The 72,089-nt window shown below is 45.3% G+C and overlaps 2 protein-coding genes across 3 annotated transcripts in view; both read left to right on the top strand.

Annotated features, from left to right (window-relative positions):
• The first annotated feature begins 7,651 nt into the window (after positions 1-7,651).
• LOC140207514 (cell adhesion molecule CEACAM5-like) lies at positions 7,652-32,445 on the top strand. Of its 2 annotated transcripts, XM_072276041.1 has the most exons (12): positions 7,652-7,728; positions 7,931-8,248; positions 13,256-13,531; positions 14,740-15,000; positions 19,161-19,436; positions 20,645-20,905; positions 25,757-25,877; positions 27,222-27,277; positions 27,677-27,741; positions 28,933-28,974; positions 30,379-30,422; positions 30,796-32,445. In XM_072276041.1, the coding sequence occupies exons 1-12, from the start codon at positions 7,677-7,679 to the stop codon at positions 30,797-30,799; spliced, it is 1,776 nt and encodes a 591-aa protein (XP_072132142.1). In that variant the 5' UTR covers positions 7,652-7,676; the 3' UTR covers positions 30,800-32,445. The 2 variants fall into 2 exon arrangements, with proteins under 2 accessions (XP_072132142.1, XP_072132143.1); XM_072276042.1 differs by lacking the exon at positions 30,379-30,422.
• Positions 32,446-59,185: 26,740 nt separating this feature from the next.
• Positions 59,186-72,089, top strand: part of LOC140206699 (uncharacterized) — a 21,154-nt gene continuing 8,250 nt past the window's right edge. The window contains exons 1-2 of the mRNA XM_072274860.1: positions 59,186-59,687; positions 59,866-60,183. Of these exons, the coding sequence (XP_072130961.1) occupies positions 59,636-59,687; positions 59,866-60,183 (370 nt within the window). The 5' untranslated portion in view covers positions 59,186-59,635. The remainder of the gene's footprint in view (positions 59,688-59,865; positions 60,184-72,089) is intronic.

A 72,089-nucleotide genomic window follows, 5' to 3' on the forward strand; every position in this document is an offset into this window, starting at 1 on the left:
AAGGATGGTAGTTATGAGACAAGAACATTTCCCGGATGGTAGTAATGAGTCAAGAGCATATCCCGGAAGGCAGTAGTGAGACTAGAACATATCAGGGATGTTACTGATGAGAGAAGAGCTTGTGCTGGATGGTAGTAATCAGAAGGAATCATACCAAGGATGGTAGTAATGAGAGTAGAGCATATTTCGGATGGTAGTAATGAGAGGAGAGCATATCCCGGATGGTAGTGATGAGACAAGAACATTTCCCGGATGGTAGTAATGAGTCCAGAGCATATCCCGGATGGTAGTAATGACACAAGTGCATCTACCGGATGCTACTAATGAGACTGGAAATCTTTCGGATGGTAGAAATGAGAGAAGAGCATATCCGGGATGGTAGTGATGAGACCAAAGCATATCCCAGATGGTAGTATTGAGACAAGTGCATCTACCGGATGGTAGTAATGAGACAAGGGCATATCCCGGATGGTAGTAAGGATACGGGAGCCTTACTACCATCCCGGATGGCACTAATGAGACTGGAGCATAGACCGGTTCTAACTAATGGGAAGAGAGCATATTCTGGATGGTACCAATGGGACGGGTGCATATTCCGAAAGGTTGCAAGAAGACAACGGCATAGGCCGAGGGCGATGATCCTCAATAATGGACCTGGACTCCTGGAGGCACCACGTTTTCAAGATGTCCTGGATTATGGTGAGGCATGTACCGTGGTGGATGTGATTGTGTATACAACTGTCTGCAATCTTTGTCGACCCTGTGAATTGCAGCCTCCACACTGGACAGTGATGCAAACAGTCAGAATTCTCTCCATCTTGCATGTCCGTACACTTCCCAGTCTTTGTTGACATACCAACACCAAGTCTCTTCAATCACCTAATGGAATGCAGCCGCTGACGTGCGGCGACAGCACTCAACCATTCCATTTATTTCAGAGGAGTGCAGTTTTGAGGAAAATGCCACGTGAGCTGGTAAAACATGACAGTAGAGTATCGAGGGGCGAATAGCCTTCTGTTCCTACAGCCTGTTAAGTTCGTTTATTCTCCTGCTTGTCGCTCTCCAATCAAACAGTTCCGGGTTTTCACGTAACACGCTCTCAACATCTGGCACGGAGACCTGGAAATGTGGTTCAGTCTCCGAAGGGAACAGAGACCGACGCTGCTCTCTGGGGATGGCGTGGATGACGCTCACTTTACTGTCTCTTTTTTTCCCCGTGTCGGTGGGTGAGAAACACGCTCTATGAGATCATTATCGGATTCAACACAGCAGCAGATAGTTGGGGAACAGCACACAAGGTTTGATTCAGATCTGAGCCGAGTACAGATTCTCTGATCCAATCAGCGCTGCCGCTTGTGACGTCAGAATCCAATTATCTGCCCCGCAAACCCGGAAGTGCGGCATGGTGGATTTGTCCTGCAATCAATTGAAACAATTTGACTGCACAGAAGTCTCCAAAAACAGACTTCCGTTTAACTAATTCTGTGACTGCTGATACTGTCAAATTTCTGTGTCATGATTTGCCGTGTCATATTAAGGGTGGGAGAAGTAAATACTTATATAATATGTTATTTTGCCTTCAGCATTGCAATTAATTTACATCACTTTTTAGATATCTATTTTCACTTTTTACATGCAGGGATATTTTTGATTTTTCTTGTTGCTGATCAGTGTGATCACTGCCAAAAAATGCCGAATTAAACCGACTGTAATTAAATGCTTACCGCAATAAAACATGTAAACTTTCAAGGCTGATGAATGCTTTATCCAGACACTGTAGGTAGTCAGTTTTACATTTTCCTCATGCGATTGAATGAAACCTGTAGCAATCCAGAGTAGTTTATGCTCTTATTTTCAGTCACAAAATTCAATCGTAAATCAGATTGACACCATTGTTTCTATGTGTTTTCCAGCCCATCTAATCCAGGCTCCCAGTTGTCTTTAGACTCAAAGCATCCAGATCATTTTGTCCACCCAAATTTATTTCGGCATCGGGAACGCAGGAACCACCTTTTTTTTTTAATCTTTCTTTTTCTTGAGAAATTCCCCCGATTCTCAGTCTGGGAGAATGGGGAAAAATGCTTCCTTGGCCGCCATCTGTTTGGAACAGCTGCGACAATCCCAAACCGTCCAAATCACGATTACCACGTACATCGAATATTCTGGAGGGTAATGCTAATGGGGAGATTTCAAACTGCATTTTCGGAGGGGACCAAGAGAAGAGGCAGAGGATCGGGCGGTTGGCGCACAAGTAGCGGCAGCTAGCAGGGAGATGGTGAGGAAGGATAGGCAGATGATAGAACACGGAAACACTGAGCCTGATGGTTTGAGATGTGTCTACTTTAATGCCAGGACTATCGTAAACAAGGCGAATGTACTTACAGCGCGGATCAATACGTGAAACTATGCCTTTCTGGACATTACAGAGAGTTGTATATCTCAGGGGCAGGAAGAGTGAGTGTGCCAGGTTTATATATTTCACAACGGACAGGAAGGGAGGTAAAAGAGGGGGAGCGTGGCATTGCTAATCAGGGATATTGCTAGGATTCCAGAAAACGAGGAATCATGGAATTATTATATTCTGAGGCAGTGTAGGCAGAAAGCTGAAACAGGAAAGAGGCAAAATCTCTCTTATAGACCCATTAAACGTAACGGGGATATCGAGAAGCAAATAGAGAGGCAGATTCTGGAAGGGTTAAATGATGATAGGGTTTTTCCTGACGGGAGATTTGAAATTTCATAATATTGACTGCCATCTACTTAGATCGGGGGTATCGTTCGTTTGGTGTGCTCGGGAAGTTTTCCTGACTCAATATATCTACTGCATTGTTGGCTTTTCCCGCGCCCGTGGTGATGCAAAAATATCACCAACTTCGCCTCAAAATTTGATCTGTCCTCAACTTGGCTGTTGAATTCCTCACACTTCTCTGATCCCCTCTTCGTTATCATTCCCCATTCCGTTTTCCCTTTCTCGCTTTATCTACTTACCTGCCCATAAACTCCCTCTGTTTCTCCTCTCCCTTCCCATTCTCCCATCGTCTTATTTTTTCTCCAATTAGACAGCCCCACCTCCCCTGCCCTTTATCTCTTCCACAAATCAACTTAACAGATCTTTACTTCACCCTCCCCCTTGCTCTTTTTTGCCAATCACATGCCACCGTGTTCCTCTTCCTCCACTTCCCGTACTTTCTCAGTCTGACTCCTTCGAACCTCCAGTCCTGATGAAGGGTCTCACACCGAATGTTTGCTACCTCGCCTGCTGAATTCGTCCGTCATTTTCTGTGTTAATCTATATCTCCCGCATTTGCGGATTTTCTCGGGTCCCCCATCTCTGCTGCGCATTTGCCGTTGCTAAGGATTTATTTATTTCATGTGAGATCCTGCGTCGGTCTGACTTGGAAGGTGAGGGTATCCAGAACAAGTCAAAGTGTTTAGCTTCAGTGTTCATGACGTTTAATGCAGTCGTGGGGGTGTTTGTGCTCACGGAGTACTGTGTACCCTTGTAATTCTCTATCACTGACAGCTCTAAAGGTGTTTGTGTTTGTGGGAGTGTAGTGGGGGCTGGCAAGTTGCGGCCCTCCTTGAGTATGCCGTGTTTCGAGAGAAAGCTCATCAGTCATCGGCCTTTTTGGAGTTGATGATATACAGACCGGAAAATGAATGTGACACCAAGATCAGATTGCAAGCGAGCTTCACACTTCGTGGAGCGGAATGAAGGGGCCAGTCGGTCTGTTCCAAGTCTCGTGTTTATCGATCATATTAGTGACCGTTTCACGTGTCCGGTTCGCGAACTTGAAAGAGAGGTAGAATTATAGAGGTTTGAATTTTCAGCACCTACCTTGTCAATCTCTCTCACCGTTCTTTCATAACGATTGTTTCAGGAATCGCCAATTCGACACATCTTCATACATAATCTGGTGGCGCGAGATCTGAAGGCACTTTGACCTAACATGAGTGTAATGTGCTCTGGATTTTATGTGTAATTTCCTTCAAACATTGGAAGCTTGAAACAATATTTGGTATCTTCATTATCCAAAGACTTTGTTATAAACCATATAACAATTACAGCACGGAAACAGGCCATCTCGGCCCTTCTAGTCCATACCGAACGCTTACTCTCATCCAGTCCTACTGTTCTATACTCAGACCATAACCCTCCATTCATTTCCTGTCCATATATCTATCCATTTTTTCTTTGAACGACAACATCGAACCTGCCACTACCACTTCTACTGGAAGCTCGTTCCACACAGCTACCACTCTCGGAGTACAGACGTTCCCCCTCGCGTTGTCCCTAAATTTTACCCCCTAACTCTGAACTCATGTTATCCTGTTTGAATCTCCCCCATTCTCAATGGAAAAATCCCTATAAACGTCAACTCTATCTATCCCGCTCATAACTTTAAACACCTCTATCAAGTCCCCCCTCAACCTTCTACGCTCCAAAGAATAAAGACCCAACGTGTTCAACCTTTCCCTGTAACTCAGGTGCTGAAACCCAGGTAACATTCCAGTAAATTTTCTCTGAACTCTCTCTATTTTATTGACATCTTTCTTATAATTCAGTGGCCAGAACTGCACACAATACTCCAAATTTGTCTTTAGCAATGCCTTCTACAATTTCAACATTACATCCCAACTCCTATAATCAATGCTCTGATTTATAAAGGCCAGCATACTAAAAGCTTTCTTCACCGCCCTATCCATATGAGATTCCACCTTCATGGAACTATGCACCATTATTCCCAGATCACTCTGTTCTACAGCATTCTTCAATGCCCTACCATTTACCATGTATGTCCTACTTTGATTAGTCCTACCAAAATGTACATTTTACTCTCCGCCCATCCGGTAGGCGCTACAGGAGCCGCCGCTCCCGCACCAGCAGGAACAGGAAGAGCTTCTTCCCTGAGGCTGTGACACTGCTGAACCTCTGATCACACGGCAAAGCAACATTGCATCCATATTGTACTGTCTCAGTACTTTTATATTTGTGTGCTGTAGCACGATTTTCGCATTTATTTCATAATAACACTATTCTTTGCATTTCTGGTCAGATTCTAATTGCATTTTATTAGCTTTGTATCTGTACTCGGCGCAACGGCAATAAAGTTGAATGTAATCCAATCCAATCTAAAAAAAAATGTAGCACCTCACTCTTATCAGCATTAAATTCCATCTACTCTCTTTCAGCCAACTCTTCTAACTGACCCAAATCTCTCTGAGAGCTTTGAAAACCTACTTCATTATCCACAACGCCACCTATCTTAGTTCCATCTGCATACTTACCAATCCAATTTACCACCCCATCATCCAGCTCATTAATATAAATGACAAACAACATTGGACCCAGTACAGATCCCTGAGGCACACCGCTAGCCACCGACCTCCAACCTGACCAACAGTTATCCACCACTACTCTCTGGCAGCTCCCATCCAACCACTCTAGAATCTACTTTGCTACTTCAATATTAATAGCCAACTAACCTTCCGTGTGGAAACTTGTCAAAGGCCTTAGTGAGGTCCATATAGACAAAATCCACCGTTTTACCTTCGTCAACTTTCCGAGTAACCTCTTCAAAAAATTCAGCAAGTTTTGTCAAACATGACCTTCCACCTACAAATCCACGTTGACTGTTCCTAATCAGACCCTTGCGGCACTACACTAGTCTCCGTTTCACCGAAACGGCTCACCTCCCACACTCTGAATGTCGCGTTCCAGCCCGAGGAGCTCTCAGTCCACCAGGCAGACCGCTTGGCTGCATCAGATAAGAACAGAGTAGCAGCGTCTCTTTCATGATAAACTCATCATGGTGCTCCGACGTTATGAGTTGGAGCAGAACCGGGTGTTTCTTCCACGTCCACAGAATGGGTGTCCTGATCCTCTGATTGAGGAATTCCTCAAACACTTCTCCTTCACCCTTCGCTTCTGGGCCACCTTCTTCCTGGTAATGCCCGCGTCCCAGCAACCCAGACACCCTATCTCGTGCGGTATACCTATTATTGCGGTGTACGGCCACAGGGTGGCGCTGCTCTGGCTGCCTGACCCCTTCCCCTCTCCTGCCAGTCACCCGGGAGACTACCTCCTTCATCTCGGGGTGACTACCGTCCTGTAGCTTCTACCTATCAGCTCCTCATGCTCCCGTGTGAATCGAAGCTCACGGAACAGCAGCTCCGGTTCCTTAAGTTGGTCCCTCAGGAGCTGCACTCGATGTACGTTGTGCTGATGTATTTATGCGGGATAGAGGTGGCATCTGAATTTCGCTAAATCTCACACAAGGAGCAGAACACTGACTCCGCATCTGTTCTCAGCGCACTAGCTAGTCAAAAGAAATCAACTTACCACAAACTTAATTCCTTACTTCGAGCATTCGCCTGCGTTCGTCCAAGTATGTTGCGGCCTCCTGTTGTTCAGCGCACTAGCTATGTACTATCAGAAAAATATAATACTTACTCGAAACGTTCTCGATAACTTACTCAGAGCATCCGCCCTGCGATTGTTGAAGCTTGTTCAGCCCAAGCCTGCTTAACCAAAGCCAGACCAGGGTAGTAATGTCTCACTCCGTCATGGCCGTTCCAGCATGGTGAATCGTTCTGCACCTATTTGGTCGAGACAGGGAGTGTGTATCATGATCGTTGCCATAGACACCGCAAGTAATGCATGTACTAAAGTTTGCCAAATATTTAAGTAAGTAAACGAACGAATGAATGAACAAATAAAGGAATAAACAAACAAGTAAACGAATAAACAAATTAAAGATTAATTTTGAGGACGTGTTCGTGGGTCGATGGACCGTGAGACATTTGATTGCAGAGGCTGGAGGTAAATCTCTGAGTGTCTGTCTTCCGGCTCCTGTATATTCTTGGGTTGGTAATAATGAGAAGAGAGCGTATCCTGGTGGTGATGGTCCTTAATGAGTCACGGCCTTTTATAGACGGATTGGATTATGGCGGGGCTTGTACTGTGATGGATGTGATTGTATATACAACCCTCTGCAATCTTTGTCGATCCTGTGCATCGGAGCCTGCACACCAGACGGCGATGACCACAGTCAGAATGCTCTCCACTTCCCAGTCTTGGTGACACACCAATACCAGATCTCTTCAGTCATCTAATAGGATTCAGCCGATGACGTGCTTTCCTGTGTGAATGTATAAACATGAGACGCCAAGCAGAGATTCTCTGAGAAGGAGTTTACAGCTGCTGGCCCGAATCGCCGCCGACCCTCCAGTGAGGATTAGTGTGTGTTCTCATCGTTTTAGGTTCCTTCAATCTCCATCTTCTGGCTCTGCGATCCAATCAGCTCCCGTTTTTCACACAGTGGATTCTCGGGATCTGGCACGGAGGCCAGGAAATGCGGCTGAGTCCACGAATGCAACAGAGATAGTCGCTGCTCTCTCGTGATCGCGTGGATAACGTTCAGTTTACTCTCTCTTTATCACTTCATGTCGCCGGGTGAGAGAAACTACCTTTGAGATCATTATCGGATTCAACACAGCAGCGGATAGTTGGGGAACAGCACACAAGGTTTGATTCAGATCTGAGCAGAGTACAGATTCTCTGATCCAATCAGCGCTGCCGCTTGTGACGTCAGAATCCAATTATCTGCCCCGCAAACCCGGAACTGCGGCTCAGTCTCCGAGTGTAACAGAGATCGGCGCTGCTCTCTGTCGGGATGTCGGGACTGCCCTTCGCAGCGCTCGTTCTTTGTCTCTGCATAACGGCGGGTGAGGGTCACTCTCTCGAACAGTCAGTGGTCGGATAATCATCAGAGTGGCGGGTGGTTGGAGTCATGAAAATCAGGGTTATAAGGGTCGACCTTACTGAGCTATGTCGAGACCCCTGGTATTTGTACAGATTGAGATACGTGCAGTTCTCGATTCTATCCGTGTCTGTCGCTTTTCCCTCATACGATTTTCTCTCTGTCAGGTGAGTCTCAGCAGTTTACCATTTTCGTTGAGCGCAGCCAATTAAGTGTCACAGTCGGGGGAAATGCGCTCTTTTCAGTGCGGCCGTCGGGCAATGTCATCAGTGGAAACTGGAGTTTTAACGGGGAAACAATCGCCCAGTGGATCAACCAGACCGTGACCGTTGACAAGGCCTACACATCGCGGGCTTATGTATTCATCTCCAATGGGTCGCTTCTGCTGAAGTCGTTGAACATGTCGGACAATGGGGAATACCGTGTGACTATCGTTCCAACTAATGGCTCCCGAACCTCAGCGACCATCTTTCTGCGTGTTATTGGTAAGTGAGACAAAGCTTTACAGAGTCATGCAATCTCGGACTATAACATTCATTTTTATTCCTGTGGCGACAGAATACAATATGACCTGTACTTGTAGTTGTTGGATGACCCATTGTTTCTGAATGAAAAAAAAAATTCTACCGAGGGAACAACACAGATCTGCATTAGATTTAGTTTGAAGATCCTCTCGGACAACGTTCGGCTATGATCGGTGGCTGTGGGTGGTGAACCTCGCCTCTAGCGCACCCTGCCGGTCCCAATTTGCGGACTGTTCAACTCTCACCCGGCCCAGTAAAGCTGTAGATTAGTAACTACAACAGGATCAATGAACAGTCCACGGGAGTGGACAAGACAACATACAGTGCAAATACAAATATAAATAAATAGTCATAAATACTCAGGACATGAAATCACGGGGTAAGGGTCCTTAAACTGAGATCATTGGTTGTGGGAACATGTCACTGGATGGCCAGTGGGTGTAGTTATCCGCTTTGTTCTAGAGCCTGATGGCTGAAGGGTTGTAACTGTTCCTGAACGTGGTGGTGCGAGTCCTCAGGTTCTTGTACCTTCTACCTGATGTCAGCATCGCGAAAATAGCATGTCCTGGGTGGTGAGGATATTTCAGGGCAAATTATGTTTTCATCCGACAGCCGTTCATGTAGATGCACTCAGTGCTTGGGAGGGCTTTACCGGTGATGAACTGGGCCGTGACCACTACTTTTTATAGGATTTTCCATTCAAAGGCATTGATTTTTCTCATACCAGGCCGCGAATTTTATGTTCCCTGGCGCCCACCGCTTTATTTTCACCATGGATGTCCACTCCCTATATACTTCCATCCCCCATCAGGAAGGTCGCAAAGCTCTACGCTTCTTGTTGGTTTCCAGACCTAATCAGTTCCCCTCTACCACCACCCTACTCTGTCTAGCGGAATTAGTCCTTACTCTTAATAATTTCTCCTTTGGCTCCTCCCACTTCCTCCAAACTAAAGGTGTAGCTATGGGCACCCGTATGCGTCCTAGCTATGCCTGCCTTTTTGTTGGCTTTGCGGAACAATCGATGTTCCGTGTCTATTCTGGTATCTGCCCCCCACTTTTCCTTCGCTACATCGACGACTGCATTGGCGCTGCTTCCTGCACGCATGCAGAGCACCTTGACTTTATTAACTTTGCCTCCAACTTTCACCCTGCCCTCAAGTTTACCTGGTCCATTTCGGACACCTCCCTCCCCTTTCTAGATCTTTCTGTCTCTGTCTCTGGAGACAGCTTATCCACTGGTGTCTACTATAAACCTACTGACTCTCACAGCTATATGGACTATTCCTCTCCTCATCCTGTCTCTTGCAAAAATGCCATCCCCTTCTCGCAATTCCTCCGTCTCCGCCGCATCTGCTCTCAGGATGAGGCTTTTCATTCTAGGACGAGGGAGAAGTCTTCCTTTTTTAAAGAAAGGGGCTTCCCTTCCTCCACTATCAACTCTGCTCTTAAACGCATCTCCCCCATTTCACGTATATCTGCTCTCACTCCATCCTCCCGCCACCCGACTAGGAATAGGGTTCCCCTGGTCCTCACCTACCACTCCACCAGCTTCCGGGTCCAACATATTATTCTCCATAACTTCCGCCACCTCCAACGGGATTCCACCACTAAGCACATCTTTCCCTCCCCCAATTTCTCTGCATTCCGCAAGGATCGCTCCCGGCACAACTCCCTTGTCCATTCGTCCCCCCCCCTCCCCCATCCCTCCCCACTGATCTCCCTCCTGGCACTTAGCCTTGTAAGCGGAACAAGTGTTACACATGCCCTTACACTTCCTCCCTTACCACCATTCAGGGCCACAAACAGTCCTTCCAAATGAGGCAACACTTCACCTGTGAGTCGACTGGGGTGATATACTGCGTCCGGTGCTCCCGATCTGGCCTCTTATATATTGGCGAGACCCGCCGCAGACTGGGAGATCGTTTTGCTGAACACCTACGCTCTGTCCGCTGGAGAAAGCAAGATCTCCCAATGGCCACACATTTTAATTCCACATCCCATTCACATTCTGACATTTCTATCCACGGCCTCCTCTACTGTAAAGATGAAGCCACACTCAGGTTGGAGGAACAATACCTTATATTCCGTCTGGGTAGCCTCCAACCTGATGGCATGAACATCGACTTCTCTAACTACCGCTAATGCCCCACCTCCCCCTCGTACCCCATCTGTTACTTATTTTTATACATACATTCTTTCTCTCACTCTCCTTTTTCTCCCTCTATCCCTCTGAATATACCCCTTGCCCATCCTCTGGGTCTTCCCCCCCCCCACCTCCTTGTCTTTCTTCCCGGACCTCCTGTCCCATGATCCTCTCGTATCCCTTTTGCTTATCACCTGTCCAGCTCTTGACTCCATCCCTCCCCCTCCTGTTTTCTCCTATCATTTTGGATCTCCCCCTGCCCCTCCCACTTTCAAATCCCTTACTCACTCTTCCTTCAGTTAGTCCTGACGAAGGGTCTCGGCCTGAAATGTCGACTGAACCTCTTCATAGAGATACTGCCTGGCCTGCTGCGTTCACCAGCAACTTTTATGTGTGTTGCTTGAATTTCCAGCATCTGCAGAATTCCTGTTGTTCCCAAATTATACCTGTTCCGTTTTGTGTGAAACAATTTCCATTGGCTCCAAAACATTAACACTAACACTGAACTTTGGATCATTTCAGTAGCGATAGTTTCTCTGGATGATTTGAGAAACTGTTGTCAGTATTTCTGTCCTGTGTTTGCCAGTGATTATGCATCATCTTTCTCATTGCCAAGTCACCCTTGCCTGAAGTGAATTGTTTCCTTCTTCCTCCTTCACGAGCTCCATTGATTTGACATTTTTGTCGGGTTTGTTTTGGAAAAATGAAATTTCAAAACGCCATGGCGTCGCAGATTAAAACAGGAAGGAAACAGTCCCTTCGGCCCAACATGTCAATGCCGACCCCTGCATCTCCTTGGTATTCGCAGTTGCTGCGTTCGGTCAATTACATTCCAAACCATTCCGTTCCAATTGTTTATCGAAGTTCGTCTTAAATGTTGCAGCTGTGTTCAGCTGGACAACTTCATCAGGGAGCTCATTCCAGGTGCTTATTACCGTCTGTGTTACCTTTCCTTAGACCTCTTTTAAACCTCTCCCTCTTATCGTGTATCGCTGTCCCCCTAACGCAGATGAATTTGTCATGTGGAACCTTGTTAAAGGCCTTACTGAAGACCATGTAGACAAAATCCACTGTTCTAGCTACACCGAATCCCAGCAAATCCAAACGTTTTGTCAGACCCGCAGAATTACCACACTGACCATTCGCGATCAAGCCTTGACTATCAGAATGATGGTCGAGGTTATCTCTTAGAAATCCCTTAAATACTGTTCCTGTAACTGAAAACACGCTCTCTGGCCGGGGGTTTCCCAGCTTGAGCTTCCCACTCATCGTGATAAATGGAACACAATTACCCAATATCCGACCTTCTGCACATTTTTCCGTAACGTACATATGCTACAAGATCTCAGAATGATCAGAATTCCTTCAGTTTTAAGATAGCAATCGATGAGGTACGGTGTCGACATTGCGGGAGAAATTAAATTAAATTTGATCAATTTCAATTATGACTCCATTAGGCGGGAACTCTGGAGAGTTATTTTAAACAGTTGATTTTAGGGACGTCCACACCTGCCACGTGGAACTCCTTAAGCACCAACTGCCCAGTGCACAATAGACAGGACGTTTGTTCCAGTAGAAGGAAGGACAAGCGTCTGACTATCAGAGCTCTTTAAATGACGAGACAGCAGTGAATTTACCCAGGAAGACAAAATGTAAAGATTTGGAAGCTAAAGCAAAAAAATGATTCTTGATTTTTTTAATAGTTTACGAAATAAACTGGCAGAGAACTCAAAATGGAGCTAGGAGTATTGGCTCTCCTGAAGATCAATAAAGTGAATAAATCCACACTCCTATTCAGAGAGTGAAGAGACCAATGGCAAATATCTTCCTATCCCCTCTCCAGAGAAATGAGGTCCCGGAGGGCTGGTGACCGGATAATGTTTCACTATTTAAAATGGGAAAGTTTCGTTCTATAAGAAGCTTGTGGAGGCATTAGAGACGGCGCAGAGGTGGCTGACAAGGATGCTGCCTGAGTCAGAGAGCACGGGCAATAAGATTGTGCGAGTCATAGACGGAGTCGACAGCCTGCATATTTTATTTTATCTTTTCATGATCATAAAGCCAAACATTCATCTTTAGACAGAATGAGAAGAACTCAATTAACCTGCAAACGGTGCAGAAAGTATTCATAAGGATGCAAACAGAATGGGCATGTTTTGGCGTTAGACGTCTTGTTCGATCGAGATCTTCATCTGGGAGGGTGGGAGGCCGTTGCATGACCATATAGAGGAGACTAAAAAGCACGAGGGGAACAGCTTATCTCGATGTTCACGTATGTCTCAGCATGATGGGTCTAAAGTGAAGAAAATAGATTGATACCGAGTGAGGTACAATTTAAAAGGGACCCAAATAGCGACATCTTCATGCAACCTGTGTTTCGTAAGTGTTAGGAACTGCCGGAGGGAATGCTGGGGGTGCGTGCAACTTTAATGTTCAGAAATCATTTAGATTGTAAAAGGATATAACAGCTTGTACACGGTCCAGTCGCAGGCAAATGGGAATAGTTCAGGGAGACATCCTGGTCATCATGAAGGAAATCGGCCGAAGGGCCTCTGAGATGATCTATCACGCCATGGATAAGCCTGAAGGGAGAGGATTTCAGAATACTGGCTCTGAGTGAGCGGAGAATGAGGAATGAAGAGACGTGTCTCAGCTCCAGTGTTTTCATCTCAAACCTTATGACCATCAAATGGAATTATTGTTTAATGTTAACTTATTATGGAATGATAAATATTTGATTTCGTTTTCAGATACGGAACGGGATCTATAAACTTCCAGATTATATTGCTGATCTGAGCACTAACCAATCGCCTATGTTTTAACAGAACCTGTTTCCAATGTCACCGTAACATCTAATGCCACCAGACTGATAGAGTACAGTGACAGCGTCGCGATAACCTGCTTCGCAAGAGGCACGGAAGTCTCTTACCTGTGGCTTAAGGAGAACAGCCCGATAATTCCCGGTGGCAGGTTTGAACTGAGTGCCGATAACAGCACACTCGCTGTTTCAGGAGTGCGACGGACAGACGAAAATTTCACCTGCAGAGCAAGTAACTTGATAAACAGCTCGACAAGCGCCCCGTTTCATCTCGATGTCTACTGTAAGTAACCCGAGTCTCCGGTAATTACATATCATTTTACAAGTCCTGCTGGATACGGGGTTCCGGGAGAGTGGGATTATATCAGTGAATGTTACCCTAGAAATAAACAACTACAGGCAAGCACCGAAGTAACTGAACAGTTGATTGGGAGACGGATTCGAGTCTGTCTCGGGCGCTGGTGAATTAAAATTGAAATTTTGAATTTCCAACCTCAAATCCGAGTCGCATTGCGTCGGGATGAAACTACCACATCGTCGGTTCACTTCTGCACTGCAGATGAAAGAAATGTGCAGGATAAACTGCTCTGTCCTACAAGTGTCTTCACGATGCGTTTTTAGATTTTCCAATCACCACAGTTCAAAGGCAATTGTGATCTACATGAAATTTGGGTGGGGTGCCTATCCACTCTATCCGTTCCTCTTAATAAGTTGTATACCTCTATCATGCCCCCTCTCATCCTCCTTCTCTCCAAAGAATAAAGCCCTAGCTCCCTTAATCTCTCATCATAATGCATACTCTCCAAACCAGGCAGCATCCTGGTAAATCTCCTCTGTACCCTTTCCAATACTTCCGCATCCTTCCTGTAGTGAGGCGACCAGAACTGGACGCAGTACTCCCAGTGTGGCCTAACCAGAGTTTTGCAGAGGTGCATCATTACATCGCGACTCTTAATCTCTATCCCTCGACTTATGATAGAGACTGAACATAGAATATTGAATCTGAAAATGGGCCCGTCCATACACGCTGTAAATTGGAGAGTTCCTATAATTACATGCAAGGTCAGTGACGTGACAGTATGGTGTACGCCCACGTGAGATTCTGCCCGAACCCTGATTACATTAGTGACTGTACCTACACTCCAAGCTGCCTTACTTTAGCACCGCAGAGAGACGTCGGCTATTTTGTTTGGAAAGGTTTTCCTGAATTATTTTCCACAAACCCCACACCTAGAGAAGTTATGCAAAAGAATACGCTTATGTCTGGCGTGCATTGTCTCCAGTTTGGAGAAGGAAGCGGGTCTGGGGATGATCTGACACTGTTCCCCGACTCTCCTATCCTACTTACAGCGCGTGTCTTCCAGAAAAATGCATTCGCTGGTGTACAGGAGCACTTTCAACGGTGATGGGCTGTTCCTCCTCTTACGCTGAGAAACTCTGATGTATTTCCTGTGTAATTTTCTATCAATCCGTTTTGTCCATTTGTTTTAGACGGACCGGACCGTCCATATATCATCACTCAACCGAACTCCTCTCTTCACGTTGCCGGAAGCACCATAAGGTTAACATGTTTGACACAGTCGCGGCCAGTTGCTGAATTGAAATGGCGACTGAACGGTGCCCACCCACAAAGTGGGCAGGTTCTCAACCTCGACAACATCTCTGTCAGCCAGACGGGAAGCTACACTTGTGAGGCCTATAACGATGTTACAAACAGGAACAATACCTCAACCACGCAAATCAAAGTGTTCGGTAGGCAGTCTGTTTCTCCCTTTCTTGAGGTCATTTAATTAATGATGTTGGTGCAGTCAGGCCGGCGTGTCTGAACTAAATGCCTGAACCCGATCAGAATATTGACTACGATATCAATCCACGATGTTGCATAGTGATGAATAACAGTATTGATTCAGATGAAAAGCGGAATTGTTTTGACTTGCGGATTGCATTACAAATACTACCTTGCTGCAGTTAAGATCATAAAGCCATAAGGTATTGGAAGGAGGATTGGACCATTTGGCCAATGGAGTCTGTTCCGCCATTTCATAATTCGTGATCCAACATTCCTCACAGTCACAATCGCATTCGTTTCCGCATCTTCCTTCATGCCCTGACCAATCAAGAATCATTCATCCTCTGTTCATATTTACGTAACGACATGGCTTCTGCCTTAAACTTGCATAACAACATGGTCTCTATAGCTGCCTATGGATTATAATTCCCAGATTCACCACCCTCAGGCGAAATGAATTCCTTTTCGTCTCCGTTCTAAAAGCACGCCACTCTATTCAGAGATTTTGCCTTCTGGTATTAAACTCTCCCACATGAGAAACATCCTCTCCACATCCACTCTACTAAGGCCTTTCACAATTCGGTAGGTCTCCATGACGTCACCCCATATTCTTCTAAATTGCAGTAGGTAGAGGCCCAGCACCTTCACTCTCTCGTCTCCTGAAAGGCCGTTCAAAGCTGGAATCATTTTGGGGAATCTCCTGCAGTTTCATCACATTCTTTCTAAAACGAGGATCCAAAAATAGATCACAATACTCCAGGTGAGGTCTCACCAGTGCTTTATAAAGCAGCATTTCATCCTTGCTTTTATATTCTAGAACCCTTGAAATGCATGCTAACATTGCATGACCCCTGATACTTGGAACTTTCAACATATCACCAGTATATTCTGCGGTGAAGGCTGATGCAAAATACTAATTCAGTTCTTTCACCAATTCGTTATCCCCCATTACTACCTCACCTGCCAGGTGAGGCGACACTTCACCTGTGAGTCGGTCGGGGTGATATACTGCATCCGGTGCTCCCGATCTGGCCTCTTATATATTGGCGAGACCCGCCGCAGACTGGGAGATCGTTTTGCTGAACACCTACGCTCTGTCCGCCAGAGAAAGCAGGAATGCCCAATGGCCACACATTTTAATTCCACATCCCATTCACATTCTGACATTTCTATCCACGGCCTCCTCTACTGTAAAGATGAAGCCACACTCAGGTTGGAGGAACAATACCTTATATTCCGTCTGGGTAGCCTCCAACCCGATGGCATGAACATCGACTTCTCTAACTACCGCTAATGCCCCACCTCCCCCTCGTACCCCATCTGTTACTTATTTTTATACACACATTCTTTCTCTCACTCTCCTTTTTCTCCCTCTGTCCCTCTGAATATACCCCTTGCCCATCCTCTGGGTCTTCCCCCCCCCCCCCACCTCCTTGTCTTCCTTCCCAGACCTCCTGTCCCATGATCCTCTCGTATCCCTTTTGCCTATCACCTGTCCAGCTCTTGGCTCCATCCCTCCCCCTCCTGTTTTCTCCTATCATTTTGGATCTCCCCCTGCCCCTCCCACTTTCAAATCCCTTACTCACTCTTCCTTCAGTTAGTCCTGACGAAGGGTCTCGGCCTGAAACGTCGACTGCACCTCTTCATAGAGATGCTGCCTGGCCTGCTGCGTTCACCAGCAACTTTTATGTGTGTTGCTTAAATTTCCAGCATCTGCAGAATTCCTGTTGTTCCCAATTTATACCTGTTCCGTTTTGTGTGAAACAATTTCCATTGGCTCCAAAACATTAACACTAACACTGAACTTTGGATCATTTCAGTAGCGATGGTTTATCTGGATGATTTGAGAAACTGTTGTCAGTATTTCTGTCCTGTGTTTGCCAGTGATTATGCATCATCTTTCTCATTGCCAAGTCACCCTTGCCTGAAGTGAATTGTTTCCTTCTTCCTCCTTCACGAGCTCCATTGGTTTGACATTTTTGTCGGGTTTGTTTTTGGAAAATGAAATTTCAAAACGCCATGGCGTCGCAGATTAAAACAGGAAGGAAACAGTCCCTTCGGCCCAACATGTCAATGCCGACCCCTGCATCTCCTTGGTATTCGCAGTTGCTGCGTTCGGTCAATTACATTCCAAACCATTCCGTTCCAATTGTTTATCGAAGTTCGTCTTAAAAGTTGCAGCTGTGTTCAGCTTGACAACTTCATCAGGGAGCTCATTCCAGGTGCTTATTACCGTCTGTGTTACCTTTCCTTAGACCTCTTTTAAACCTCTCCCTCTTATCGTGTATCGCTGTCCCCCTAACGCAGATGAATTTGTCATGTGGAACCTTGTTAAAGGCCTTACTGAAGACCATGTAGACAAAATCCACTGTTCTACCTACACCGGACCCCAGCAAATCCAAACGTTTTGTCAGACCCGCAGAATTACCACACTGACCATTCGCGATCAAGCCTTGACTATCAGAATGATGGTCGAGGTTATCTCTTAGAAATCCCTTAAATACTGTTCCTGTAACTGAAAACACGCTCTCTGGCCGGGGGTTTCCCAGCTGGAGCTTCCCACTCATCGTGATAAATGGAACACAATTACCCAATATCCGACCTTCTGCACATTTTTCCGTAACGTACATATGCTACAAGATCTCAGAATGATCAGAATTCCTTCAGTTTTAAGATAGCAATCGATGAGGTACGGTGTCGACATTGCGGGAGAAATTAAATTAAATTTGATCAATTTCAATTATGACTCCATTAGGCGGGAACTCTGGAGAGTTATTTTAAACAGCTGACTTTAGGGACGTCCACACCTGCCACGTGGAACTCCTTAAGCACCAACTGCCCAGTGCACAATAGACAGGACGTTTGTTCCAGTAGAAGGAAGGACAAGCGTCTGACTATCAGAGCTCTTTAAATGACGAGACAGCAGTGAATTTACCCAGGAAGACAAAATGTAAAGATTTGGAAGCTAAAGCAAAAAAATGATTCTTGATTTTTTTAATAGTTTACGAAATAAACTGGCAGAGAACTCAAAATGGAGCTAGGAGTATTGGCTCTCCTGAAGATCAATAAAGTGGATAAATCCACACTCCTATTCAGAGAGTGAGGAGACCAATGGCAAATATCTTCCTATCCCCTCTCCAGAGAAATGAGGTCCAGCAGGGCTGGTGACTGGATAATGTTTCACTATTTAAAATGGGAAAGTTTCGTTCTATAAGAAGCTTGTGGAGGCATTAGAGACGGCGCAGAGGTGGCTGACAAGGATGCTGCCTGAGTCAGAGAGCACGGGCAATAAGATTGTGCGAGTCATAGACGGAGTCGACAGCCTGCATATTTTATTTTATCTTTTCATGATCATAAAGCCAAACATTCATCTTTAGACAGAATGAGAAGAACTCAATTAACCTGCAAACGGTGCAGAAAGTATTCATAAGGATGCAAACAGAATGGGCATGTTTTGGCGTTAGACGTCTTGTTCGATCGAGATCTTCATCTGGGAGGGTGGGAGGCCGTTGCATGGCCATATAGAGGAGACTAAAAAGCACGAGGGGAACAGCTTATCTCGATGTTCACGTATGTCTCAGCATGATGAGTCTAAAGTGAAGAAAATAGATTGATACCGAGTGAGGTACAATTTAAAAGGGACCCAAATAGCGACATCTTCATGCAACCTGTGTTTCGTAAGTGTTAGGAACTGCCGGAGGGAATGCTGGGGGTGCGTGCAACTTTAATGTTCAGAAATCATTTAGATTGTAAAAGGATATAACAGTTTGTACACGGTCCAGTCGCTGGCAAATGGGAATAGTTCAGGGAGACATCCTGGTCATCATGAAGGAAATCGGCCGAAGGGCCTCTGAGATGACCTATCACGCCATGGATAAGCCTGAAGGGAGAGGATTTCAGAATACTGGCTCTGAGTGAGCGGAGAATGAGGAATGAAGAGACGTGTCTCAGCTCCAGTGTTTTCATCTCAAACCTTATGACCATCAAATGGAATTATTGTTTAATGTTAACTTATTATGGAATGATAAATATTTGATTTCGTTTTCAGATACGGAACGGGATCTATAAACTTCCAGATTATATTGCTGATCTGAGCACTAACCAATCGCCTATGTTTTAACAGAACCTGTTTCCAATGTCACCGTAACATCTAATGCCACCAGACTGATAGAGTACAGTGACAGCGTCGCGATAACCTGCTTCGCAAGAGGCACGGAAGTCTCTTACCTGTGGCTTAAGGAGAACAGCCCGATAATTCCCGGTGGCAGGTTTGAACTGAGTGCCGATAACAGCACACTCGCTGTTTCAGGAGTGCGACGGACAGACGAAAATTTCACCTGCAGAGCAAGTAACTTGATAAACAGCTCGACAAGCGCCCCGTTTCATCTCGATGTCTACTGTAAGTAACCCGAGTCTCCGGTAATTACATATCATTTTACAAGTCCTGCTGGATACGGGGTTCCGGGAGAGTGGGATTATATCAGTGAATGTTACCCTAGAAATAAACAACTACAGGCAAGCACCGAAGTAACTGAACAGTTGATTGGGAGACGGATTCGAGTCTGTCTCGGGCGCTGGTGAATTAAAATTGAAATTTTGAATTTCCAACCTCAAATCCGAGTCGCATTGCGTCGGGATGAAACTACCACATCGTCGGTTCACTTCTGCACTGCAGATGAAAGAAATGTGCAGGATAAACTGCTCTGTCCTACAAGTGTCTTCACGATGCGTTTTTAGATTTTCCAATCACCACAGTTCAAAGGCAATTGTGATCTACATGAAATTTGGGTGGGGTGCCTATCCACTCTATCCGTTCCTCTTAATAAGTTGTATACCTCTATCATGCCCCCTCTCATCCTCCTTCTCTCCAAAGAATAAAGCCCTAGCTCCCTTAATCTCTCATCATAATGCATACTCTCCAAACCAGGCAGCATCCTGGTAAATCTCCTCTGTACCCTTTCCAATACTTCCGCATCCTTCCTGTAGTGAGGCGACCAGAACTGGACGCAGTACTCCCAGTGTGGCCTAACCAGAGTTTTGCAGAGGTGCATCATTACATCGCGACTCTTAATCTCTATCCCTCGACTTATGATAGAGACTGAACATAGAATATTGAATCTGAAAATGGGCCCGTCCATACACGCTGTAAATTGGAGAGTTCCTATAATTACATGCAAGGTCAGTGACGTGACAGTATGGTGTACGCCCACGTGAGATTCTGCCCGAACCCTGATTACATTAGTGACTGTACCTACACTCCAAGCTGCCTTACTTTAGCACCGCAGAGAGACGTCGGCTATTTTGTTTGGAAAGGTTTTCCTGAATTATTTTCCACAAACCCCACACCTAGAGAAGTTATGCAAAAGAATACGCTTATGTCTGGCGTGCATTGTCTCCAGTTTGGAGAAGGAAGCGGGTCTGGGGATGATCTGACACTGTCTCCCGACTCTCCTATCCTACTTACAGCGCGTGTCTTCCAGAAAAATGCATTCGCTGGTGTACAGGAGCACTTTCAACGGTGATGGGCTGTTCCTCCTCTTACGCTGAGAAACTCTGATGTATTTCCTGTGTAATTTTCTGTCAATCCGTTTTGTCCATTTGTTTTAGACGGACCGGACCGTCCATATATCATCACTCAACCGAACTCCTCTCTTCACGTTGCCGGAAGCACCATAAGGTTAACATGTTTGACACAGTCGCGGCCAGTTGCTGAATTGAAATGGCGACTGAACGGTGCCCACCCACAAAGTGGGCAGGTTCTCATCCTCGACAACATCTCTGTCTGCCAGACGGGAAACTACACTTGTGAGGCCTATAACAATGTTACAAACAGGAACAATACCTCAACCACGCAAATCAATGTGCTCGGTAGGCAGTCTGTTTCTCCCTTTCTTGAGGTCATTTAATTAATGATGTTGGTGCAGTCAGGCCGGCGTATCTGAACTAAATGCCTGAACCCGATCAGAATATTGACTACGATATCAATGTAGTTGTATGTTGCATAGTGATGAATAACAGTATTGATTCAGATGAAAAGCGGAATTGTTTTGACTTGCGGATTGCATTACAAATACTACCTTGCTGCAGTTAAGATCATAAAGCCATAAGGCATTGGAAGGAGGATTGGACCATTTGGCCAATGGAGTCTGTTCCGCCATTTCATAATTCGTGATCCAACATTCCTCACAGTCACAATCGCATTCGTTTCCGCATCTTCCTTCATGCCCTGACCAATCAAGAATCATTCGTCCTCTGTTCATATTTACGTAACGACATGGCTTCTGCCTTAAACTTACATAACAACATGGTCTCTATAGCTGCCTATGGATTATAATTCCCAGATTCACCACCCTCAGGCGAAATGAATTCCTTTTCGTCTCCGTTCTAATAGCACGCCACTCTATTCAGAGATTTTGCCTTCTGGCATTAAACTCTCCCACATGAGAAACATCCTCTCCACATCCACTCTACTAAGACCTTTCACAATTCGGTAGGTCTCCATGACGTCACCCCACATTCTTCTAAATTGCAGTGGGTAGAGACCCAGCACCTTCACTCTCTCGTCTCCTGAAAGGCCGTTCAAAGCTGGAATCATTTTGGGGAATCTCCTGCAGTTTCATCACATTCTTTCTAAAACGAGGATCCAAAAATAGATCACAATACTCCAGGTGAGGTCTCACCAGTGCTTTATAAAGCAGCATTTCATCCTTGCTTTTATATTCTAGAACCCTTGAAATGCATGCTAACATTGCATGACCCCTGATACTTGGAACTTTCAACATATCACCAGTATATTCTGCAGTGAGGGCTGATGCAAAATACTAATTCAGTTCTTTCACCAATTCGTTATCCCCCATTACTACCTCACCTGCCAGGTGAGGCGACACTTCACCTGTGAGTTGGTCGGGGTGATATACTGCGTCCGGTGCTCCCGATCTGGCCTTCTATATGTTGGCGAGACCCGCCGCAGACTGGGAGATCGCTTTGCTGAACATCTGCACTCTGTCCGCCAGAGAAAGCAGGATCTCCCAGTGGCCACACATTTTAATTCCACATCCCATTCCCATTCTGACATGTCTATCCACGGCCTCCTCTACTGTAAAGATGAAACCACACTCAGGTTGGAGGAACAACACCTTATATTCCGTCTGGGTAGCCTCCAACCTGATGGCATGAACATCGACTTCTCTAACTTCCGCTAATGCCCCACCTCCCCCTCGTACCCCATCTGTTATTTATTTTTATACGCACATTCTTTCTCTCACTCTCCTTTTTCTCCCTCTGTCCCTCTGACTATACCCCTTCCCCATCCTCTGGGTTACCCCCCCCCCCGTCTTTCTCCCTGGACCTCCTGTCCCATAATCCTCTCGTATCCCCTTTTGCCAATCACCAGCCCAGCTCTTGGCTCCATCCCTCCCCCTCCTGTCTTCTCCTATCATTTTGGATCTTCCCCTCCCACTCCCACTTTCAAATCTCTTACTAGCTCTTCCTTCATTGAGTCCTGACGAAGGGTCTTGGCCTGAAACTTCGACTGTACCTCTTCCTAGAGATGCTGCCTGGCCTGTTGCGTTCACCAGCATTTTGTGTGTGTTAGTACCTCACCACCATCGTTCTTCAACGTCCCGATATCCACTCCCGCTTCTCTTTTCACTCTTGATGTACGTGAAGACACTTTGCCTGTCGTCATTAATATTATTGGCTAGAGTACTTTCGCATTCATCTTTACCTTCTTAATTACTTTTAAACTGACGTTTGTTTTTTTTTAAATTTTCCGCTAAATATGCAGGTTCCCATTTATGGATGTTTACCGTTTAGATTGCTTACCGACTATTTTACTTATTTACTGGTTAAAATTACAAAAAAAAGCAGCGCAAGGATTTATTTAAAGCTAATGTTATGCCTTTAATTGATCAGATTAAACATCTGCTTACTAAATGCTCACCAATGCCTTTGTCACTGTTAAATCGGATTAATGCTATCAAGGCGATTATTTTACCTCAATTCTTATATTTATTTCAAGCGGTGCCAAATTTTTTTCCGAAATCTTGTATTGATAATGTTGATTCTAAAATCTGTTCATATATATGGCAGAATAAAACTCCTGGGTTAGTTTAAAGATACTTACAGAAGTCTAAAAGGGAGGGTGGGCTGGCACTGCCGAACTTTAGATTTTACTATTAGGCAATTAATATTCGATATTTAAAAATTTGGACATGAGAATTGGACACAACTTCAAGTCCACATTGGATATATCTTGAATTCAAATCTATAAAAGGGTTTTCATTGGGTTCTGTCTTAGGGACTTCCCTTCCCTTTGCTCTTTCTACATTGCATAAACAAACGGATAATCCAATAGTTAAATATACTTCACGAATATGGTTTCAATTTCTAAACTTTTTCGGGTTGAATAAATTTATTCTAGAAAGCGCGGTTATATCTTTTTTAACCCTCTATTATGGATCAAGTCTATATGTTTTGGAAAACCAAAGGTAAATGAGATCTTGTAATCTATTTTTGGATAACTGTTTCATGTCCTTTGAACAATTATCTAATACATATAATTTGTCTACATCCCATTTCCTTAGATATTTACAGTTTAGAAACGTTTTAAATGCTGTTCTTCCTAAACTACCCAATCATCTAACTTCCCATTAATAATTGTTCCATTATAAATCCTGCTTTTGGACAATGTGTTGGCTTTCACTTCTCTTGTTAGCCACGGTTAGCCATGTTTCCTTTAGAATATATCTTCCTCCTCTGCCGTCATCCCTGCCAGTGTTCTTTTTCAATTAAAACTGGCCATCTCCTCTCCAGTGCTTCTCTAATTTCTTTTGACGCACTGACTTCAGCTTCTCCTTCTCAAATTTCAGGATGAATTCGATCATGTTGTGATCACTTACGCCAACGTTCTTTTTTTTCCCCTTAAATTCAATTCTGGCTCATTGCACAACACCCAATCCGGAGCAGCTGAGCTCGTACCGATATCTGTCTCCACAGCATCTCCACGTACCGTTGTAACAGTCTGATTTCCATCTCCCTGCAACTCCACTTTAAACCCTATCGAACAACAACAATAAAACATCCCGGAAGGACAATCCAGTTCAGGAGCAAACCGTCCCTTCGGTGTCGGTCGCAACATCCCTGGAAGAGAGCCCAATGATCATAATTCGCATTCCCTTCCTCCTTCGCCACTCCTTTGCCACGTGTTAGATATGAAATGGTTCTAGTTCTTGCTTCAAGAGCAAGTGACACTGGTGTCTTATTTTCACATGTCCCAGGGAACAATTGAACTGTAACCAAGTACAATTTTGTTTTACTGTGATCTGATAGATAATGCACACACTTGCTGCAGGGAAAAACCAAGTATGCGGAAACTCTGAAAGAAGAATACTTTATCACCTTAAGTGACAGCAGATGGCGTTTAATGTGAATAAGTGTGAGGTTATTCACTTTGGGAGCAAGAACAGGAAGGCAGATTATTATCTGAACGGTGTGGAGTTAGGTAAGGGAGAAATACAAAGAGATCTAGGAGTACTTGTTCATCAGTCTCTGAAGGTGAATGAGCAAGTGCAGCAGGCAGTGAAGAAGGCTAATGGAATGTTGGCCTTTATTACAAAGGGAATGGAGTACAAGAGCAAGGAAATCATTTTGCATTTGTACAGGGCCCTGGTGAGACCACACCTGGAGCATTGTGTGCAGTTTTGGTCTCCAGGGTTAAGGAAGGACCTTCTGGCTGTGGAGGAGGTGCAGCGTAGGTTCACTAGGTTAATTCCTGGGATGTCCGGACTGTCTTACGCAGAGAGGTTAGAGAGACTGGGCTTGTACACGCTGGAATTAAGGAGATTGAGGGGGATCTGATTGAGACATATAAGATTATTAAGGGATTGGACAAGATAGAGGTAGGAAATACTTTCCAGATGCTGGGAGAGTCCAGTACCAGAGGGCATGGTTTAAGAATAAGGGGTAGGTCATTTAGGACAGAGCTGAGGAGGAACTTCTTCTCCCAGAGAGTTGTGGAGGTGTGGAACGCGTTGTCTCAGAAGGCAGTGGAGGCCAATTGTCTGGATGCTTTCAAGAAGGAGCCAGATAGGTATCTTATGGATAGGGGAATCAAGGGTTATGGGGACAAGGCAGAAACCGGGTAATGATAGTAGTTGATCAGCCATGATCTCAGAATGGCGGTGTAGGCTCGAAGGGCCGTATGGTCTACTTTTGCACCCATTGTCATTTGTTTATTGAAAGGATGGCAATATTTTGTGACGGAAGTGGTGAAATTACGTCCGCAGCCGTTGTAAGTTTAAAACATGAACGAACAGCATGTCTGATAGCCGATAATATAGGGGGCAAATGCCGTCAGAAATGACAGAATAGCCGGGGCTGTGACGGTGTGCTTTAGCAAGGAATTATTAAAGAACCACTTCGAGTTGGAAGATTCTCAAATCTATTTAGATTGTAAACCGAACAAATACCCAATTGTTCTTTTGGTCACAGACAGGAGATAGCGAACTTATCTCGTTTTATTGATCACAATCTATTTTCAATGTCCAGACTGGCGACCAGAATATTTCAAAGCGTGGATCGACGTTCAAATCTGAACTGTCTGGGACAAAATAATCGATTCCAAACTTACATAGTCAAATAGTTATTAAAATCAATTTGCCACTGAAAAAGATGAGTTTTCGCAGATGTAATATATAAATTTGCTCTGTGTGTTAATAGCTAAAACAGATGGTATTTTTACCCTCGGCTCTGGCGCAATCGCAGGCATTATGCTTGGTTTACTTGGCGTGGGCCTGATCGGTGGAATCACTGGATGGTTGACCGCGAGGAAAACTGGCGGGTAAATGCATTTTTCTCAGAAAATCACTACTTCTGTCAATAATTGGGGGAGGTGTTTTTGCAGAAATGACACATTGAAAACTTTGAACGCGAATTTGCGATGCGACAGCTGACTGAAGCAAATTACACAAACTGGAGCTGGAGGGCACTGGCGAGTCAGGCATTATTTGTTGGGGGACATGAACAGACCCTTTTGGGTGCGGAGATGCAGGATGAGGAAGTGCTTCACAGGGCACAGAGAGTTCTGCGATTTATTACCGTGGCAACAATTATTGGAGTCAGAAATGTGTACCTAACAGGGACAGAACTCTTGGCCGTATTGAAAATGTATTGTTCATGTCTCCTCACCATATGACAGGAGGCAAGCTAAGGATTCAGAAATGGTGCAGAAGAAATATACCAGAGCGGATACTGGGTTCAGGGATAGATTGTGCTTTTGGAAGACAGCTGTTTCCTGGAAGGCATTTAAGGTGGAGTTTATACTGAAACTCATAAACATCAGAGTTTCATATGTGAGTTTGAAGTTGCTCTTCCACATCACTGAGTCCAGGATTAAAGACTAGAGACTCTAGATGAAAGAGGCAGGCATTACAAGTCAGGGTGAATGGTTTGCTTTCCAGCAGTTTGCTGCTGGAACAGGGGGCGCTCTGTTTGCAGATCTCCTGAGGGCGGATCAACTGCGGCCTTTAAGAGGGAAATGGATAATTAAATGGTGACGATTCATGTGCAAGGTTCAGGAATGGAACACGGACGGTGCATTGGTGTAGATCCTCACCAGGCACTGAGGTCCTTTTCCGTGAGATAACGGATCTATGAGTGAATATTACCCTGTCGATAACAATCAGTTTCAGTCACAGTGGAGCAGTTGGTCAATCCGCACGTCCCCGGTGTTTAAGGAAAATGGGGACCGCTCGGTCTCCACCTGTTGGCATTTTAAACCTCTTTACCCAAGGAGGAGCTAAAATTGATTAGCAACTCTAGAATTATGCCACAGATCAGGAGACATCCGTGGACAGAATCAGTATTATCTTGTACGTGGACGTGGCTTTCCTGAAGTGTGAGCATTTGTTTGAAAGTGGGCTGCGTTCATTAATGCAGGTGTGTCACTTTCTCCTGGAAAGCTGAGGTCCGAAATTCCAGAACGTTTTCTATCCATAACCCATTATGGTCACTGTTGTTGAGATCGAGTAGGACTGGAATCGGGTATCCAATAACAGGAACAGTATCAAGGAATGAATAGAAATTATCAAATGGAATTATAGGGGTCGTTCTCCTTCGGTGTATCAGTGAAGGAAAGTGACATCCTGCCGAATTCATGTTTTGACCTTTGTTTCTGTTTATTCAGCATCAAAGATCCACCGCAATCCAAACACGACACGAGCACCAATTCCGGAAAAAACAGTGAGTGAACCCAGTTTGAACTGTTCTATTACTGAGCCCACGGAAATCTAAACATTGCATTTAAATATGGAAGCTCATAGCGCACACAAGCTGGAGGTCGTTTTATCTTGCCTATCGTTTGGTATCCCAGTGAAAAAAGTTTAAATTTTGAACTGAACATTACAATATCAGGGAGAGATGGAATTGCAGGTTAGTGGACTTAATTTCCCTTCATATTGATCAATATAGGCCCTCAGTTACTGGTCTTCTGTACAAGAGATTACGTGTTTCTGACAACTGGATGGGACGTGGCTCACGCTATGGTTGCATTTTGTTTGGGGCCCGGATTGACGTCTGCAGCACTAACAACGGTCCCTACTGCTCTTCACCGTTGTGACATATTCTGTTTTGCCCCCACAGGCACCTTGGATACAAACGCTGCGGACGCATCGCAAAACTATGAAAATTTCCCAGGGAATGAGCAGGTTGGATGTTTGTATTATGTTCATGGTCTCAGTCATTGTTTTGCGAAGGAAAGATAAGAACATCGGTAATGTGATCGGTAGCGTCCATCGGGCCCTTGGGCACTGATTGGCCATTTATGTAGATCACCGGTTCACATTTCCAGTTAACTGAGGAACAACGCCTCTAAGTAGACCCAAACCAGATAGCAACGAACATCGACCTTTTCCTACCCGTGTTTTTGTTCACTTCCCTCTTGTTCCATTCTTCGCCCTCGACTCTTATCTCTTATCTTCACATGTCCATGAACTTCCCCGGAGACTCTCCATCTTCGATTTCTACCATGGTCCCGTCTCCTCTGTAATCGGATTCATTTTCCTTCAGCGCTTTACCTTCCCCACTGTCCAGGCCCACCATTCACCTTCCACATAGACAACCTTCCTCTCCCCCACTTATTGTTTTTTTTTTAAATTCTGGCGCCTTTCTGCTTCCTTTCCAGTCCAGCAGAAGGCTTTCGGCCCAAAACGTCGAATGTTTATTAATTTTCATTGATGCTACCTGAAATGCTGGGTTCCTCCGGCATTTTGTGTGCGTTATTCCGGATTTCCAGCACCTGCAGAACTTCTTCACCCGAGTTATTTGCTGTTTCTGCAGAATACATAATTGTTGTACAATGCAAAAAAGACAGCTCTTACTCTGAGTGGAATATATTTCATGAAGGATCCTCTTTAAATGTCCGGTCAAAGCGGGAAAGACACAAGGGGAAGCGGTGGTTAGGTCTGCACCTGCCGGACTGTGATTAGCGATGATCTATGTGAACGTTTAGAGAAATAGCAAATACGGTCAGCATCCTGAGGACACAAGTCCATATCCCCTCTCTGTGACGTGCAAATTCTGATCAGGAATAATCTCTCAAGATGTTTGGTTCTGTAGGCGAGCTCCTCGTCAAATAACATTCATCATGCTACCCTTATTGCTGAATGCTTACAAATCATCTAATGCTGTCCGGAAGCGTTCCTGGTGTCAGAGAAAATATGTACTTTCCTGACACTGAATCGGAAACGCGCAGTCTGTCGAACGGCGAATGATGCAATATGCTCCAATCAGCAGTGAATGTGAAAATTGATACTCCCTTTTTTATGTGCAGAGTCAGAATACAATTGTTGTGCACTTGGTTAAACGCTTCAATAGAAATCTTCATGTTCTCGTTCCAGGGCACAAGGAACAATGCAGATGATGGAAATTCCACTTATATGGTAAGGCCTACATTTGCGTCAATGCCTTCTTGAAGTAATTGTTTCCACTTTACACAGTAAGAGACAGACGCTGAAGTGAGGCATTCGATAGCGAAAATGAAATCGAAGAGGCAACAGTTGGGGACAAGGACATGGCGGATCAACTCATGAATTATTAGTGTCAGTCTTTGCTGTGGAGCAAACGATCAGTGTGACAGTGTCAGGACACGGGAGTGGTTGCAGTCACTATAATGAGAAGATGAAAGGCAAGTTGGAAGGGCCGAAGGTAGATAAATCACCTGGACGAAATGGACGAGATTAACTGCACCACAAAATTCTGATGTGGGCCGCTGAAGAGGTAGTAGAAGGATTAGTACTGATATTCCAAGCTACAGATTACTATTGAATTGTTTCTGAGGATTGGAAAATTGCAAATATCACTCTGAGCTTCTTGAAGGAAGGGAAGCGGGTGACAAGGGATTATGTGCCCTTTTGGGAGGTGCAACGAGACCTGGGTGTCATTATACACCAGTCATTGAAAGTGCGCATGCAGGTACAGCAGGCGGTGAAAAAGGCGAATGGTATGCTGGCATTTATAGCGAGAGGATTCGAGTACAGGAGCAGGGAGGTACTACTGCAGTTGTACAAGGCCTTGGTGAGACAACAACTGGAGTATTGTGTGCAGTTTTGGTCCCCTAATCTGAGGAAAGACATCCTTGCCATAGAGGGAGTACAAAGAAGGTTCACCAGATTGATTCCTCGGATGGCAGGACTTCCATATGAAGAAAGACTGGATGAACTAGGCTTGTACTCGTTGGAATTTAGAAGATTGAGGGGGGATCTGATTGAAACGTATAAAATCCTAAAGGGATCGGACAGGCTAGATGCAGGAAGATTGTTCCCGATGTTGGGGACGTCCAGAACGAGGGGTCACAGTTTGAGGATAAGGGGGAAGCCTTTTAGGACAGAGATTAGGAAAAACTTCTTCACACAGAGAGTGGTGAATCTGTGGAATTTTCTGCCACAGGAAACAGTTGAAGCCAGTTCATTGGCTATATTTAAGAGGGAGTTAGATATGGCCCTTGTGCCTACGGCGATCAGGGGGTATGGAGGGAAGGCTGGTGCAGGGTTCTGAGTTGGATGATCAGCCATGATCATAATAAATGGCGGTGCAGGCTCGAAGGGCCGAATGGCCTACTCCTGCACCTATTTTCGATGTTTCTATGTTTCTATGTTTCGCTTGGGGATCATGACTGTCTGTCCCTGATCCTCTTTTCATCATGGTCTGACTATTCCGTGTTACTTTCAGACAGAATTTATTAAATAAGCGCAAGTATTCTTCAGTATTATTGCTGTTCTCTTCTATCACAAAATGCTTTTAATAACAAAATGCTGCTAATCATGCTGATTTCCTCACATTAACAGGGACTTGTGCTGCAGGACCGATCTGCTTACAGTGATCTGAAGAGGTATGTGAATGGAATATTGGCCTGACGATACACAGTGTCACTTGTAAAGGAAACGTACCTACTAATTTCAGGTCTGTGAGCTATGCAGTGCCATGGTTGTGTCCATGTATATACTACACTGTGATTAGCAGTTTCGTGACACTTAACAGGGAAAGATGCGAATTAGGCGGTATCATACAGCGTTATATTGATATTGAAAGGAACAAATTTCCTGGGCCCCTGGCGACATGAAATATACTAGTTGTTTTCAAGGTTGCATTGTCATGATGTTTGGTACAGATTCGAAAATCATCACCCCGTAATTGAAACTCACCAGCAGCAGCACTTCCGGGTTACTGACGTAGTCAACATAAATGGTGTGTTGTTTCCTCAGATGACGTCACTGGTGAACGGAAGAGGATAGTTGGCAGGTGAATTGACACAGAGGAAGGACAACCATCGAGGAAAAAGCCATCGTTCAGAATGTCTTTCCTTGTTTCTGTATAATTGTTCCCCATGTCTCCGGAGGATTCTCTCTGCGTTTCACATCCTCACGATGAAGATATCACTGAAGGTTTTGACTCGTTAGTATCAAAGCAGCTTAGTTTTCTCAGCTCAACCCAGACCTTTCATCCCGTAATTGCCACCTCCACACTGCCACCAACATATTCCCTCTCAACGTTGCTGTGTGATACAATTTCTATACCGTCCTGACCCCCATCATGGGCCGATAGTTTTCTGACCACTTGGTACGCTCAGAAACATGAAATATCGTAGTGTTTCGCTCTCAACCCCCAGCATAGCTCCGTTATTCACTTGGCGTGAGGCCGGTTCAGCGGCACAAGCGGCCAAGTGGGAATAATTCCATTAATTTCAACCTTAGCGTCACGGAGCTCGCTGTGAGCAAGGGATACGTATTCGCCCACTGAATATTGTGTCAGTCTCCTCGTATTCAGCTTCCATTAGTGTCCCAGAGGCAGAAACCCATTTGGACAGAGTGGTGGGGATACGAGGATGGAAGGCAGGAGTGTCTATCCAGGGACTAGAAAGTACCTAATAAGCTTTAGTGTTTCCAAGCGAAGCAGCAAATAACATAGTCTCTCTGCTCTTAAGCCTCAATCAACCCTATTTTACTCAGGTGCTGTTAGCATTGCGAGTTCGGAGATGAAGTCCGGCGTCATGTGTAATAAATCTGTAGATCTCCCTATCCAAAGTCCGTGAAGATTAATTGGTCATTGTAAAGTGTCCCGTGGTTAAGTTACTGTTAGAACATCGAACATAGAAGATAGAAATCTACAGCAAATTACAGGCTCTTCGGCCTACAATGTTGTGCCGATCATGGCACCTACTCTGGAAACAGCCCAGAATTACCCTGCCACACAGCCCTCTATGTTTCTAAACTCCATGCGCCGATCTCACAGACACTTAAAAGATCCCCACAACACCCTGGAGGAACTCAGCAGGTCGGGCAGCATCCGTGGAAAAGATTGGTCGACGTTTCTGGCCGGAACCCTTCGTCGGGACGTTCCGGCCCGAAACGTCGACCGATCTTTCCCACGGAGGCTGCCCGACCTGCTGAGTTCTTCCAGCGTGCTCTGAGTGTTGCTTTGACCCCAGCATCTGCAGATTATTCTGTGTTTGCACTTAAAGATCCATTGCATCCGCCTTCGCTGGGAGTGCATTCCACGCACCCTGCACTCTCTGTGTGAAAATCTTACCTCTGACCTTCCCCTTGTACCGACCCCCAAATTCCATAAAGCTATGCTCTCTCGTGTTAGCCATTTCAACCCTGGGGAAAAGCCTCCAGCTGTCCACACGATCAATCACCGTCATCGTCTTGTACACCTCTCTCAGTCACCTCTCATCCTCCGTCGCTCCAAGGAGAAAAGGCGGAGGTCACGCAACCTATTCTCATAGACCAGGCTCTCCAACCCAGGCATCGTCCTCGTAAATCTCCTCTGTTAATGGGGTTTGTCGTCGGTTGCTGAAAGGCTATTCCGCGCTTTACGGCTGAATAATAAACCTAATAAAACTGAAAACTTTGCTGAAACCCTGAGTTGCCTCCTGATTTCTGCGTGAATTAGCTCAGTAAATGATTATCAATCCGAGTCACTGATTCAGCCTCCGTTACCAATGTTCCTGTACACCGAGATTATGACGTCACTTCCTGTTTGAAAAATCCTGATTTACCCCATAACCCGTTCACATCCCCTGGTTCTTCCACCAGTCTCCCTGGTGTCTATGTTTCACTGTAACGCAGTTACCTGATTTTTTTTTTGGGTATTATGGATTCAAACTTCTTCTTTCTTTGCTCTTTGGTTCGTACAGCTCAAGGTGGCTGGGGGGTGGCGAGGGGTGGGGAACAGACGTGAATAGGAACTGGCACCTCGGCCAACGAAAACCATCATGTGAGATTAGAACAATACATCTGCCGATATGAGATCAGCACACTTCCATTCCCCGCGTAAATGCCCAAATGACACTTAAGCTGCAATTCACTGCTTCCCCTGACAGTGCGTTCAAGGCACCGACCACTCTCGGTATTTCATGTAAATCTGGATTTCACTTTTCCTTCTCTCACCTTCTCACTAATTCCTCTCGTATTTACCACCCGCTCCCAATTTGTGCTTTCCGTATTTTTTTTTCTTTCATTTGGATAACATGAATCAAATTATATCAGTATGGGCTCCTGCAGCCATTAACCCATAGTATTCAAGTTGATTGTGTTGTCTTCTCTCACTGTTGGAATTCAACAATTCACTTTGCCGCTGTCCACCTGAATATAATTTTCTTTTTGCGTGTACCCCTGAATCTCACGCAGATCGCTTTGAATTCCACTCAGTTACATCAAAATGATTTGATAACCTGAGTCAATTCGAGCTGCCCTGACTCTGGGACCAGTGGACTGTCTGTCACCATCGGGAGAAATAGAGAGGCCTCCGGTAGCTCGCACAGCGCCTGCTGTCTCGACATTTCGGTCTCCCCAGATGCTTCAGTCGGCGAAATCGGCGAGGAATCGGGTCACACCCAGAGCCTCACCCCGAAAGCACTCGTCGCCGAAGCAGCTCCAGAAAATCCGGAAATAATGCAGGCCGCTTGGCAGTTTCCCAGAACGGGAACACGTAGTCCGGGAAGGAGACGAAGGGTGGGAATAAGGGAACCCTTTTCGGACTGGCAAACGGTGACGAGTGGTGTTTCACAGGGTCTGTGTTGGGAAAGATTCCTTTCCGTCAGATGTCAATGAGTGGGATGGGGGTAGTGATGGTTTTGTTGTAAGGTTTGCAGACGATTGGAAGATAGATGAAGAGACATGAAATTAGAGAGGCTAAAGAAGGACTCAGACAGATTGGGAGAATGGTCAAAAGAGGCAGTTGGAATGTACTTTCGGAAGTGTTTAAGCATGCACTTTGGGGGATGAAATGGAAGGTTGACTGTTTCCTAAATGGAAAGAAAATACAAGACAAAAACTGGGGTACAAAGGGACTTGGGATTCCCTGTGCAGGATTCGTTAAAGGTTGACTTGCAGGATCAGTCTCTGATGACGAAGGTAAAAGAGGTGTTGGCATTCATTTCAAGAGGACTCGAATATAAAAGCAAGATGCAATATTAAAACTTCATAATGCCCTGATGACAGCTCACTTGTGGCATTGTAAGCAGGTCTGAGCCGTTTGTCTGACAAACGATGAGCTGAAACTGATGAAGAGTTCAAAGCAGCTGTGTGGAAGTCATTCCAGGGTAGAATGGCTTGTCCTATGAATAGCTTTCAATGGCCCTGGGCCTGTATACAGCGAGTTCAGAAGAATGAGGGGTGACCTCAATAAAACCTCTCGAATGGTGAAAGGCTTTGAGAGATTGGATGTGGAGAGGATGTTTTCCATAGTGGGGGAATCCAGGACCAGTTGACACAGAGAGAGTGGATGTGGAGAGGATGTTTCTTATGGTGGGAGAATCTAAGACCAGAAGACACGTCCTCAGGATTAAAAAGCGTACATATGAGAAGAAGATGACACTCGAAAAATAAAAAAAAAGAGGCGATAGGAGATCTGAGATGGACGTGGTCTGTTCTGGCGCACCCTCGGTGACCCGTGTTCAGTCACGCTCCCCATCTTCTCTGTCTCTCTGTTGGTGTTTATAAAGAGTTAACTTTCTGTCGATCTAGTTTCTGCAGATGGCAATCGGCTGCTTCCCTTGTTGTAAACAAAGTCGGTTCCGAACAAACTGGCATTGTGTAACACATACTTCCCGAGCTCAATTCTAAGAAAAACCAAGAGAAAAAGCAAAAAAACTTCTCACGAATGTTTGCCTTTGACGAGCTTAGTCCTGTGTTGTCAGGTCAGAGATCCTGTCTCAAACTTTCTTTTATCCTTATACTGTCTGCAACATCTGTTGTCAGCTGAGTACAGGGGAACAGCAACACAAAACAATTCTCCGGTCCTTTAACATGCCGAATCATTCAGTAGAATATGTCCCAAACACTTCACTCCCAGTTCCCTATCACACTCGATCCCCTGCCAACTCACCCCTCCCCGACCATTCCATTATTCTTCTTCCAGACTTTAAATGCCTCCGAGTAATCCGAGAGATTGATAGGTTCTTGATTTGACATGGCATTAAAAGGTAACGGGGAGAAGGCTGGGAACTGGATAAAGAATGGTAGGGTGAAGGAACCATGGGTGACAAGTGAGGTGGAAAATCTAGTCAGGTGGAAGAAGGCAGCATACATGACTTTTAGCATGCAAGGATCAGATGGGTCTATTGAGGAATACAGGGAAGCAAGAAAGGAGCTTAAGAAGGGGCTGAGAAGAGCAGGAAGGGGGCATGAGAAGGCCTTGGCAAGTAGAAACATAGAAACATAGAAAATAGGTGCAGGAGCAGGCCATTCGGCCCTTCGAGCCTGCACCGCCATTTATTATGATCATGGCTGATCATCCAACTCAGAACCCCGCCCCAGCCTTCCCTCCATACCCCCTGACCCCCATAGCCACAAGGGCCATATCTAACTCCCTCTTAAATATAGCCAATGAACTGGCCTCAACTGTTTCCTGTGGCAGAGAATTCCACAGATTCACCACTCTCTGTGTGAAGTAGTTTTTCCTAATCTCCGTCCTAAAAGGCTTCCCCTCTATCCTCAAACTGTGACCCCTCGTTCTGGACATCCCCAACATCGGGAACAATCTTCCTGCATCTAGCCTGTCCAATCCCTTTAGGATCTTATACGTTTCAATCAGATCCCCCCTCAATCTTCTAAATTCCAACGAGTACAAGCCCAGTTCATCCAGTCTTTCTTCATATGAAAGTCCTGCCATCCCAGGAATCAATCTGGTGAACCTTCTTTGTACTCCCTCTATGGCAAGGATAGGGTAAAGGAAAACCTCAAGGCATTCTTGAATTACGAGAATGAAAAAAAGGATGACAGGAGTGAAGGTAGGACCGATTAGAGATAAAGGTGGGAAGATGTGCCTGGAGGCTGTGGAAGTGAGCGAGGTCCTCAATGAATACTTCTCTTCGGTATTCACCAATGAGAGGGAACTTGATGATGGTGAGGACAATATGAGTGAGGTTGATGTTCTGGAGCATGTTGATATTAAGGGAGAGGAGGTGTTGGAGTTGTTAAAATACATTAGGACAGATAAGTCCCCGGGGCCTGACGGAATATTCCCCAGGCTGCTCCACGAGGCGAGAGAAGAGATTGCTGAGCCTCTAGCTAGGATCTTTATGTCCTCGTTGTCCACGGGAATGGTACCAGAGGATTGGAGGGAGGCGAATGCTGTCCCCTTGTTCAAAAAGGTAGTAGGGATAGTTCAGGTAATTATAGACCAGTGAGTCTTACGTCTGTGGTGGGAAAGCTGTTGTAAAAGGTTTTTAGAGATAGGATCTGTAGGCATTTAGAGAATCATGGTCTGATCAGGGACAGTCGGCATGACTTTGTGAAGGGCCATCGTGTCTAACAAGCCTGATGGAGTTCTTTGAAGAGGTGATCAGGCATATAGATGAGGATAGTGCAGTGGATGTGATCTATATGGATTTTAGTAAGGCATTTAAGAAGGTTCCACACAGTAGGCTTATTCAGAAAGTTAGAAGGCATGGGATCCAGGGAAGTTTGGCCAGGTGGATTCAGAATTGGCTTGCCTGCAGAAGGCAGAGGGTGGTGGTGGAGGGAGTACATTCAGACTGGAGAATTGTGACTAGTGGTGTCCCATAAGTATCTGTTCTGGGACCTCTACTTTTCGTGATTTTTGTTAACGACCTGGATGTGGGGGTAGAAGGGTGGGTTGGCAAGTTTGCAGACGGTACAAAGGTTGGTGGTGTTCTAGATAGTGTAGAGGATTGTCAAATATTACAGAGAGACATTGATAGGATGCAGAAGTGGGCTGAGAAGTGGCAGATGGAGTTCAACCCGGAGAAGTGTGAGGTGGTACACTTTGGAAGGACAAACTCCAAGGCAGTGTACAAGGTAAATGGCAGGATACTTGGTAGTGTGGAGGAGCAGAGGGATATCGGGATATATGTCCACAGATCCCTGAAAGTTGCATCACAGGTGGATAAGGTAGTTAGGAAAGCTTATGGGGTTGTGAGCTTTTATAAGTCGAGGGATAGAGTTTCAGAGTCGCGTTGTAATGATGCAGCTCTATAAAGCTCTGATTAGGCCACACTAGGAGTACTGTGTCCAATTCTCGTCACCTCACTATAGGAAGGATGTCGAAGCATTGGAAAGGGTACAGAGGATATTTACCAGATGCTGCCTGGTTTAGAGAGTATGCATTATGATCAGAGATTAAGGAAGCTAGGGCTTTACTGTTTGGAGAGAAGGAGGATGAGAGGAGACATGATAGAGGTGTACAAGATAATAAGAGGAATAGATAGAGTGGATAGCCAGCGCCTCTTCCCCAGGGCACCACTGCTCAATACAAGAGGACATGGCTTTAAGGTAAGGGGTGGGAAGTTCAAGGGGGATATTAGAGGAAGGTTTTTTACTCAGAGAGTGGTTGGTGCGTGGAATGCACTGCCTGAGTCAGTGGTGGAGGCAGATACACTCGTGAAGTTTAAGAGACTACTAGACCGGTATATGGAGGAATTTAAGTTGGGGGCTTATATGGGAGGCAGAGTTTGAGGGTCGGCACAACATTGTAGGCCGAAAGGCCTGGTCTGTGCTGTGCTATTCTATGTTCTGTGTTCGATGTAAAAACAGAAACGAGGCGAAAAGGAACTTGGGAGTTAATGATGGATCAGCACATTAATGCAACTACAGAGAATGAGAGAAAATAAAAACATAGCAATTGAGATATTTAACCGGGTGTTAGGAAAGAGTGGTTGGGATTGTTGCTGAGTATTTTAAGGGATGAATCTATGTGTTGCTGGCAAGGCTGGAATTTATCACCGCTCCCTTACCAAAACCCTCACTCAGGTGTTTCTGGTGGGCTGTCTCCTTAAACTATCAGAGTACGTGGTACGTCACCAATGATCGTAGAAAAAAATCTATAGATGTACCAGGGAGAGCATTTTAAAAACCAAGAGCAGACAGATTCAGCAGGAAGGATTGAGCTTCTCGGGATCGGGTGGTAAGGGAGGTTGGTTGATTTGTCCAATATCAATGTGTGTTGATAGATTACAGAATGAACATAGTCTCTCCACTGAGACATACCTCAGCGGGATAGGGTCACCAGGAATGGAATGTTAAAATTGTACAAGGCATTGGAAAGGCAATATTTAGAGTACTGTGTACAGTTCTGGTCACCGAAGTGCAGGAAAAATGTCAACAAAATAGAGAGAGTACAGAGAAGATTTACTAGATGTTACCTGGATTTCAGCACCTAATTTACAGAGAAAGATTGAGCAAGTTGGGTATTTATTCTTTAGAGCCGAGAAAGTTGAGGGGGGACTTGATAGAGGTATTTAAATTTATCAGGTGGATAGATACAGTTGACGTGGATAGGCTTTTTCCATTGACAGTGGGAGAGATACAAACAAGAGGACATGAATTGAGTTTTAGGGTGAAAAAGTTTAGGGGTAACACGTGGGGGAACTTCTTAACTCAGCGAGTGGTAGTTGTGTGGAACGAGCTTTTGGTAGAAGAGGTAGAGGTAGTTCAGATATTGTCATTTAAAGTAAAATTGGACAGCTATATGGACAGGAAACGAATGGAGGGTTGTGGGCTGAGTGCAGGTCGGTAGGACGAGGTGAGAATAAGAGTTCGGCACGAACTAGAAGGCCCGAGATGGCCCGTTTCCGTGCTGTAATTGCTATATGGTAAAACGGTTGTATGGAAAACAATTCCCAGGGGAATATTTTCAGCAGAGAGTTGTGGGGATTGTTCCTTAGTATTTTAAGGGATGAATCTGGGTGCTGTTGTCAAGGCTGGTATTTATCACTCCTCCCTTCCCAAAACCCCTCACTGAGGTGTTACTGGTGGGTTCCCTCCTTGAACTGTCAGACCCTGTCTGGGGAAGGTGGTCCCAAAGTGCTGTCAGGTAGCGGGTTCCGGGAATCGGACCCGCACTGTGATGCAGGCAGGACGGGAAGATTTCCGAGTGGCGGGATAAGCGGGTGGCGCTATTCGTTCATCTTATTGCTGCCATTCGCCCCCACGGCGAGAGCGATAGAGAGGGTGCGAGGGAGGAGGTGGGAGGTGGGGTGCGTCGGTGGGTGCAGTGGTGGGGGTGGTGGTCGTAGGTTGACGTATAATAGTCCTGGTGAGTAACTGCACTGCATTCTATAGACTGTGCACACATCGGCTGTTAAGTGCCGCTGGTGGAGGCAGGGAACGTTAACGTTGTTATTGTATCCGTTAGTTCTGTTGCAGTGTCTAACGCTACACTCTGCTAGCAATAGATAAGAGAGAAATGGGGAACTGCGGTAATCACTTCCCATATTTCTTCAGCAGTTCAATTCAAACAGAAATGCTGTCAAAAACAACTCAGTTCCCCCTCCATCGATCACCTCACCCCACAGGCCAGTTCATGCTGAAAAACATTCAAACGGTTTTACAGATCGATGTTAGTTATAGCTGGTTTTTTTCTCCCCCTTCAGGACTGAAGGCTGTAGTACGTATAGTATTCACACCTGGCCAAACCCTTCTTCACCCACTCTCAAGCATTAAGTCAGTTCCAAGGGGCTGTAAAAAAACTAAACCACGTGCCACACATCCCATCCCCCAAGAAGCTTCCAGGGCATCGCAGGGGGAGCAAACACTCAATACTGGAAGAGCTCGGCAGGTTCAGCAACACCTGCAGAAGATCGACGTTGTAGGTCGAGACCCTTCACCAGGAGTGGAAAGGAAGAGGTGTATCAAATTATGATGGGTATAGATAGAGTGAATGCAAGCAGGCTTTCTCCTCTGAGGCAAGGGGAGAAAAAAAAACAGAGGACATGGGTTAAGGGTGAGGGGGGAAAAGTTTGAAGGGAACATGGGGAGGGGCTTCTTCACACAGAGAGTGGTGGGAGTATGGAATGAGCTGTCAGGCGAGGTGGTAAGTGTGTGGTTTTTTAACATTTAAGAATAAATTGGACAAATACATGGATGGGGGGTGTATGGAGGGATATGATCCGTGTGCAGGTAAGTGCGACTAGGCAGAAAATGGTTCGGCACAGCCAAGAAGGGCCAAACGGCCTGATTCTGTGCTGTAGTTTTTTCTATGGTTTCCATGGTTTCTATGGAAGTAGCCAAGAAGCTGGAACAAGAATGCGAGAGGAGGGCAAGTCGGTCAAGCTGAAAGGCCAGTGATGGTGACTTCAGTGGTGACCGGATTGTTGTTCCAATCCATCTGCCGAGCAGTGACTGAATCCAGTCCGACCCCCGTGAAGCAGCAGGGTCAGCAACAATGTGGCCACTTGGCAATGGCAGTGATTCCGGGAGGCAGCCTGGGAAGGGGGTGAAGCTTTATTCAGCATGAAAATGTTTTGAAAATTAAACGGTGTCATCTCTCTAACATCTTTCAAGAAGGCAATGTGTGGCGGGGAAGACTACCGTCTCTCGGCAGAGTCCAGACATTGACTTGCGGGCAAGAGTGGTTTTAGTCTCCTTGTTCCTTACATTTCTCAGACTCTGTGAATTCTGGGAGGTGACATGCTGTGTTTGAATGATTAATCGCATCATTTGCTGGATCTTTCACTCTTTAGGCTGTTTGTGCAACAGATATGAATCTAGCTCTCCCTCCCTTCCTCCTCCACCGCCGATCTTATAGAAACTTAATAGGCTACAGCACAATATAGGCCTGTCTGCCCACAAAGCTGCGGCGATCATGTCCTTATACTAGAAATAAACTCGGATTATCCACATTCCTAAGCTCCATCTACATATCCAGGGGTCTCTTAAATGTCTTTACCGTATCTGCCTCCACCCAAAGTCCATTACACGCAATCACCACTTCATCGTAAAAAAACTTACCCCAAACATTTCCTCTGTACCTACCTAAAGCACTTTAAAGCTGTGCCCTCTTGCGTTAGCAATTTCATCCCTGGGAAAAGTCCTCCGACTATCCACACGATCAATGCCTCTCACCATCTTGTACACCCCTATCAGGTCACCCCTCATCCTCTGTCACTCCAAGGAGTAAAGGCCGAGTTCACTCAATCTATTCTCATAAGGCATGCTCACCAATCCAGGCAACATCCTCGTAAATCTCCTCTGCACCCTTTCAATAGTTTCCACATCTCTCCTGTAGTGAGGCGGCCATAACTGAGCACAGTACTGCAAGTGGGGTCTGACCGGGATCCTAGAAAGCTGCAACACTACCTGTACGCTCTCAAACTCATTCCCACGGTTGATGAATGCCAACATGTCATATGCCCTCTTAACCACAGAGTCAACCTGAGAAGCAGCATTGAGAGACCTCTGGTGCTGCATTAACCTTGTTCTCCCTCCCCCACCACCGCCGATCTTCTTCTTCTTCTTCCTCAGTCCTGATTACCATTGCTTCTTTCTTTCGTCCATTGTGTGTGAATCCGACATGATGGAGGACCAGAGCCTATTTTGTAACGTTAAACCACAGCATCTGAATGAATGATATTATATCATAGTTAATTTAGGACGATCTAGCGATGGTATGCTAATAGGAAGAGGATGAAATGGCCGCTTGCCCCACCAGTCAGCGAATCAGCTTCAGATCTTATCTTCTGTCTCAGTCTGCCTGACCCTCAATCCCCTAACATTCAAGCATTTATCTCCTCCCTGTCTTCGAATGGCTACAATCATGGGGGAGGTGCGGGGGCAGGAAGGCAGCAGGCAGGCATTTAACATTTCATGAACTGCTTCCTCCCCTCCGCCATATAATTTCAGACTGCACTATGAATGCACGAACAGTAACTCACCAATATGTTTCCACTCGTCTTGCATGCGTAACCAGCAAATCCCGAGCTCAGACCAACCAACCGCTCATTCCAAAAAAAGAAAGTGGATCTCAATTCAGAAGTGTCAGACTTTTTTTGTGCTTAGTCTTGTTTTGGCAGATGACTGACCTTTCCACAGGCAACTCCACAGAATAGGAGGAGGACTAACATCCTTGCGGGAAGGTTTGCTCCTGCTTCTCTGGAGGGTATAAACTGGATTTTCAGAGGGAGGGAACCAAAGTGTTAGAGCAGATAGTGAGGTGAAGGTGGATAAAGGTCATGCGAGAACAGCAGGTACAGCGCATGGAGTAAAGCAAGTTCTAATATATAAAGAGGCTCTGAGGAAAGAGAAGCAGAAAAAAAAGGTGTAAAGGTAATAAGGCGGAAGGGCCAACGTGCGTGTACTTCAATGCAAGAAGCATCAGGGACAAAGGTGATGAACTGAGAGCTTGGATACATACATGGAAGTATGATGTGGTGGCCTTTACAGAACAGTGGCTGGCACAAAGGCACAAAGGCAGGAATGGATTCTCAACACTTCTGGGTTTCAGTGCTTTAAACGGGATTGGGTGTTGGGGGTGGGGGAGGAGCAGGGGTGGCATAAGTCAGTGATAGTAAACGTGATTCTGATCCTGGACAGGATCCAGACACCCCGTCCTGGTCGTCAGCATTTAGGAGGCTCCGTGAGGAGTTGGGATATTCATCAGGAAGGGGTGAGATGCTGAGTGTCTTGTGCCATGGAAAGTTGTCTGGTTTTAGAAATATCAGTGTGTGTTAGAAACAGAGAAACATAGAAAACCTACAGCACAATACAGGCCCTTCGGCCCACAGTGTTGTCCCAAACATGCCCCTACCTGAGAAATTACTACGCTTACCCATAACCCTCTATCTTTCTGAGCTCCATGTACCTATCCAAAAGTCTCTTAAAAGACCCTATTGTATCCGCCTCCACCACCGTTGCTGGCAGCCCATTCCACGCACTCTCTGTATAAAGAAAACTTACCACTGACATCCCCTCTGTACCTGCTCCACAGCACCTTCAACCTGTGTCCTCTTCTCTCAACCATTTCAGCGATGGGAAAAAGTCTCTGACTATCCACACGATCAATGCCTTTCATCATCTTATACACCGAATTGATTTATACACCTAGTTGATTACAAACAGCGAGTCTTTGATCTCCTGTGGGATATATCTCAGCAAGAAAGCGTCGCCAGGAAAACCATTTACACCGGAATATTTTCAGCAAAGCGTAGTGATTATTCTCCCCTTTTTTAAAAGGGGTGGGTCTGGGTGTTGTTGGCAAGGCTGCTATTAATCACCCCTCCCTTGCCCGACCCCTCACGGAGAAATTTGTGGTGGGCGTCTTCCTTCAACTGTCACACTTCGATTGGGAAAATTACACGCAAAGTACTGTCAGGTGGGGAGTTCCCGGCTTCGGACCCCACCAGTGTGAAGGCACAATGAACAGATTTCCTAGGGCAGGGACCAGAGGGTGGTGGGGCTCATCGTTTTCTTTTTTTGCCCTTCGGCCTCAGAGCAGGAGATGCCGGGTGGGGAGTGAGAGTTCAGGAGGGGCGAGCGAAATAACCCTGGTGAGTAAAGATGTAAACGTTGCACACATCGACCACTGGGTGTCGCTGGTGAAGAAAGGCAACTGCAGCAGGCTGTTCTGCAGCAGTGTCCAACTCCACACTGTCTGCTAGCAATAGATAAGAGAGAAAAGGGAAACTGTGGGAATGACTTCCTCATAGGTCTTCAACGGTTCAATTAAACAATAAATAATACAGAACAGAACCCACTTTCTGATGCTTCTCTCCCTCTACTCCACAGGATAGTTCATGGCGGACAAAATACAGGGTGATTTAAACATCGAAATAAATAACCGCTTATTTTTCCATCAGGACCTGAGGCTTTACTAATTGTAGCATTCACGCCACATCCAAGCCTTCTCAAACCACCCTTAAGCGTTCAATCAGTTCCGTGGGACTGTAATGAAAACTAAACCACAGACCCCACAACCCATCCCCCCGCAGATTCCTCTAACCCGCTCTTCTACACACATATTCATTCCACACACACACACACACACACACACTTACACATACACCCACTTACACACACACCCACTTACACACACACACACACACTTACACACCCACACACATACAGACACACACACACATACACAGACACCCACTTACACACACACACACACACTTACACACCCACACACATACAGACACACACACACATACACAGACACACACACACAAATACACACACACAGACACACACACACACTTACACACACACATATACACACATACACACACACACTTACACACATACACACACACTTACACACACACACACGCACACAAACACACACAAACATACACACACACACACACACACACACACACACACACACATACACACACACACCTCGGGGTGTACTCGCGAACTGTACGGCATCGGCCCCACCCATGGGTGCACTGTGATCAATGTCACAGAAGGGAAATAAAAAACTTCATTCATTATAAACATACTTTAACATGCCAACTGTGCAATACCATTTAAATCTTTCAATAAAGGTGTGAGTTACGGTGAAGACGACGCCTGTCTCGCTGTGGCGTCTAACAGTTTAATTTGGGGGCAAAAGAGATGTTGAATCTCCTTCCACCTTACTCTTGCCCTGGGAGACGAGAACAAGCAAACAGGAAGAAACGAAGGCCACTTGTCCACTCTACCCTGCCCTAACTTCCGGTATGATCAGAGCTAATCAGCTCCAGATCTCATCTTCCGTCACCTTTCGCCATGGCCGTCAAGCCGCGAACTATCAAACATTTATCCCTTTCCTATCTTCGAATTACCACAATCAGGGAGGAGCTACAAAAGCATGGAGACAGCAGACACGCAGGCAAAATTTCATGAGCATTTTCTGCCCTTCCACAGAAGGATTTCTGAATGGACAATGAAACCGTGAACACTAAATCGCTAAACATGTCTCCTCTCTGTCCTTGTGACTGGTGGTACGTGCTTGCAGGCTTGTAACGAAGGAATGGGGTGGGGAAGAGGGTAGAGAGAATGTCCAGTGTGGGTGGGGTCATGGATATGCCGGCTGTTGTTTCACTCGATGTGTTAAAGTGTGTTAAAGATCACTGCCAAATCTCTGGGTGTGAGAACCAGTTGATGTTCTGGGTCCTGGTGCCTTCATCTCGGATCCGAAAAGCGGACAGTGTCTCTGTCCACAGCTACTCCCCGAACCGGCGTGTCCTTGCAGTAATTTGTGCCAATTCGAGGAAGAAATGACACTCGGAAACAAAGCACTGACAGGAGATCAGAGACCAATGTGTTCTGCAGTGGCGCAGCCGCAGAGTCCCGTGTTCAGTCTCGCTCTCCGCCCTCTCTATGAGTCTCTGGCCGTTCATAAAGGGTTAATCAGGTTGCGGTGGATCTGATTTCTGCAGCTGCAATCGGCTCCATCCTTTGTAGTAATTAAAGTTGGTTCTGAGCAAACTGGTATTGTGTAACAAACACTTCCGGAGCTCAATTCAACGAGCCCTGAATTGTGAGAAAAACAATGGAAAAGCACCTCGCGAATGTCAACCTTTGGCGCGCTTAATCCCGTTTTGTCAGATCAGAGACCCTGCCCCCAGCCTTGTTTTATACCCAGTGTCCACAACATCTGATGCCGGATGTACACACGGAGTCAGCAACACAAGGAAGCACTCGGCTTCTCGACCCTCCCCAACCATTCACAAAGATCTACCCCAGACACTTCTGTCCCGGTTCCCCATCCCCTCCGATCCCGCCCCAACTCACCACACCGACCTTTCGAGCAGTATTCATCTCCTCTTTAATTCCCTCCCAGTGATCCCCCCTCAATTTGCATCCTGGATAGATGATTCCCAAAATCTGAGCAGAACTTCCCAAACACAACCGATTCAATCTGACAATTGGGTCCCATCCACAAATCGTAACGAAAGTGGTTAAAAATACATCTTCACACCAGAATGTCCATATCTCCCAAGGAATCTGAAATATTTCATTAACGGTGTAAGCCGTTACAGAGATGGGGAAGGTTATTGGGACCGGAGGGGGTTACGGACACTCCGATGGGAGCAGCAATTGAGGTGTATACACAGACAGGTGGTTGTAGGGGACAGAAATTGGGAGATGTGTCGTGCTTAGAGCGTGTTTCAGAAGCAGCGAGCGGTAAAGGAGAGAGGAGGTTCGGATGGATGGATGTAGGGTCTTGACGGATTTACAGACGAGAGGGTGTAGCGGTAGGCGGATTTATCGACAGCCGAGCAGTGTCCTGGCTTGGAGGGTGGTGGTTACAGAGACATGGATGAGGTTTGTGGCAGGAGTGGTCACAGAGTCGGAGGGGCGCGGGATAAAAGTGTTTATAGAGACAGGGAGGGTGTGAATAGAATGCTTGCCGTTTCAGAGAGGGAGTGGTGTAGAGGCTGGGGTTTCAGAGACAGAGAAATTATCCATGATTTAGTGTCATTTCCTCATTTTTGAACGTTCTCTAGTTGTTTTATATCCAGAGGGACTGACATGAATCTATTCAACGATTACAGTTGTGAAATACAGTTCAGTCTGGGCAGACGTTTCCTGATTGGGAAATCTGGACCTGACGTTTGAAAGGTTTATGTGGAACTGGAGCGGCAAATGGCAAAACAGAGAGCCCAGACTCCGCTTACACCACAGAATTGTCCAGAACCTCCTCAAACTCCAGCGCGATCCCACCACCAAGTAGATCTTTCCCACCACACCACCCCAATATCTGCTTTCTGCATGGATCGCACCCTGCGCGACTCCCTTCTCCATTTGTCCCTCCCCACTGATCTCCCTCCGGGTATTTATCCTTGCAAGCGGAACAAGTGCAAGACCTGCCCCTTCACCTCCTTCCTGGCCTCCATGCAGGGTCCCACACGATCTTCCCAGGTGAGGCGACAACCCACCTGTGAGTGAATTGGGGTCATATAGAGTACTGTGCTCCGTGCTCTCCGTGTGCTCACTTATATGTCGCTGAGACCCGCGTTGAATTGGGAGACCACATTACCGGTGACCTAAGCATCGTTCGCCTGAAAAAGCGGGATCCCCCAGCAGGATGGGTTACCTGAGAGTTCGTTTCGTTCACATTTGTATTAAAATTAACTGAATTTTAAGACAACGCACGCGCTGGAATTGATGGAAATATTTTTTTAAAAAAAGGTGATCCCGGAATAGACTCAGACGGTCAGGTAGCCTCTGTGGCGCAGAAACTGTGAAGATTTCAAGTCGAAGATCCTCTGTCAGAACTGCTGCACACATGACCCTCCCTCTCCGGTGAAAGCTCATCTCACAATTTATTGACGCTTTATTGTTTCCCCACCTTCCCATCCTGCATTGCGATGTCAACCCCTGTTTCTCCTTTCACAGATGCTGCCCGACCTATTGAGTGTTTCCAGCAGTTTATGTTTCTCCCCATTAACGTTATGTTACTTATACCCTGGGTAACTTGCTCCAAGATTGGCTTGTTGAGTACTTCCAGCGGCTGTACTTTATTCACAAACTGGTTGTTTTATCAACTTCATGAAGTCGGGTTTGTACCGCTCGGGGTTCTGTATGCTGAGAAACACATCTACCTCTCAAAACATCAGGAATTTCACTCAACAATACGTCATAATGTTATCTGAAGATGCTGCTGTGAAGAACGGCTTGGAGTGATCCTGCTTATAAGCATGCACAGTATGTCCCTCGGGTACTGAAGCAGATGAGCCGACATGGCACTCCATAATCTTAACCGAATATTTCTACCTGCTCTTTAGTTCTCTGTATTCTGGGAAACATGAAATAATATTCGCCTTAGTCTTAAGTGTAGATATTAAATTCCACAAATTGCCTTCTAAATAAATCACTCCAGACCCTCCATCGTATCTGCAACTCTGCTCCATATTCACTGCATTTTTTTTTACCTCTGGTAACAGAAGTCGACAGAAGACCACAGCATGAAAATTAAAAAATTGCAACAAAAAAAAAAAAATACGTGGCCGTTTACGTTTGAGTCGTCGTTATCAACAGGAACATTTATTTAGGCGCAAGCTGATGGTTACAAAAAGGCTGCTGTGTTGACAGGTATAATTTCCACTGTCAACGTTGATAAATCACTGTGATGCCCTGTCCTGTCTGCTGATCAATTGCTCCATCGCGCCATCTATAGTCAGGATCGAGAACTGAACAAGTTAATTTCTGGCATGTGACAGTGTCTGCGACAACCGGCCACTGTGTTTGAATCCTGATGTTGTTTGGCCCATCTGCAACAGAAATAGAGATTCTACACTGATTCTGTGATCGGTAATATTGAATGGAAACTAATTTAATGAGCTACGTGCGTACCTACGATTAACTTGCAGGTAGATCTCTGCACTGTCGCTGCTGTAATCAATACTGACAGTACGTCTATATTTTTTTCTGTGTCATTTCTGTTAAGACGGACTATGTTCAGATTAGGTTTTTCTGAAATCAGAGATATTGGTTCGGTTAGATGTCTTCTAACCATGTTTTATCTGAATTGTGACCTTAACGTCACAAGTGAATACAACTTTACCGTTGTTTTCCTGAGGACCGCAATAGTTGATGTTCACATTGACATGAGGCACGGACTCTGCAAATAGAACTGAAAGAGGAATGGAATCACTCCTTTCTACTGCAACTCAGTCATATCAGCCGGGACTCTGTAGAACAAGTTCCGATCATGACCGACGTATTAGCCTGAAGGGCAAACGAATTGGAATTTATGAAAAGGAGTTCCCGGTTATAATTCTACAAAATCATGGAGAAGACGCGTTTTATTCTGTTGGCCTCTTTTTTTCTCTGCTGCTTAATTGAATTTGATTCAAGTTTGGTTTGCTCAGTATGTCCAGCGGCTGAAATTCATTCATAAACGGATCGATTCCTTCACTTCGTGGAGTCACGTCCGCACTGCTCGGAGGTCTGTACCCTGAGAAACAAATCTACTTCTGAAAACTTCAGGAGCTAAACTGCACAGTCGGTGGTGATTCCAAATGAAGCTGTCGGTGTGAAGAGAAGCGCGGGGCAATAATGCTTACAAGCATGGGCAAGGAATGTCCCTGTGCGACAGAGGCAGATAAACCGGCGTGGTTCTCCATTATTTTAAATGAAGAGCTGAAATGCTCTGGAAAGCATGAGAGCTTATCCGATGTAGATTTAAATGAAGATCACCGGAAATTTGACATAAACATGTCCGGGATCTTGACTTAAACCCTTTGAGGAGCTCCAGTATATCTGTTACCCTGTTCCACATTCACTGTGCCTGAAAAGCAGTTTTTTTTTTTTTCTGACGACTAAAGTATACAGAAAAGAAAAGCGCGAAAACTGCAATATAAAATTGTTGAGAAGTGGAAGCGATGGTTGGAAGCGGAATATCGACAGAAACTTCCATTTGCCCTGTTCACTGATCTTTGCAGAAAGGCCGTTGTTTTCCATGGTTACTCTGTTCTCAACCTGGCAAGTATAATTTCTACATTCAACGTTGAGTACTGACTCGCTGTCGTAGCCCTGTCCAGTCTGCACATAGTCTGTCCCATTGCGCCATCTATCGTCAGCATTGGGAACTGACTGGACAGAACCAATTAATTTCAGGGTTGTAACGATATCTGCCACAGGTAGACTCTGAAGCTGAATCGTGAAGTGGTGTGGCCCATTTTCAACAGAAATCGAGATCGTATGCTGTCTCTGTAATGAGTAATACTGAACGTACACCTTCAACTGTAGTATGGCAGTCAGACCAGGTCTCGCTGTCAACAACTCAGGCGTCATTTGCCAATTATAATGATCTGCAAAATACAGACCCGATCTGTCCTTCCGCACGCTGTGGTGTGGCGTGGAGAGAGAATCGTCCCTTTTGTTCTTCAGGCGAACGTAGCTACAAAATCAACAAACCGACTTACAGACAAAGCACATAAATGAGTAAATGGAGGACAAAATTGAATGAAGGAATATTTAAATCAACCGAGGAAATAATAGACCAGTGAGCCTTCTTTCAGTGGTGGGCAGGATGTTGGAGAAGATCGCGTGAGGCAGGATTTATGGTCATTTTGAGCGGCTCAGTCTGATCAGGGATAGTCAGCGTGGCTTTGTCACGGGCAGGTTGTGCCTTAGGAACCTGACTGAATTATTAAAGGATGCAACAAACCAGATTGGTGAAGGAGGAACACTGGATGTAGTGTATATGCATTTCAGCTAACTTACCCATGCAAGGCTCATTCAATCATCTCCATTATCACCATCATCATCATTAACAACCTATCTCTTGTTTTGGTATTTGTTTACTTTCGATTGCACAGTTTGACGGTGCACCAGACAGACCGCGTGGCTGCATCAGTTAAGAACAGAGCAGCGGTGCCTCTTTTTATGATAAACCTGTCATGGTGCTCGGACGTATGACTCGGAGCGGAACCGTTTTTTTTTCAATGTGCACAGATTATACGTTCTGATCTTCTAATTGAGGAATTCCTCAATTACTATTACACTCATAGGAACATAGAAACACAGAAACACAGAAACACAGAAAACCTACAGCACAATACAGGCCCGTCGGTCCGCAAAGTTGTCCCGAACACGTCCCTACCTTACAAGTTACTAGGGTGTACACTTAGCACCTCTATTTTTCTAAGCTCCATGTACCTATCCAGGAGTCTTTTAAAATACCCTATCGTATCCGTCTCCGCCACCGTTGCCGGGAGCCCATTCCACGCACTCACCACTGTCTGTGTGAAAAACATTACCCCTGAGATCTCCTCTGTAGCTACTCACCAGCACCTTAAAGCTGCGCGCTCCTGTGGCAGCATTTCAGCCCTGGGGGTGGGGGGGTGGGGGAAGACTCTGACAATCGACACGATCAATGCCTCTCATCATCTTATACACCTCTATGACCACTCATCCTCCGTCGCTCCAAGGAGAAAAGGCCGAGTTCACTCAACCTATTCTCATAAGGCATGCTCCCCAATCCAGACAACGTCCTTGTAAATCTCGTCTGCATCCTTTCTATGGTTTCCACATCCTTCCTGTAGTGAGGCGACCAGAACTGAGCACAGTACTCCAAGTGGGGTCTCGTCCGGGTTCTATATAGCTGCAACATTACCTCTCGGCTCCTAAACTCAATACCACGATTAATGAAGGACTATACACCAGTATCTCTCTTAACCACAGAGTCAACCTGCGCTTGTGCTTTGAGCGTCCTATGGACTCGGACCCCAAGATTCCTCTGATCCTCTATACTGTCAAAATCTTACTATTAATACTATTTTCTGACATCATATTCTACTCCTCTTTCACAATTCGCTTCTGAGCCACAGAACCAGTCGCAGTAACTTCCTCTTGGTAACTTGCAAACCCAGCAACCGAACAACCCCAACTAAAGCGGAATACCTTTTATTGACGGGTACGGCCACAGGGTGGCGCTGCTCTGGCTGTCTATCCCCTTCACCTCGCCTCCCAGTCACCCATGAGACTACACTCTTAATCTCGGGTGACTACCTTCCTGTAGCTTTCATCTCTCACCCCCTCATTCTTCCGTGTGAGTCGAAGTTCATCGAACAGCAACCCCGGTTCCTTAACTTGGTCCCTCAGGAGCTGCACACGATGCATGTTGTGCTGATGTATTTGTACAAGTTAGAGGTGGACTCTCAATTTCCCTAAATCTCACACAAGGAATATAATAATTACTCTGCATCTATTCTCAGTGCACTAGTTACGCAATAACAGTGCAGAGAAATCACCTTACTAGACTCTTCATTCTTTACCTCGAGCATGCACCTAACTCTGTCCAAGCGTGTTCGCGCCAAAGCCTGTTTAACTAAAGGCGGCCCACTCTATCAATTCCCCGCTCCAGCAATGGCCGTTCCAACAATGGAGAATCCTTCTACATCGGGGTGGCCAATTGGTATCACTGCTACCATAAACGACAGGCTGCGTGACGCGCCCTGACAACAGAAATAGGTAATAAATACATAAAATAAACAAATTATTCAAATAAGTGAACAAACGAATGAGCAAATAAATAAAGAAATCAACAACAATGTAAATGAACAAACAAATAAAAGAGAAATTGTGAGGTCGCGTTCATGGGTCAACGGACAGTTCAGAAATCTGCATGTCCGGGATGGTGGTGATGAGAGACGAGCTTGTGCTGGATGGTAGTAATCAGAAGGAATCATACCAAGGATGGTAGTGATGAGACAAGAACATTTCCCGGATGGTAGTAATGAATCAAGAGCATATCCCGGATGGCAGTACTGAGACTAGAGCATATCAGGGATGTTACTGATTAGAGAAGAGCTTGTGCTGGATGGTAGTAATCAGAAGGAATCATACCAAGGATGGTAGTAATGAGAGTAGAGCATATTTCGGATGGTTGTAATGAGAGGAGAGCATATCCCGGATGGTAGTGATGAGACAAGAACATTTCCCGGATGGTAGTAATGAGTCCAGAGCACATCCCGGATGGTAGTAATAACACAAGTGCATCTACCGGATGCTACTAATGAGACTGGAAATCTTTCGGATGGTAGAAATGAGAGAAGAGCATATCCGGGATGGTAGTGATGAGACCAAAGCATATCCCAGATGGTAGTATTGAGACAAGTGCATCTACCGGATGGTAGTAATGAGACAAGGGCATATCCCGGATGGTAGTAAGGATACGGGAGCCTTACTACCATCCCGGATGGCACTAATGAGACTGGAGCATAGACCGGTTCTAACTAATGGGAAGAGAGCATATTCTGGATGGTACCAATGGGACGGGTGCATATTCCGAAAGGTTGCAATAAGACAACGGCATAGGCCGAGGGCGATGATCCTCAATAATGGACCTGGACTCCTGGAGGCACCACGTTTTCAAGATGTCCTGGATTATGGTGAGGCATGTACCGTGGTGGATGTGATTGTGTATACAACTGTCTGCAATCTTTGTCGACCCTGTGAATTGCAGCCTCCACACTGGACAGTGATGCAAACAGTCAGAATTCTCTCCATCTTGCATGTCCGTACACTTCACAGTCTTTGTTGACATACCAACACCAAGTCTCTTCAATCACCTAATGGAATGCAGCCGCTGACGTGCGGCGACAGCACTCAACCATTCTATTTATTTCAGAGGAGTGCAGTTTTGAGGAAAATGCCACGTGAGCTGGTAAAACATGACAGTAGAGTATCGAGGGGCGAATAGCCTTCTGTTCCTACAGCCTGTTAAGTTCGTTTATTCTCCTGCTTGTCGCTCTCCAATCAAACAGTTCCGGGTTTTCACGTAACACGCTCTCAACATCTGGCACGGAGACCTGGAAATGTGGTTCAGTCTCCGAAGGGAACAGAGACAGACGCTGCTCTCTGGGGATGGCGTGGATGACGCTCACTTTACTGTCTCTTTTTCTCCCCGTGTCGGTGGGTGAGAAACACGCTCTATGAGATCATTATCGGATTCAACACAGCAGCAGATAGTTGGGGAACAGCACACAAGGTTTGATTCAGATCTGAGCAGAGTACAGATTCTCTGATCCAATCAGCGCTGCCGCTTGTGACGTCAGAATCCAATTATCTGCCCCGCAAACCCGGAAGTGCGGCATGGTGGATTTGTCCTGCAATCAATTGAAACAATTTGACTGCACAGAAGTCTCCAAAAACAGACTTCCGTTTAACTAATTCTGTGACTGCTGATACTGTCAAATTTCTGTGTCATGATTTGCCGTGTCATATTAAGGGTGGGAGAAGTAAATACTTATATAATATGTTATTTTGCCTTCAGCATTGCAGTTAATTTACACCACTTTTTAGATATCTATTTTCACTTTTTACATGCAGGGATATTTTTGATTGTTCTTGTTGCTGATCAGTGTGATCACTGCCAAAAAATGCCGAATTAAACCGACTGTAATTAAATGCTTACCGCAATAAAACATGTAAACTTTCAAGGCTGATGAATGCTTTATCCAGACACTGTAGGTAGTCAGTTTTACATTTTCCTCATGCGATTGAATGAAACCTGTAGCAATCCAGAGTAGTTTATGCTCTTATTTTCAGTCACAAAATTCAATCGTAAATCAGATTGACACCATTGTTTCTATGTGTTTTCCAGCCCATCTAATCCAGGCTCCCAGTTGTCTTTAGACTCAAAGCATCCAGATCATTTTGTCCACCAAATTTATTTCGGCATCGGGAACGCAGGAACCACCTTTTTTTTTTAATCTTTCTTTTTCTTGAGAAATTCCCCCGATTCTCAGTCTGGGAGAATGGGGAAAAATGCTTCCTTGGCCGCCATCTGTTTGGAACAGCTGCGACAATCCCAAACCGTCCAAATCACGATTACCACGTACATCGAATATTCTGGAGGGTAATGCTAATGGGGAGATTTCAAACTGCATTTTCGGAGGGGACCAAGAGAAGAGACAGAGGATCGGGCGGTTGGCGCACAAGTAGCGGCAGCTAGCAGGGAGATGGTGAGGAAGGATAGGCAGATGATAGAACACGGAAACACTGAGCCTGATGGTTTGAGATGTGTCTACTTTAATGCCAGGACTATCGTAAACAAGGCGAATGTACTTACAGCGCGGATCAATACGTGAAACTATGCCTTTCTGGACATTACAGAGAGTTGTATATCTCAGGGGCAGGAAGAGTGAGTGTGCCAGGTTTATATATTTCACAACGGACAGGAAGGGAGGTAAAAGAGGGGGAGCGTGGCATTGCTAATCAGGGATATTGCTAGGATTCCAGAAAACGAGGAATCATGGAATTATTATATTCTGAGGCAGTGTAGGCAGAAAGCTGAAACAGGAAAGAGGCAAAATCTCTCTTATAGACCCATTAAACGTAACGGGGATATCGAGAAGCAAATAGAGAGGCAGATTCTGGAAGGGTTAAATGATGATAGGGTTTTTCCTGACGGGAGATTTGAAATTTCATAATATTGACTGCCATCTACTTAGATCGGGGGTATCGTTCGTTTGGTGTGCTCGGGAAGTTTTCCTGACTCAATATATCTACTGCATTGTTGGCTTTTCCCGCGCCCGTGGTGATGCAAAAATATCACCAACTTCGCCTCAAAATTTGATCTGTCCTCAACTTGGCTGTTGAATTCCTCACACTTCTCTGATCCCCTCTTCGTTATCATTCCCCATTCCGTTTTCCCTTTCTCGCTTTATCTACTTACCTGCCCATAAACTCCCTCTGTTTCTCCTCTCCCTTCCCATTCTCCCATCGTCTTATTTTTTCTCCAATTAGACAGCCCCACCTCCCCTGCCCTTTATCTCTTCCACAAATCAACTTAACAGATCTTTACTTCACCCTCCCCCTTGCTCTTTTTTGCCAATCACATGCCACCGTGTTCCTCTTCCTCCACTTCCCGTACTTTCTCAGTCTGACTCCTTCGAACCTCCAGTCCTGATGAAGGGTCTCACACCGAATGTTTGCTACCTCGCCTGCTGAATTCCTCCGTCATTTTCTGTGTTAATCTGTATCTCCCGCATTTGCGGATTTTCTCGGGTCCCCCATCTCTGCTGCGCATTTGCCGTTGCTAAGGATTTATTTATTTCATGTGAGATCCTGCGTCGGTCTGACTTAGAGGGTGAGGGTATGCAGAACAAGTCAAAGTGTTTAGCTTCAGTGTTCATGACGTTTAATGCAGTCGTGGGGGTGTTTGTACTCACGGAGTACTGTGACCCTTGTAATTCTCTATCACTGACAGCTCTAAAGGTGTTTGTGTTTGTGGGAGTGTAGTGGGGGCTGGCAAGTTGCGGCCCTCCTTGAGTATGCCGTGTTTCGAGAGAAAGCTCATCAGTCATCGGGCTTTTTGGAGTTGATGATATACAGACCGGAAAATGAATGTGACACCAAGACCAGATTGCAAGCGAGCTTCACACTTCGTGGAGCGGAATGAAGGGGCCAGTCGGTCTGTTCCAAGTCTCGTGTTTATCGATCATATTAGTGACCGTTTCACGTGTCCGGTTCGCGAACTTGAAAGAGAGGTAGAATTATAGAGGTTTGAATTTTCAGCACCTACCTTGTCAATCTCTCTCACCGTTCTTTCATAACGATTGTTTCAGGAATCGCCAATTCGACACATCTTCATACATAATCTGGTGGCGCGAGATCTGAAGGCACTTTGACCTAACATGAGTGTAATGTGCTCTGGATTTTATGTGTAATTTCCTTCAAACATTGGAAGCTTGAAACAATATTTGGTATCTTCATTATCCAAAGACTTTGTTATAAACCATATAACAATTACAGCACGGAAACAGGCCATCTCGGCCCTTCTAGTCCATACCGAACGCTTACTCTCATCCAGTCCTACTGTTCTATACTCAGACCATAACCCTCCATTCATTTCCTGTCCATATATCTATCCATTTTTTCTTTGAACGACAACATCGAACCTGCCACTACCGCTTCTACTGGAAGCTCGTTCCACACAGCTACCACTCTCGGAGTACAGACGTTCCCCCTCGCGTTGTCCCTAAATTTTACACCCTAACTCTGAACTCATGTTATCCTGTTTGAATCTCCCCCATTCTCAATGGAAAAATCCCTATAAACGTCAACTCTATCTATCCCGCTCATAACTTTAAATACCTCTATCAAGTCCCCCCTCAACCTTCTACGCTCCAAAGAATAAAGACCCAACGTGTTCAACCTTTCCCTGTAACTCAGGTGCTGAAACCCAGGTAACATTCCAGTAAATTTTCTCTGAACTCTCTCTATTTTATTGACATCTTTCTTATAATTCAGTGGCCAGAACTGCACACAATACTCCAAATTTGTCTTTAGCAATGCCTTCTACAATTTCAACATTACATCCCAACTCCTGTACTCAATGCTCTGATTTATAAAGGCCAGCATACTAAAAGCTTTCTTCACCGCCCTATCCATATGAGATTCCACCTTCATGGAACTATGCACCATTATTCCCAGATCACTCTGTTCTACAGCATTCTTCAATGCCCTACCATTTACCATGTATGTCCTACTTTGATTAGTCCTACCAAAATGTACTTCTTACTCTCTGCCCATCCGATAGGCGCTACAGGATCCGCCGCTCCCGCACCAGCAGGAACAGGAAGAGCTTCTTCCCTGAGGCTGTAACACTGCTGAACCTCTCATCACACGGCAAAGCAACATTGCATCCATATTGTACTGTCTCAGTACTTTTATATTTGTGTGCTGTAGCACGATTTTCGCATTTATTTCATAATAACACTATTCTTTGCATTTCTGGTCAGATTCTAATTGCATTTTATTAGCTCTGTATCTGTACTCGGCGCAACGGCAATAAAGTTGAATGTAATCCAATCCAATCTAAAAAAAATGTAGCACCTCACTCTTATCAGCATTAAATTCCATCTACTCTCTTTCAGCCAACTCTTCTAACTGACCCAAATCTCTCTGAGAGCTTTGAAAACCTACTTCATTATCCACAACGCCACCTATCTTAGTTCCATCTGCATACTTACCAATCCAATTTACCACCCCATCATCCAGATCATTAATATAAATGACAAACAACATTGGACCCAGTACAGATCCCTGGGGCACACCGCTAGCCACCGACCTCCAACCTGACCAACAGTTATCCACCACTACTCTCTGGCAGCTCCCATCCAACCACTCTAGAATCTACTTTACTACTTCAATATTAATAGCCAACTAACCTTCCGTGTGGAAACTTGTCAAAGGCCTTAGTGAGGTCCATATAGACAAAATCCACCGTTTTACCTTCGTCAACTTTCCGAGTAACCTCTTCAAAAAATTCAGCAAGTTTTGTCAAACATGACCTTCCACCTACAAATCCACGTTGACTGTTCCTAATCAGACCCTTGCGGCACTACACTAGTCTCCGTTTCACCGAAACGGCTCACCTCCCACACTCTGAATGTCGCGTTCCAGCCCGAGGAGCTCTCAGTCCACCAGGCAGACCGCTTGGCTGCATCAGATAAGAACAGAGTAGCAGCGTCTCTTTCATGATAAACTCATCATGGTGCTCCGACGTTATGAGTTGGAGCAGAACCGGGTGTTTCTTCCACGTCCACAGAATGGGTGTCCTGATCCTCTGATTGAGGAATTCCTCAAACACTTCTCCTTCACCCTTCGCTTCTGGGCCACCTTCTTCCTGGTAATGCCCGCGTCCCAGCAACCCAGACACTCTATCTCGTGCGGTATACCTATTATTGCGGTGTACGGCCACAGGGTGGCGCTGCTCTGGCTGCCTGTCCCCTTCCCCTCTCCTGCCAGTCACCCGGGAGACTACCTCCTTCATCTCGGGGTGACTACCGTCCTGTAGCTTCTACCTATCAGCTCCTCATGCTCCCGTGTGAATCGAAGCTCACGGAACAGCAGCTCCGGTTCCTTAAGTTGGTCTCTCAGGAGCTGCACTCGATGTACGTTGTGCTGATGTATTTATGCGGGATAGAGGTGGCATCTGAATTTCGCTAAATCTCACACAAGGAGCAGAACACTGACTCCGCATCTGTTCTCAGCGCACTAGCTAGTCAAAAGAAATCAACTTACCACAAACTTAATTCCTTACTTCGAGCATTCGCCTGCGTTCGTCCAAGTATGTTGCGGCCTCCTCTTGTTCAGCGCACTAGCTATGTACTATCAGAAAAATATAATACTTACTCGAAACGTTCTCGATAACTTACTCAGAGCATCCGCCCTGCGATTGTTGAAGCTTGTTCAGCCCAAGCCTGCTTAACCAAAGCCAGACCAGGTTAGTAATGTCTCACTCCGTCATGGCCGTTCCAGCATGGTGAATCGTTCTGCACCTATTTGGTCGAGACAGGGAGTGTGTATCATGATCGTTGCCATAGACACCGCAAGTAATGCATGTACTAAAGTTTGCCAAATATTTAAGTAAGTAAACGAACGAATGAATGAACAAATAAAGGAATAAACAAACAAGTAAACGAATAAACAAATTAAAGATTAATTTTGAGGACGTGTTCGTGGGTCGATGGACCGTGAGACATTTGATTGCAGAGGCTGGAGGTAAATCTCTGAGTGTCTGTCTTCCGGCTCCTGTATATTCTTGGGTTGGTAATAATGAGAAGAGAGCGTATCCTGGTGGTGATGGTCCTTAATGAGTCACGGCCTTTTATAGACGGATTGGATTATGGCGGGGCTTGTACTGTGATGGATGTGATTGTATATACAACCCTCTGCAATCTTTGTCGATCCTGTGCATCGGAGCCTGCACACCAGACGGCGATCACCACAGTCAGAATGCTCTCCACTTCCCAGTCTTGGTGACACACCAATACCAGATCTCTTCAGTCATCTAATAGGATTCAGCCGATGACGTGCTTTCCTGTGTGAATGTATAAACATGAGACGCCAAGCAGAGATTCTCTGAGAAGGAGCTTACAGCTGCTGGCCCGAATCGCCGCCGACCCTCCAGTGAGGATTAGTGTGTGTTCTCAGCGTTTTAGGTTCCTTCAATCTCCATCTTCTGGCTCTGCGATCCAATCAGCTCCCATTTTTCACACAGTGGATTCTCGGGATCTGGCACGGAGGCCAGGAAATGCGGCTGAGTCCACGAATGCAACAGAGATAGTCGCTGCTCTCTCGTGATCGCGTGGATGACGTTCAGTTTACTCTCTCTTTATCACTTCATGTCGCCGGGTGAGAGAAACTACCTTTGAGATCATAATCGGATTCAACACAGCAGCAGATATTTGTAGAACAGCACACAAGGTTTGATTCAGATCTGAGCAGAGTACAGATTCTCTGATTCAATCAGCGCTGCCGCTTGTGACGTCAGAATCCAATTATCTGCCCCGCAAACCCGGAAGTGCGGCTCAGTCTCCGAGTGTAACAGAGATCGGCGCTGCTCTCTGTCGGGATGTCGGGACTGCCCTTCGCAGCGCTCGTTCTTTGTCTCTGCATAACCACTGGTGAGGAGCACTCTGTTGTATCTTTAGTGGTCAGACAATGAACTGAGTGACGTGCACTGGAGGAAGGAAAGACAGGTTATAAGAGACGATGTGATAATCTCTGCTGATTGAGCTAATTGTAGTTCTCGAGTCTCTCCGCGTCTGTCGCTTTTCACTCACACGATTTTCTCATTCACAGGTGAGTCTCAGCAGTTTACCATTCTCGTGGAGTTCAGCCAGATAAATGTCTCCGTCGGGGGTGGTGCGCTCTTTTCAGTGCGGCCGTCGGCCGTGATCAGCAGTGGAAGCTGGATATTTAAAGGGAAAGCAATCGCCCAGTGGATCGGTCAAACCGCGTCTTTTCACAATGCCTACACATCGCGGGCTGTTTTATTCACCTCCAACGGGTCGTTTCTGCTGAAGTCCGTGAAGATGTCAGACACCGGGGAATACCGTGTGAATATGGTTCCAGTGAGTGGCACCCAATTCTCAGCGGCCGTCACTCTGCGTGTCTTTGGTAAGTGAGACAGAGTTATACACAGTCATGCGATCTCGGACTGTAATTTCCATTTTATTCCTGGTGTGATATAACACAATATAACCTTTACTGTTCGTTGCTGGATGACGAATTCGTTCTGAATTAAAACTAAACCGGGTGAACGACACAGTCTCGCATTAGATTTAGTTTGGAGATCCTCTCGGACAGGCATCGGCGATGACCGCTAACTGTGGACGCAGAACCTGGCCTGTAGTGAACCCTACCAGTCCGACTGTTCGGTCTGCCCAACTCTCACTCGTACTCAGTAAAGCTGTAGATTAGTAACTATAACAGGACCAATGAAAAAATCACGAGAGTGGACAAGACAGCAGACTGTGCAAATGCAAATATAAAGAAATAGTAAATAAATAATGAGAACATGAAATGACGAGATAAAGTATCCTTAAAGTGAGGTCATTCCAGAAAAATCCATCAAATCAGAATGTGCTGCAGACGGGGCGGGGTCAAACACGATTTGCCCCTTTTCGGCTTTTCCAGACACCTATGGTCCTTTCATAATAATTTGGACAGCACCTCATATTTGTCGATTTATCCCGAGCATTTTTTTTTACGTGTGGGCTTTTTGCAATGCAAACCAACAATCCAGCTCAACTACACGAAACTATTTCTTCTGTGGTACAGTTTGTATTCTCCCCAGACGTGGTCGTAAAGTGTCTGAGTTGTGTATCTATAAACTCAGAGTTTATTTTTTACTTCAATTATCAGCGTCTGGTAAGGTAGAGTCCGGTGCTGAGTGAGATATTCTGATCCGTGTCATTACGCCGTGTGGGGCTTGCAACGCGTGCTTTTAAGACGAACCCCAATTTATATCTGTTCGGTTTTGTGTGAAACAATTCCCATTGGCTCCAAAACATTAACACGAACACTGAGCTTTGGATCATTTCAGTAGCGATAGTTTCTCTGGATGATATTAGAAACTGTTGTCAGTATTTCTGTCCTGTGTTTGCCAGTGATTATGCATCATCTTTCTCATTGCCAAGTCACCCTTGCCTGAAGTGAATTATTTCCTTCTTCCTCCTTCACGAGCTCCATTGATTTGACATTTCGTCGGGTTTGTTTTTGAAATGTGAAATTTCAAAACGCCATGGCGTCAAAGATTAAAACAGCAAAGAAGCAAACCCTTCGGCCCAACATGTCCATGCCGACCCCTGCATCTCCTTGCTATTCGCAGTTGCTGCGTTCGGTCAATAATATTCCAAACCATTCCGCTCCAATTGTTTATCGAAGTTCGTCGTAAATGTTGCAACTGTGTTCAGCTGGACCACTTCATCAGGGAGCTCATTCCAGGTGCTTATTACCCTCTGTGTTACGTTTCCTTAGACCCCTTTCAAATATCTCCCTCTTATCGTGTATCGCTATCCCCCTAACGCAGATGAATTTGTCATGTGGAACCTTGTTAAAGGCCTTACTGAAGACCATGTAGACAAAATCCACTGTTCTACCTACACCGGACCCCAGCAAATCCAAACGTTTTGTCAGACCCGCAGAATTACCACACTGACCATTCGCGATCAAGCCTTGACTGTCAGAATGATGGTAGACTTTGTCTCTTAGAAATCCCTTAAATTCTATTCCTGTAACTGAAAACATGCTCTCCGGCCGGGGGTTTCCCAGCTTGTACTTCCCACTCGTCGTAATAAATGGAACACAATTACCCAATATCCAAGCTTCGGCACATTTTTTTCCGTAACGTACATATGCTACAAGATCTCAGAATGATCAGAATTCCTTTAGTTTTAAGATCGTAATGGCCGAGGTTCGGTGTAGACCTTGTGGGTGAAAATACATTTGATCAGTGCCAATTATGACTCAATTAGGCGGTAACTCGGTAGAGTTATTTTAAACAGCTGACTTTAGGGACGTCCACACCATAAGACCATAAGACCATAAGACAAAGGAGCAGAAGTAGGCTATTCGGCCCATCGGGTCTGCTCCGCCATTTTATCATGAGCTGATCCATTTTCTCCCATTTAGTCCCACTCCCCTGCCTTCTCACCATAACCTTTGATGCCCTGGCTACTCAGATACCTATCATTCTCTGCCTTAAATACATCCAATGACTTGGCCTCCACTGCTGCCCGTGGCAACAAATTCCATAGATTCACCACACTCTGACTAAACAAAACAAATCTTCGCATTTCTGTTCTGAATGGGCGCCCTTCAATCCTTAAGTCATGCCCTCTCGTACTAGAGTCTCCCATCATGGGAAACAACTTTGCCACATCCACTCTGTCCATGCCTTTAACATTCGAAATGTTTCTACGAGGTCCCCCCTCATTCTTCTAAACTCCAAGGAATACAGTCCAAGAGCCGACAAACGTTCCTCATATGTTAACCCTCTCATTCCCGGAATCATTCTAGTCAATCTTCTCTGTATCTTCTCAACGTCAGCACATCCTTTCTTAAATAAGGAGACCAAAACTGCCCACAGTACTCCAAGTGAGGTCTCACCAGCGCCTTATAGAGCCTCAACATCACATCCCTGCTCCTATACTCTATTCCTCTAGAAATGAATGCCAACATTGCATTCGCCTTCTTCACTACTGACTCAACCAGGAGGTTAACTTTAAGGATATCCTGTACGAGGACTCCCAAGTCCCGTTGCATCTCAGAACTTTGAATTCTTTCCCCATTTAAATAATAGTCTGCCCGTTTATTTTTTTCTGACAAAGTGCATAACCATACACTTTCCAACATTGTACTTCATTTGCCACTTCTCTGCTCATTCTTCCAATCTATCCAAGTCTCTCTGCAGACTCTCCGTTTCCTCAGCACTACCGGCCCCTCCACCTATCTTCGTATCGTCAGCAAACTGAGCCACAAAGCAATCTATTCCATATTCCAAATCGTTGATGTACAATGTAAAAAGAAGCGGCCCCAACACTGATCCCCGCGGAACACTACTGGTAACCGGCAGTCAACCAGAATAGGATCCCTTTATTCCCACTCTCTGTTTCCTGCCAATATGCCAACGCTCTATCCACGTATGTAACTTTCCCGTAATTCCATGGGCTCCTATCTTGTTAAGTAGCCTCGTGTGTGGCACCTTGTCAAAGGCCTTCAGATAATCCAAATATACAACATCCACTGCATCTCGCTGCCATGTGCAACTTCTTCAGCACCAACTGCCCAGTGCACAATAGACAGGACGTTTGTTCCAGTAGAAGGAAGGACACGCGTCTGAATATCAGAGCTCTTTAAATTACGAGACGGCAGTGAATGCACCCAGGAAGATAAAATGTAAGGATTAGGAAGCTAAAGCAAAAAATGATTCTTGGTTATTTAATAATTTTTTTTAAAAACTGGTAGAAAACTCAATCTAAAAAGCGTGGATTGGGACAGGTTGTTCTCTGGCAAAGATGTGATTGGTGGGTGGGAAGCCTTCAAAGGGGTCATTTTAAGAGTGCAGAGTTTGTATGTTCCTGTCAGGATTAAAGGCAAATTGAATAGGAATAAGGAACCTTGGTTCTCAAGGGATATTGCAACTCTGATAAAGAAGAAGAGGGAGTTGTATGAAATGTATAGGAAACACGGGGTAAATCAGGTGCTTGAAGAGTATAAGAAGTGCAATAAAATACTTAAGAAAGAAATCAGGAGGGCTAAAAGAAGGCATGAGGTTGCCTTGGCAGTCAAAGTGAAGGATAATCCAAAGAGCTTTTACAAGTATATTAAGAGCAAAAGGATTGTAAGGGATAAAATTGGTCCTCTTCAAGATCAGAGTGGTCGGCTTTGTGCGGAACCAAAGGAAATGGGGGAGATCTTAAATAGTTTTTTTGCGTCTGTATTTACTAAGGAAGCTGGCATGAAATCTATGGAATTGAGGGAAGCAAGTAGTGAGACCATGGAAACTGTACAGATTGAAAAGGAGGAGGTGCTTGCTGTCTTGAGGAAAATTAAAGTGGATAAATCCCCGGGACCTGACAGAGCGTTCCCTCGGACCTTGAGGGAGACTAGTGTTGAAATTGCGGGGGCCCTGGCAGAAATATTTAAAATGTCGCTGCCTACGGGTGAAGTGCCGGAGGATTGGAGAGTGGCTCATGTTGTTCCGTTGTTTAAAAAAGGATCGAAAAGTAATCCGGGAAATTATAGGCCGGTGAGTTTAATGTCAGTAGTAGCTAAGTTATTGGAGGGAGTACTAAGAGACAGAATCTACAAGCATTTGGATAGACAGGGGCTTACTAGGGAGAGTCAACATGGCTTTGTGCATGGTAGGTCATGTTTGACCAATCTGTTGGAGTTTTTCGAGGAAGTTATAAGGAAAGTGGATGAAGGGAAGGCAGTGGATATTGTCTACATGGACTTCAGTAAGGCCTTTGACAAGGTCCCGCATGGGAGGTTAGTTAGGAAAATTCAGTCGCTAGGTATACATGGAGAGGTGGTAAATTGGATTAGACATTGGCTCGATGGAAGAAGCCAGAGAGTGGTGGTAGAGAATTGCTTCCCTGAGTGGAGGCCTGTGACTAGTGGTGTGCCACAGGGATCAGTGCTGGGTCCATTGTTATTTGTCATCTATATCAATGATCTGGATGATAATGTGGTAAATTGGATCAGCAAATTTGCTGATGATACAAAGATTGGAGGTGTAGTAGACAGTGAGGAAGGTTTTCAGAGCCTGCAGAAGGACTTGGACCAGCTGGAAAAATGGGCTGAAAAATGGCAGATGGAGTTTAATGCTGACAAGTGTGAGGTATTGCACGTTGGAAGGACAAACCAAGGTAGAACATACAGGGTTAATGGTAAGGCACCGAGGAGTGCAGTGGAACAGAGGGATCTGGGTATACAGATACAAAATTCCCTAAAAGTGTCGTCACAGGTAGATAGGGTCGTAAAGAGAGCTTTTGGTACATTGGCCTTTATTAATCAAAGTATTGAGTATAAGAGCTGGAATGTTATGATGAGGTTGTATAAGGCATTGGTGAGGCCGAATCTGGATTATCGTGTTCAGTTTTGGACACCGAATTACAGGAAGGATATAAATAAGGTTGAAAGAGTGCAGAGAAGGTTTACAAGGATGTTGCCGGAACTTGAGAAACTCAGTTACAGAGAAAGGTTGAATAGGTTAGGACTTTATTCCCTGGAGCATAGAAGAATGAGGGGAGATTTGGTAGAGATATATAAAATTATGATGGGTATTGATAGAGTGCATGCAAGCAGGTTTTTTTCACTGAGGCAAGGGGAGAAAAAAACCAGAGGACATGGGTTAAGGGTGAGGGGGGGAAAGTTTAAAGGGAACATTAGCGGGGGCTTCTTCGAACAGACAGTGGTGGGAGTGTGGAATGAGCCGCCAGACGAGGTGGTAAATGTGGGTTCTTTTGTAACATTTAAGAATAAATTGGACAGATACATGGATGGGAGGTGTATGGAGGGATATGGTCCGTGTGCAGGTCAGTGGAACTAGGCAGAAAATGGTTCGGCACAGCCAAGAAGGGCCAAGAGGCCTGGTTCTGTGCTGTACTTTCTACGGTTTCTATGGTCTCTTTCGTGAACCCTGCCAATTCCCACTTTTCGGGCTGCTAAACTTTCACTTGCAATCTGTAAAGCTGCAGATTAGTAACTATCACAGGATCAATGAACAATCCACGAGAGTGGACCAGACAACATTCTGTGAAAATACTAATATAAATAAATTGTAATAAATATTGAGAATATGAAATGACGAAATAAAATGTCCGCACAGTGAGATCATTGGTTGTGGGAACATATCACTGGATGGGCAAGTGAGTGTGGTTACCCGCTTTCTTTCAGAGCCTGATGCCTGAAGGGTTGTAACTGTTCTTGAACCTCGTGGTGCGATTCCTGAGGTTCTTGTTCCTTCTATCTGATGGGCAAATGATTCTATACTCTACCTGCTCCTATGCTCTGTTCCTCTAGAAATGAATGCCAACATCGCATTCGCCTTCTTCATCACCGGCTCAACCAGGAAGCTAACCTTCAGGGTATCCGGCACGGGGACTCCCAGGTCCCGTTGCATCTCAGAACTTTGAATTCTTTCCCCATTTAAATAATAGTCTGCCCGTTTATTTCTTCTCTCAAAGTGCATAACCATACACTTTCCAACATTGTATTTCATTTGCCACCTCTTTGCCTATTCTTTCAATCTATCCAAGTCTCTCTGCAGACTCTCCGTTTCGTCAGCACTACCGGACCCTCTACCTATCTTCGTATCGTCAGCAAACTTAGCCACAAAGCAATCTATTCCATAATCCAAATCGTTGATGTACAATGTAAAAGGAAGCGGCCCCAACACGGACCCCTGTAGAACATCACTGGTAACCGGCAGTCAACCAGAATAGGATCCCTTTATTCCCACTCTCTGTTTCCTGTCAATCAGCCCCAATGCTTTATCCACGTATGTAACTTTCCTGTAATTCCATGGGCTCTTATCTTGTTAAGTAGCCTCATGTGTGGCACCTTGACAGAAGCCTTCTGAAAATCCAAATATACAACATCCATTGCATCTCCCTTGTCTAGCCTACTGGTAATTTCCTCAAAAAATTGTAATAGGTTTGTTAGGCAGGATTTTACTTTAAGAAATCCATGCTGAGTTCTGCCTATCTTGTCATATGCCTCCAGGTACTCTGTTACCCGATCCTTGACAATCGACTCCAACAACTTCCCAACAACCGATGTCAAGATAACAGGTCTATAATTTCCTTTTTGCTTCCTTGGCCCCTCCTTAAATAGCGGAGTGACGTTTGAAATCCTCCCGTCCTCCGGAACAATTCCGGAATCTATCGACTTTTGAAGGATCATCGCTAATGCCTCTGCAATCTCCACAGCTAGTTCCTTCAGAACACGAGTGTGCATTTCATCTGGTCCGTGAGATATATCTATCTTTAGACTATCCAGTTTGACTTCTCTAACCTCCGCTAATTTCCCGTCTCCCCCTCGTACCCCATCCGTTATTTATTTCTATACACACATTCTTTCTCTCTCTGCCCTTTTTCTCTCTCTGTCCCTCTGATTATACCCCTTGCCCAACCTCTGGGTTTTTTCTCCCACTCCTCCTTTTCCTTCTCCCTGGGTCTCTTGTCCCATGATCCCCTCAAAGCCCTTTTGCCAATCAACTGTCCAGCTCTTGGCTCCATCCCTCCCTCTCCTGTCTTCCCGTATCATTTCGGATCTCCCTCTCCTCCTCCCACTTTCAAATCTCTTACTAGCTCTTCCTTCAGTTAGTCCTGACGAAGGGTCTCTGCCCGAAACGTCGACTGTACCTCTTCCCAGAGATGCTGCCTGGCCTGCTGCGTTCACCAGCAACTTTGATGTGTGTTGGTTGATACATGGAGAGGTGGTAAATTAGATTAGACATTGGCTCAATGGAAGAAGTCAAAGAGTGGTAGTAGAGGATTGCTTCTCAGAGCGGAGGCCTGTGACTGGTGGTGTGCCAGAGGGAACAGTTCTGGGTCCATTGTTATTTGTCATCTATATCAATGATCTGGATGATAATGTGGTAAATTGGATCAGCAAATTTGCTGATGATACAAAGATTGGATTACTGTCTTTGCTGTCCTGCTTCACAACTTCCTTCCTAACACCCTGTAGTCTGTTTTCAGGACCTGGTCTCGTTTCCTACCTAGGTAGTTGGTACCTATATGTACTACGACCTCCACCTTTTCACCTTCCCACTGCAGAATATGGGGAACCCGATCAGAAACATCACAGACCTTGGCACCTGTGAGGCAACCTACCATCCGCATTTCTTTCCTGCATCCACAGAATCGCCTGTCTGACGCCCTGACTATAGACTCCCCTATAACTGCCGCCTTCTTTAGTTTCCTACCCTTCTGAGCCACAGGGCCAGGATCTGTGCCAGAGGCCACTGTTGCTTCCCCCAGGTAAGCTACCCCCGCCCCGCCCCCAACAGTACTAAAACAAGAGTACTTTTAAGGGACACAACCAGAGGAGTACTCTCTTACATCTGACCCTTCTCTCTCCTGACTGTTACCCTTATATGTCCTCGAGGCCCCGGTTGCCTATAGCTCCTCTCTATCACCTCCACACTTTCCCCGACCAGACTATGGTCACTGAGCTGTATCTCCAGTTCTCTGATGCCGTCCCCAAGGACGCCCCTGGTACAGAGGCCGGGAGGCTAAAATGAACAAGACTGGAAGGCGAGTAAATGCGACTAGCTCAGCTAGAATATTTTGCGGGATAAAGGAGTCCTGTCTGACTCTAACAATGCCCTTGCAAAATCAGCTACTGATTTGCTCATGATGCATGTTGGGATCAGAGGCAGAGATGTTGAAATACCAGATCTTATTACAGCTTGCAGACCGTTGTCGTTTTGGCAGTAGAAAGCTGATGCAGTTTCCGAAATTGCGCAACATATGTACTGGGCATGTCTTTTTTCTCGGAAGCTGTGAAAACATTGTCAGGAAATGTGCATCTGTCATGCAATGAATTTCAACAGAAGGTTAGTAAGATACATCCCGCAGTTTGGCCGTTTCATGTTAACAGAAGGCGGCGGAATTCTGGAAGGCTTTGATAGGAGGAGTACTTAACCGACCACGGATTCAAAACACTGGGCACCGTCAACTCCAACGCCAGTTTCAGATCACAAGAGGTGTATATGTGAGGCTTCCTTGCTCTTCTGATGTATTTCCGTGTTTCCCTGTTGGAAACTCTGCAAGCATAAACACCAGTGTGATTGAAGGTCTGGGCAGCGGTGGAGAACTGTTCAATGAACTGAAAAGGGGAAGATATTATATCGAGCCACAGGATTTACACTTGCGAAAGAAATGGTGACAGTTGACGGCAGATGAATATGAATCAGCTTTGGGATGCAAGACATGCTGAGATATTAAAGTACGTCCGAATACAATGGATTGGGAGGTTCGTCATGTGTCCAAACATACCTGTATGTTCTTCTCACAATTTAACCGCTAATTATCATATTACCTGTCCATTTTTAATCCACAGCAAAATCATTAGATTTGTCATTGACTGAGTAGCTCTATAGATTTTATTGACCGCTGAGGTACACAGGAATAAACATTAGGTTTTCTGCAGACCTGACACCTGATTAGCGCACCATCTATCCGCCTATCAATCTGTCTGTCCATTCATCCATTATCTATCTATCCATTCATCCATCTATCTATCTATCTACATACTATCTATTTATCTTCCTATCTATCTATCCACCTATCGTCCTATCTATCTGTCTATCTATCTACTATCTATCCATCTATCGTTCTATCCATCTATTCCGTCTACGTATGCCTATGTATTTCTATCTGTCCATGGACCATAATTCAAAACTTCTATATTTTTCCCATTACCCTGATGGTCCACCAGTGGCAGGAGAGGAAAGAGAATTCTCCAAGTGTCATTCAGTCTCATACCTTGCTTCTCTCAGTGACTGAGATTGTATCCCACCAGGCTCGGAGGCTCTGTGCACCTGATGTTCCTCACCTGACCGAAAGAAGTGCAAGCATTTCCAACGTCTGAGCTCTACAGATTTCGATACGGCAGTAAGTTAACCAGGAAGGTAAAATGAAGAATGTCAGGATAAAGAAGCAAAAATCAAACATGGCGCTTGATCAGAGAACAATCATAAATGGGAGAAAACACAAAGATGGAATTAGATGTAGAGGTATTGGCACTCCTGAAGAACGATAAAGTGGATACGTCTCCCACTATCTACACAAGATTATTCAGAGAGTCGGGGGACCTACGGCGATATCTTCCTGTCCCCACTCGGCAGAAGTGAGGTACAGGAGTGCTGGTGACTGGATACTGTTTCAATATTTTAAAGCGGAATGCGTCGTTGGATGAGAAGGGTGTGCAGATATTAGAGACGGCGCAGAAGAGGCTGACAATGATGCTGCCTGAATCAGTGACAGCCAGTAACTTTCTTCCGAAGGTAAAAATGTCTAATCTGAGAAATCACGGCAAGTTACAACGCGTTGCTTGGGATAACATTTTCTGTACATTGAGTGTAGGTACTTTGAGTGCACAGGCAGGTTTGGTGACGGTTGCTACGATTCTCACATACTTTCCAAAGACGAACTATAAAGGTTAGTTGTAACACTTGTGAGCTTCACCTAAGAAGATCCTCGCTGAGGGAATTTGACGCACACGGCGCAGTCATTGTACCTTTCATCTTCAACCAGGTATGAGAGGAATTGAATGAAGCTGAAAATGGTGCGGAAAAGATTCACAATCACGCAACTGGGTTGGAGGACTTTCGGGGTTAGGAGTCTGGTTAGTCTGAGACCATATTCTCGGAGCGTGGGAGGCCGTGGAAACAGCCTGTGAACATGCGTTGAAACAAGACCTCTCACCATTCCATAGTTGTCTATGAAACCACCCTTCATTCTTCTGAATTCCAGTGAATACAGCCACAAATACATCAAATGCTCTTGATATCACAACCATTCAAAAATTGACACATAGTAGTAAACTTCCTTTGAAGCCCCTTTAGTTTGAACACATCCTTTCTAATATAAGTGGCCCAAATCTGCTCACAATTCTCCAGGTGAGGCCTCACTGGTGGTTAAAGGGTTAAAATATTGCATCGTTGCTTTTATAATCTCGTGCATTTGAAATTAATGCGAGCATTGTATTTGCCTTCCTCTCCACAAAATCAACATGAAAATTAAACTTTCGGGGACAATGCTCTTCAATATTTTGTATTTTCTCTCCACTTAGGGGATATTCAACTCTCATTTACTTACCAAAGTGCATGACCGTTCGCTGACCGGCACTGTATTCCATCTGCCATTTCATTGCCCATTCTCCTAATATGTCTAAGTCCATATGCGGCCTCTCCAATTCCTCAAAGCTACATACCCCTCCGCGTGTATTCGTGTCGTCTGCAAACTTTACAAGAGTGCAATCAATTCCATCGTCCAAATCATTGACACTGAACAGGAAAATAATAGGCCCCAACACAGACCACCCTGGAACACCACTAGTCACTGTCAGACAGCCAGATAAAAAGCTCACACTTTGGCTTTCGCCAATCGGCCACTACTTTATCCATGCTAGATCTTTCCTGAAATACCATTAACTCGGAGCTTGTAAAACGGCCTCATGTATGGCACCTTGTCATAGCCTTCTGAAAATTCAACCGGCTATTGTTTGTCGATCCTGCCTGTTATTTCTAACAGATCCAAGTACCCTGAGACCTCATACTTAATAATCGACTGTTTTTCAAAAAATTCCGTTCAACTCCCCTCTCATTGGTCCGTAGTTCAAGTTACCCCATTGTAATACTGATACATATGACTTCAGCCTCTCCTTCACAAATTTCAGGGTGAATTCGATCATATTATAAACAAGGTCCGGGCGTTGTTTGTTTTATTTTCCCTTAAGGTCTCTGTGCAATTCTGATTCATTGCTCAACACAAAATCCAGAATAGATGCTACATGAGGTGCCCTGAAACACCAGTTTGCAGGGACTCGACATGATCGCCTGCTGGAATCCAGCACCAACTTCATTTTCCCAATCTAATCCCCATGACTTATTCTAACATTGGCCTTTTGACATGCATTTTCTATCACACATTGTAATTTTAGGCCACATCATGACTCTGTTTGTCGGTCTCTGTGCAATTCCCATCAGGGACGTTTTACCCTTGCTGGTCCACAGCTCTATGCACATCGGTTTAATACATTCTGACCCACTTTCACCTCTTTCTAATAATTGGAGTTCATGTTTTAACAACAGAGCAATGCGGACCCGCTAGTCTTCCTGCTTGTCCTTTCGATACAACGTGTATCCTTGGACATCAAGCTCCCGGCTATATTCTTTCCGCCGTGATTCAGTGTTGCCGACAATATTATAGGACTAATCTTGTAGGTCTAATAAGATTTATAAAAACAGAGTATACGGGGAGAACAGCTTATTCCCATTTGTT

The sequence above is a fragment of the Mobula birostris genome, chromosome 13 (genome assembly GCF_030028105.1).
Source record: "Mobula birostris isolate sMobBir1 chromosome 13, sMobBir1.hap1, whole genome shotgun sequence".
Classification (NCBI taxonomy): Eukaryota; Metazoa; Chordata; class Chondrichthyes; order Myliobatiformes; family Myliobatidae; genus Mobula; species Mobula birostris.

Excerpts from the sequence above, each read along its gene's own strand:
- LOC140207514 (XM_072276041.1), top strand. The coding sequence starts at position 7,677 with ATGTCGGGACTGCCCTTCGCAGCGCTCGTTCTTTGTCTCTGCATAACG. Across the intron at positions 7,729-7,930 it reads TTGTCTCTGCATAACGGCGG|GTGAGTCTCAGCAGTTTACC; the intron begins GTGAGGGTCACT and ends TCTCTCTGTCAG. Across the intron at positions 15,001-19,160 it reads CACGCAAATCAAAGTGTTCG|AACCTGTTTCCAATGTCACC; the intron begins GTAGGCAGTCTG and ends ATGTTTTAACAG.